This window comes from Lampris incognitus, chromosome 17 (assembly GCF_029633865.1).
Source record: "Lampris incognitus isolate fLamInc1 chromosome 17, fLamInc1.hap2, whole genome shotgun sequence".
NCBI classification, from domain to species: domain Eukaryota; kingdom Metazoa; phylum Chordata; class Actinopteri; order Lampriformes; family Lampridae; genus Lampris; species Lampris incognitus.
The window spans coordinates 24,865,023-24,937,111 of record NC_079227.1 but is presented as its reverse complement, the minus strand read 5'-3'; the positions used below and the strand labels follow the sequence as shown (position 1 = coordinate 24,937,111).

General features: G+C 43.6%; 1 protein-coding gene across 1 annotated transcript; it reads left to right on the top strand.

Annotated features, from left to right (window-relative positions):
- The first annotated feature begins 20,942 nt into the window (after positions 1-20,942).
- LOC130127490 (calcium/calmodulin-dependent protein kinase type II subunit gamma-like) lies at positions 20,943-71,887 on the top strand. The gene is made up of 23 exons (XM_056297153.1): positions 20,943-21,106; positions 23,187-23,281; positions 31,884-31,943; positions 42,166-42,220; positions 42,362-42,427; positions 43,689-43,761; positions 46,213-46,315; positions 47,745-47,828; positions 48,246-48,340; positions 49,743-49,865; positions 49,954-50,037; positions 50,265-50,307; positions 52,237-52,299; positions 55,209-55,249; positions 62,026-62,109; positions 63,986-64,030; positions 64,175-64,220; positions 64,522-64,599; positions 65,775-65,918; positions 67,832-67,907; positions 68,091-68,185; positions 68,599-68,835; positions 69,130-71,887. Exons 1-22 carry the CDS (start codon positions 21,039-21,041, stop codon positions 68,829-68,831), a joined length of 1,854 nt encoding a protein of 617 aa, XP_056153128.1. The 5' UTR covers positions 20,943-21,038; the 3' UTR covers positions 68,832-68,835; positions 69,130-71,887.
- The last annotated feature ends 202 nt before the right edge of the window (positions 71,888-72,089 follow it).

Below are 72,089 nucleotides of genomic sequence, written 5' to 3'. Positions count from 1 at the left end.
AGAACAACTTGAAACGGGCTCCGAAAAAGTGTCATCTGCTGCAGAAGCGGGTGCGGTTTTTGGGCCACGGGGTTGATGGCGGAGGTGTGTCTGTCGATCCCTCCAAAGTAGAGGTCATCTCCAACATGACAGTGCAGGATCTCATGGAAGGTGATGGGTGCACGCCTTCTGTTCGTAGGATCAAATCTTTCCTTGGTATGGTATTTTACTACCAACATTTCCTCCCGAACTGCTCCTCCGTGGCTAAGCCCCTGTTCGCCCTTACAGCTGGACAAAAGAGGAGGGGGAGGTCGGCTAAGGATAAGAAGCCCCATGGCAGCTTCCGTAAGCTTACCTCCGCAGACTGGACGGTGGAATGTGGGGAAGCATTTGATCTGTTGAAGACGATGTTACTGGAGTGTGTGGTGCTTGCCCATCCAGACTTTGAGGTGCCTTTCATTTTGTCGGTCGATGCGTCTTTGGATGGACTCGGCGCGGTGCTGTCTCAAGTGCCCCGAGGAGAGTCCAAGGCCAGACCTGTTGGTTTTGCAAGCAAGTCCCTCAGTGCCTCACAGCGGAAGTATCCAGCTCATAGACTGGAGTTCATGGCGCTGAAGTGGAGTGTTTGTGAAAAGTTCAGCCACTGGCTGAAGGGTCAAAGCTTCACCGTTTGGACAGATAATAATCCGCTGACTTATCTCCTAACGAAGCCGAAGCTTGACGCGTGTGAGATCCGCTGGGTGTCTAAGTTGGCGTCTTACACTTTCGATCTCAAACACCTGCCAGGGAAGAAAAACGTGGTGGCGGATGCCTTGAGTCGCGACCCTTTTTCCAAGCCCGTCAGTCAGAGGCTACTTAGGGAGCCCTACCCGGCCCTTGTTCAGGAAGCCGACGGGGTTGAGGGGGACTCTGTGCAGGATGTTTTCAGACTCAGTTGCCAGTCCCAAACAGTGAGTAGTGCGCGATCTGGGTTTGCTTGTGATGCAGCTGAGGTCAGGGCTTTTTGTCAAGCCAAATGTGACTGGCCTGATGCATCAGTATTCACAGCACTCAGTTTGGTCCAGCACGTTCAGCATCTGTCGGGTGGTCAGGATACACTGCCAATGTTATCCACCGAGGAGCTCAGGTTGAGTCAGGAGCAGGACCCCTGCATCTCCAAGGTGTTGCCCTTTGTCGCTGTTCGGAAGCGGCCATCGAGACGTGAGAGGCATGGTGCTGACCAGAAGGTCCTCAGGTTGTTGAAACAGTGGGAGTAGTTGGAAGTCAATGATGGTGTTTTGTACAGGGTGACAAAGGACCCAGTGTCTAAGCAGAGGAGGTCTCAGTATGTTTTACCTCTGAGTCTGAAAGACAAGGCACTGTCTGGCATCCACGATCACGCTGGTCATCAGGGCCAGGACCGTACTCTCTCTCTTGCAAGGCAGCGTTTTTATTGGCCTGACATGGAGAGGGATATTAGAGCATATGTCAGATGCTGTCGGAGATGTGTGTTTGGGAAGACCCCAGAGCCAGCTGCTTGCGCGCCCCTGGAGAGCATTAAAACTTCCGCACCGATGCAGCTTGTGTGTATGGATTTCTGGTCCGCTGAGGACAGTAAGCAGCGGTCAGTCGATGTCTTAGTGGTTACTGACCACTTCACTAAGCTTGCTCACGCATTCCCCTGCACCAATCAGACAGCGAAGCAGGTTGCCAAGAAACTCTGGGATCATGTATTCTGTGTTTACGGGTTTCCGGAGAGAATACATTCTGACCAGGGCACAAACTTTGAGAGCAACCTGATTGCAGAGCTTCTCAAGTTGGCGGGTGTAGCGAAGTCCCACACGACGGCCTACCATCCTATGGGTAATGGCGGGACAGAGCGTTTTAATCGCACGATGGGGAATATGCTCCGTTCCCTTCCACTTCAGCAGAAGCAACAGTGGCCTCAGCAGATCCATTCTCTCACGCTCGCGTACAATGCCACTGTTCACGAGACCACGGGTTATGCGCCTTTCTTCCTGATGTATGGGCGTGTCCCAAGACTGCCGGTGGATGTTATGTTCAGGCAGGTTTTGCATGATCCTCACGTTGTTGACTATGACTCTTATGCTCACTCTCTGCTTTCCTGTCTAAGGAGTGAAATGGAGATCGCTCAGAAGCACTCCACGGCTGAGCAGCAGCATCAGGCGCGACAGTACAACAGACACGCCAAGGGCACTGTCCTGTCTGTCGGGGATCGTGTTTTGGTTGCGAACCAGAGTGAGCGAGGGAAGAGAAAGTTGGCTGACAAATGGGAGAACGGAGTGTACACGGTTGTCGGTGTCAACCCCAATATCCACGTCTACAAGATTCAGGATGCAGAGGGGCACACCAGGGTGGTGCACAGGAACCGTTTGTTGGAGGTCAACTTCTTGCCCCTTCCTGAGTTAGATCAGGGTGAGGAGTCCAGTACAACCAGTCAGTTGCTTGACTGCGCAAGAGTCTGATGAGGAGGACAGTGCAGATGGCCTGACGGTTTCAGGGGATGCAGTGGGACTAGCAGTCTCATCACTTGGAGACTCGCCTAGACCTGAGTGGGCAGAAGCGGAAGAGTTCATTCCGTCTAGTCTGGTAGTCAGTCCTGTGGGGGCCACTGCTCAGACTCCACCCAACACACACGCACCACACAACACACATGCACCACACATAGAGGCATCACACTCACTCGATGTCGGTGTTATATCTCACACTGATTCGCACACAGAAGCACCACACTCACTCGATACAGATGTTGCAGCTCGCACTGTCTCACGCACACAAGTAGAGAGCGATGGTCGGGTTAGGACATGCACAGGGAGGGTGGTGAGGTCAGTGAACAGGTTAATAGAATCTATGGCTCAGATGCCATTTCTACGGAGTGTGAGGGTTTGAACTTTGATGGAGGTTGGAGTCATTCAAACTAGTTTAATGTGAGTTATTATGTGTCTATCAGACAGGGTTGTTTTGGGCCAAGTGCATGGTGTGGCGTATCAGGCGTCACATTGATCTAGGGGAATACTGAGACTTGATCAACCTCATTATTTTCTGAACCTCGTAACCGAGGTAGCTCCTAAGTTGACTGGAGGACTAGGTCCTTCTTTTCACTTGTGCCAGTAGTCAGTGATGGGCTTTTCCTTTCCTCTTTCACTTTTTATCCTGCTGTCAGGATGTTGGTGAATTTCAGGAGGGGTGAATGTAACCAGGTTAAAATTAATGTTTTTATTTTATTTTGTTTGAGTATGAAATATCACCAAATCCTGTCTGTGTGCTGTTATTTGTGTTTACTACATTTTATTTTATGTCATTATTTACTTTTATGTATGTTTTACAACGACCGTCATATACATGTACTGTCGCTTTAAGAGAGAGGTCTTGTGGGTACATGGAAGAGGGAACGCGGGAGAGGCCATTTTTTTGTTTTGCGGGGGGAGTGTCAAGCAGCGATCGAGCCGAGCCACGCGTGTTTCTTACAGTAGGACAGTTTTGCTGGTTGAGGAGATCGTAACCTTGAGTATCCCTGTAAGAAGATACTGCAAGCTGTGGGATAAAATACTTGTTTATCCTTTCTTACATCGGAGTCCCGTGGACGATTTCTCCTTCTAACGCACACGAGTGAAGTCCGGGCAGTGGTTGAACTTCGACCCCCACGTCCGTAAGAAACACCGCTCCCGCTGGAGGACTGGACGTTTGTCGAAGGGTTTGAAACCAAAATAAATGGCAAGGTGGGCCAAATAGAGTCCTGTGTGTCCCCTCTCCTTCCTTGATCGTGATGATGATGATGATGATGAGAGACTGAGGGCCCCCCACAACACCTGGGGCCCCACCCAACTAGAACACAACGCAGAGCTAATGATGAGAGTGACGGGCATGCAGCAGGCTGACCAGCATAGGACTGCCCCCGTTACACGTCCAATCTTCGAAAATATAAATACGACGGTCCGATCAACGCAATGCCCAACAATCCACCGGTGAAGACTTCAGGTAACCCCGATCACCCACATCCGCGGTACATCCGACCATGGACATTGCATCGATCAAAGCTGCTATCCTCTCCTCATTTATCAAGAAAATATATATCCTCTATAATAAGAGAAGAGCTGAAGAGGGCTTTAGCAGATGATTTCGAAGGTTTGAAAAATGAAATAAAGGCAGTGAAAACTGAAATTACAAACACTAAACCGCAATCCGCGCAGAAATAGATCAGGTTAAAGCTATTTGTAAAGCCGTTGAGGAGGGACCGTCAACATGGTCGCAGGGCTCTCAAGTCGCACGCATTGGGAGTGAGACACACGCATTTCAACTCGCTCACACGCCACACCTTGTATTTCTCACGCAGAGAACCACGGTAACGCCCACCAAGTTGCGCCGCTATTTTTTATAACAGTGGAACAGGTAGGAATCAAGTGGATTCCCCATAGCGTTGAGAAGGGCCTGCCACGCACCAGCCAATCAAATTAAAGAATATAGCTGCAGAACAGCCAATCAAATAATAGCATTGCTGTATCCGGGTAAGATTTAGATATTCCCGCTACAACAACTTGACAGAAGAGGACAGCTATCTACTAACTTAGTCACAAATCAGAAGTAGGACGACAACGACGTGGGAGAAGACCATATCCTATGTGTACAGTAAGTTATCTCATCATTTGATTTCCGTTGCTGGGGAATATTGTCTCTTTTTACTGTCTATGAATATTGTGTCCAGGCAGTTGGTTTAACCAGAGTGTGTGAACTAGCCTAGCTAGCTTAGGGTGACCAAACGACCTCTTTTCCCCAGACATGTCCTGGGGAGGGGGGGTTATAAATTCATGAAAATGTCCGGTTTTCTGTGGTAGGTTTGCGTGTTGCTGAACTGTTATATATTATATATTTTTTTACCGATCTCAAGCAAGCCAGCTGCTTTATCACCGATGTTAATGGCAAGACACTGCTACGTGTTGCCTAGCAACAGGTGTATTAAGCGTCATTCTCCTGTTCTCGTTCAGGTCACCAGTTCTACCTGCACTAAAAAATTATGAATTAAATAAATATTTGTATTAATTTATGTGTCATTTATCAGATCAGACCCCCGTCCCCACCCCAACCAAACCCCCACCACCGCCGCCGCCAAAATCTCACTCTGAACTCAGTTCAAAACTTGAGAGCCCTGTCAGGTCGGATGAAGTAGTATCGGTACAAATCACCGTAACAAACCTCAAGAAGCGGGTCGAAGACTTAAAAGAAAAATGTGAGGACACGGAGGGGAGGATGAGGAGAAGTAACATTCGGATCATGGGGGTCGCTGAGAAACCAGGATCAAGTTCTCCCGCGGCAGTTTCCAAAATTCTTAAGGAAGTGTTCCAGGTGGACAAAGATATACAGATCGAGCACTCACACGGAAATCTGACAGAAAACCGGGAGACCATTGCAAAATTACACAATGACGGGGACGCCATGGACATCCTGAGGAAGGCCCGTGACCGTGGTGGCCAACTCAACTACAACGGCAATCCAATCGCCATATTTCCGGACTACACAGCCAACGTCGCTAAAACCGGAGCGGCTTGCACGGACGTCAGGAAGATGCTCCAAGGAAGACCGCTAGATTCCGAATTTCCTACAACAACGAGGAGAAAGAGTTCGTGGATGCCGCCAAAGCTATGGACTATGCAAAGAAAAAGATCATTCCATCAACTGATACGGGCAAGTGACCGAACAGTAGGGAGTACATTTTGTAATCCACAACAACAGTCAAATTTTACTTTATTCAGACACAAAGGTAGGTCCATATAACAGACAACAACAAAGTATTACAATACAGGGCAAGAACACAAAAAAATATAGCTAAAAACAGCAGTTCACAAGTCCACAATGATTAAAAGCTATACCGACGTTTGTTCCAATGTTTCCAGATACAAAAGGAGTACCTTGTGTCACTTTGTGTAGGCTCAGTTAAGACCATTATAATTACATTCTTAGAATAAATTAATCGACACATACATTTGAACATAAAATTCCTTAACGCAGCATGAAAAGTGGGAACATTACTAGTCACAAACTTGTGACTTGCACTTGGAAGCTTGAGCAAGATTCTAAATGCGTCATTAAATGCTACCTGCAGCTTTTTCATTTTTGCTTGGCTATAATTGCACCACAAGTGGGTTGTATAGAGTGGAGTACAGTAGGCCCAAAAAGAGCAGTTTTAACACCATCTGTACACATATGAAATTTGTGTGCCAGCATATTGGCTTGTGCATACAGTTTGCAACACTGGCGCTGCACATCATTGTCATCACATAGATCATTCCTGATGATGTGACCCAGATATCTTGTTCACCACATTTAGTGCTTGGTCTGCCAAGAAGAATGAGGGAAAATTTTGCTTATGATCCTCATTGGTTTTAGCAATCATGACAACATTCTTTTTAGAGTTAGATTTAATGTCATGCTACACACTATAACTTGAGCAGACTGAGCAGTTGCTGTAAGCCAGCACTATAAGGGGACAGTATGACTAAGTCATCAGCGTACATCAGATGGTTAATAAGACTATCCCCCACCATACAGCTAGTCTGACACTCTTAATTTTTTGGAAAGATCATCCATAGACACACTGAAGAGAACAAGCGACAGTATTTCACCTTGTCGGACCCCATTGGTCACTGGGAAGGGTGCAGATATACTCATATCCCACCTAACTTGCATGGTTTGATATGAATACCAAACGTGCAAGATCCTTATCAAATAAGAGGGGACCCCTCACTCTTGTAGTTTAACAAATATTTTACCATGATTAACTCGGTCAAAAGCTTTTGGTGCACCCAGAAAACACATAAATACGGTAGTGTTACATCGTCTATATTTACTAACAACTTCCTTCAGTGCATATATGCACAAATCTGTGCCGTGTTTATTTTGAAAGCCAAATTGATGTCAGTATAGTTGATATATATATATTCTTGAAGCTATCCAAGAGAATTCGCTCTAATACTTGGGAAAGTACGCTAGCCAGAGCAATTGGCCTATAATTTTCTATGCTGGATATTTTACCAGTTTTGTCTTTGATTACTAGCCCTAGTAAGACAGACAACATAGAGTCAGGTAGGATGCCATGCATTAACATTCCAGAAAAGCACATAGCAAGTAACACTGAGATTCTGTGGCTAGCATACTTCAGATGTTCTGCTGTTCTTTGGTCAAGCCCACATGCTTTGTTCACTGACAATTTCTCAGTGGCATAGCACACTTCATCAGGTCTAATAACCACTTTGTAGGAGTGCAGGAATGAGGAGACGGAGAGATCGAGTCGAGTCAATTCCGTTTACTCGCCACACATAACAACACCGATACAGCGCAATCCCTCGTGGCAACCTGCTAACCGCTAGGCTGCAGCAAACATGGCTACCCGGAAACCCCAAGCAGTGCCTACGTCAGCACTCTAAAATGTCTTGCCTTAAAGGAGCAGCAGCCCCTGGTGAATCTACCCTCAAATGTGTATCACCACAACATCATCATTGTTAGCAACATCACCAGCATTAAATCCATCACTCTTTACACAATTAAAAATGTCGCTATAGTGTTTTTCCACAATTCGGCAGTATTTTCCGGCCCAGTAATCCTGTCAATGCTGGATGGCAAGGGCATCTTAATATTATTATTAATAACCTTAACTTCTTTCCAGAAGTCATAGACATTATTCTGCTGAAGCTCTTTGGCCATGGAGTTTGCCCTCATGGCCTGCAAATTTCTTTTAATAAAACGTACAGCATATTTAAGTCTAGCATTAGCCTGTTTCTTGTGTTCACACTCTGGGCCATGCCTATCTTTTCCCGATAAGACCCAGTTTCTAAAAGCTTCTTTGGCCTCTACATGCAGTTCAGCTACATATTCATTCCATCCTGGCCTAACATTATGTTGTTTAGCCCTTTTTTGGTAGAATGATTTACTGCCATTATTTAGACGTTTCACGGTTTTATCATACATTATACATAGATCATGCTTGTGGTTTTGGTTCTTACAGTTAATGCTGCCACACAGAATAGCATCAAATTGTATATCCATATTACTTAGGCTCTTATCAGTCAGTGAATTATAATGCTTTAAGTCATCTTCTGTAAGCCTAGACCAATCTACTTTCCCACTTTGTTCATGGTTATCATAACTGGTCAACTCAGGTAGACTCTCCACATTTATTATCATACACACAGGTATGTGATCTGTTGTGGCCAGACTATACAAGATCTCCACTTTCTCTAAACATTAATTAGCATCGGCTGTACATATACAGTGATCCAGCCAGGATGTTGTATGCCATGCTTCACTGGTATACATATGTGTAGCTATCTACTGGCAGCAGCACTTTACTAGAAAGAACCAACATGTACATGAATTGTACATGTATATGCACTTTATTTAATAAATGCACTAATAAAAGTGAGCCTATATTATTCATCCTCATTTTGGTAACATTCATAGGGAGTGTAAACATTTAAAATTATGAAGACATTCTTATTAAGTACAACTTTGATTGCAACGCGCGAGTCCACCTCTAATCTAATCACACTGATCAGTGGATCATAATTCTTGTGCCAGAGAATGGCCACTCCCCCAGGTATTATGCCACGCACTATCCCCATCCTTAGGTATGTTGTCAACTCCCCTGCCTCATGGAAATCATTATTAACAGAATTAAGTTTGTCTAGATCTTGTTTAGCTAATAAAGTCTCTTGTATACACAACATATCAGCATTCTCCAGGAGCTTGTCTATAACAATACGGTGCACTTTGTCCCCTGTGCTCTGACCAGGGCGCAAGCCACGCGAGTTATAAGACAACTCTCATGAATCACAAACTATATCTACATTGCATCAGATGCCCCAGCCTCAGGTACATGCGGCAATAAGCGTTTTTACATCCACTGGCCCTGCAGTAGTCCTGAGTTTGCGCGCCTCATAGAAACGCCGCACAAAAGTCCCTTCTGGCCAAAGCTGTGGTTCATACATTTCTCCCACATCATTACACTCAGCAGATATTTTAAAGGAGCTGAACAGACTTTGAGCAGTGTCTAGCTTTGGTCATATTACATTGCGACAAAGTTTGTCTTTCAGGTATTTAGTCAGTGTCTCAGAATCTAAGTCAGGCGAGAACTTTGTAGCGAAAACACTCACCATCTTAGCCTTTATGACTTGTATCATCCCCCCCAGTGCAGGTTCCAACAATGCCGCTTGTCTTCTTCTGTCTGGGAGGATTCAGGCGGGTTTTGGACTGTATAATAGCATTTCCAGTGCCATGTTTTTGACGGGAGCCCCCCTTTACAACACAGCTCCACACAAGTGACACCGCCGCGTCGCTGTTCCGCTCCACACTCGAGCCTCCCTCAGCTGTGCTTGCATCCAGGTCCAGCGCTACATGCGCCGGTGTCATACTCTCCACACCGCAGCCCTGGGCCTCATCGCTGACCTGGGGAGTGGGCACACCCCCTCCACTTAAATCAGACCACTCCAGGCCCAAGGCTCCAGGCACCCGTGCCACATTCTCCACACCCTGGCTCAGGGCCTCCTCACAGGGCGTACCCCCTCTGCCCAGACCAGGTTGCTCAATCACGCATAAACGTTTATTAATATCTGCTGTTACGGTACGGAGATCCTCGCAGACATTTGTCTGCACCAACATCACTTGTTTCATGGTAGAAATGTCCGACCTTAGACTTTCAATTTTGTTAAGCAGGCAAGAAACGTCAAGGCTGTTGAAAGTCACAAGTGGACGCTCGTCTAACCGGTAAGACACAAAGCAAGGGATGTTTTCACCAACCTCGTTAAGTAATTTTAAACAACTCTTAACGTTGTTAACATCTTTTTGTGGCCCTTTGTGTGATACAAAGTGCTGGGTAGAGCTTGGGCAGAGTTCAAAATGAACTTTTTTGGAGTTCTCAATCCACTCCGATCCAAAGTGGTTCACAGACAGTAAAATAATGTCGTCCTGGCTCAAAGATGTCTGTGAATGTTCTCATTCATCCAGGTCATAGTTATCCAAAGGGATTGAATCAAGTGCAACTGGACTTGGGTTATATATCCATGAAGACGTTTTGCCTCTCATCCAAGAGGCTTCATCAGTTCGTGCCTTTCTGACTAGACCAAGCTAGTCTGACTGGCTGGTGATGAAACTCAGATATTTAGCCTCTTTGGAGTCATTATCAGAGCTATTGATATCAATGGCTCTTTTGTGCTCCGATGTTTAGCAACGACAGTCGTTATCAGAGCTATTGATGTCAATGGCTCTTTTGTATTCTGATGTTTAGCAATGACAGTCGTTGGAGGTGTTAGTTTCGACTTTGTTAGTGCTCCATTCAGTGGTCATGAGTTGTTGGAGCCGTTAGTGACCGACTGTTGTTTTTGGAGGCTAAGCTTTTGAGTCTCCTGGGTAGAGATGAAAGGACGGCATTGTAAGTGGGAGATAGGTGGTGTCACAGACCTCCTCTGTTGAGGGATGTTTTTTTCCAGTTTCACATAGATGGCTTCCTTCACCCCTCTTTCAAACCATCTAAGGAATGTGTCTTCTCCTTTAGGTGTAGATAGACTGCTGAGTCTTGTCCTGAGGAATTTGGCCTTCTGTGTTGGGCCATCCGTTTGTTTAGTGGTTGTTTGGTTTCTCCTATGTATAGGTCAGTGCAATCCTCATTGCATTGTACAGCATACACCAGATTGCTTTTCTGGGTGTGTGGTACACGGTCTTTGGGATGAACCAGTTTTTGTCGGAGTGTGTTGCTGGGTTTGAAGTATACCGGGATGCGGTGTTTATTAAAAATTCTCCTGAGTTTCTCGGAGACCCCAGAAACATACAGGATGACTATGTTATTCCTTCTGTTCCTCTTCTCCTCATTGCTCACTCGGTTGGTCTTTCTGGAATGTGTATTTACCTTGGTTGTGACTATTTCCCAGCTTCACAATAAGATATATATAATTTCTATAATTACTTTGATAACAGAGACATTGAGGTTAAGGTGTCGTTATCTTTGCTAGGTTTTATTTGTAAGTTCTGCAGGAACCTGAGTGCTAACTGATGACACTAGTTGGTATGCTTGGTTTTATATCCAAGCAATAGCAAACATTTTAAAGATTGTTCGCAGAGCTGCCTGTTCAGACCTGCAGCCTGAGGCCCTGTCTCAAAAGAGTGACCGGATGCTTATACTGGCTTAGTTCATGGTTTATCTTATTTTATGTTCAGTTCCTTTTGCACAGATCCCACTGTTCCCCAGGGATCCTACTGTAAGAGTAAGAGCAACAGGGAAATTTACTTTTCTTCTATCCCAATACAATGCTTTTTGTTACTGTTAAAACATTGTGGTGGTCATACTGCTGTACTTACTATTACTAATGATTTCACACACATTTTCTTAATTTTATGTGTATATCCATTTATGTATGTATTTTACTTTTATATATTTTCTTTTGTTACGATACCCCACTTTACCCATGTTATCTACCCTTATCTACCACAAATACTCTCTTACACCCACCCACCTACTCTCATACAATCACACACATCGATACTACGTCCCACTTCCAACTCTCTCCTCCACACTTGCCTTTCCTTCCCATCATATTACTCAAGAGCAAAACCAATACTCTACCTTAAGTCATAGGATCACTTAAAGTCATAAGTTACAATGTGAAAGGTCTTCATAGTCCTATAAAGAGGAAGAAAATCCTTAATCAGTCAAAAAGGGCCAACACTCAGATAGCACTTTTGCAAGAGAACAACTGTCAGAAATAGAACATGATAAACTAAAAAAATCTTGGGCAGACAAAAGTATTTTGCTCATCACACCAATCAGGTAGAAAGAGAGGAGTATCTATTTTGATACATAGACAGGTCAATTTTACACAAAGTAAAGTCCACCAAGATGCTGAAGGGAGATTTATTCTAGTAAATGGATCTATTGATGGAATACAAGTCTCTTTTATGAACATTTATGCTCCAAATGAGGACGAACCTGGCTTCATTAGTACAATCTTTACCACAATCCTACAGCACAGCTCTGGTATCTTACTGCTAGGAGGGGATTTCAACTGTGTCATGTCTTAGCTTATGATTAGACAACCTACCTCAAAATCCCCCACTTCTAGAATGAGTAAAATTTTTAGACACTTACCAACAGACTCGGGTCTGGTGGACGTTGGGGGATGTAAATTCCCTAAAGGTAGATATTTCACTTTTTACTCACATAGACATTCATCCTATTCTAGATTGATTATTTTTCACCCCCAAAGCAGAACTACACAGGATAGAAGACATGGAGATTGTACCAATTACTCTTATCTGATCATGCACCTCTAGCACTCTCATGCAACATAGGTCACAGACCCACAACAGCAATTAAATGCATCACTTTTAAACGATAAGGAATTTATCTCATTTGTAACAACTGAACTAAGCAACTACTTAGATACAAATAGCTCACCCGAAATATCACTTCTCATTCTATGGGACTGTGCTAACTAAGGCTTATATTAGAGGTCGCATTATCTCATTTACAAGTGCGGAAAAAAAGAAAAGGGAAGCAAAACAGCATGAATTAGAAGACAAAACAAGACAGCTCAAGCAACAGCATAAAAGAACACCATCCTCCAATCTACTTAATGCACTCAAACAAGCACGAAGAGATCTAAATAGCCTAATCACCGAAAAGATTGTGGGCAACTTAAGGTTAACCAATCAAAAATATTATGAAAATGGTAACAGGGCAAATAGATTGTTAGCATTAAGACTTAAAAAACAGCAATCATCCAATATAGCACATAAATTAAAGTCTAATAGTTTAACACTTGCAAAACCAGAGGAAATTTCAATCTTTTGCAGAATTTTATAAATCCCTATAGAAAAAAAAACACAGACACTTGCACAGATGATAAAGAGTTGGCACAGTTTTTGAAAGACATCAAAATAATAGAGTTACCTGAGACTATGGCAGAAGAGTTGGATGAACCAATTAAGGAATGGAAAATACAACAGGCAATCTCTACACTGAAAAACAATAAAAGCCCTGGACCAGATGGGTATATTAATGAATTTTATAAATATTTTAAAACAACAGTATCACCTTTACTGTTAAAAGCTTACCACCATGTGCTGATATCTGGATCCGTGGCCCCCTCCTGGAGGGAGGCGACAATAGTTGTAGTACATAGGGAAGGCAAGGACCCCACCAAATGCCAATCATATAGGCCTATATCACTACTGAATGGAGACCTACGTATACTAACAGCTATTCTATTGAGACACGTCAATAAAATTATCACAGAAATTATTCATCCTGATCAGACTGGGTTTATCACAGGAAGATATTATGGGGACAATATCAGAAGACTATTAAATTTAATAACTCATCCAAAGGTCAAGGAGGAGGAAGCAATGATATTATCCGTCAACGTCCAGAAGGCATTCGATCAAGTATCATGGCAATACTTGCTTCAAACACTGAAATGATTCCAATTTGGCCCTGATTTCATGAAGTGGATAGAAACACTGTATTCTAACCCACAAGCTACTGTTAAAGTGAATGAGGTTCTATCAAACCGATTTGCCCTAGAATGTGGCTGCAGACAGGGTTGCTCTCTATCACCCGTACTGTTCTGAACCACTGGCACAACTTATTAGAGACGACAGTAACATAAAGGGACTGACAATAAATTAAGAACACAAATTATCCTTATACGCAGATGATGTGCTTTTATATAATCGCCGAATCTACTACAACAATCCCACACTTAAAGGATCTTATTTCCACATATGGGTACTTCTCGGGTTATAGAGTAAACCAGAAGAACCCCGCTACAATGTAGCGGTTTGGTTATCCACCCGTCTAAATCTCCCTCCTCTTCATCCTGCCAGCTAACCGCCTTCCCCCTGCCCCTAAACCCCCCCCCCACTCCAACTCCCTTCCCCCAAATGCTCGGAATCATCTGAAATGCCGAGAAAAGTGGTTTTTAGCCATTTTTAGAAAAATTCATATTTTGCATATTTATGCATAATTATGCATAATTTTAATTTTCTGGGATTTTTCCCTTACTCTCTGAGACAATACCTACCACCTCCAAAAAGAATTAGGATCATAAATGCTTTAGTTTTCGGTCCCGCTATCTACACTAACTAACACACACACACACTAACACCACACACACACTCATTCCGAAAATATATGAGTAGATGTGGACAAAACAATGGCAATGGATATAAGTGGTAGGATTCCTCAAATGGTCAAACTCCAGAGTGAGTCTAAATGGCCTAAAGATGGCATTAAATATCTTGGTATTCAAATCCCCCCATCTCTCGGAAAGCTATATGATGCAAATTACAAACACATAATTCAAAATATCAGTAAGGATTTGGACCGGTGGTCAACACTTCCCCTGTCTCTGTTAGGCTGTATTGAGAGTATACGCATGAATGTTTTACCTAAGCTTCTCTATCCATTTCAGATGGTACCTATTGATAATCCTAAATCTATATTTGATAAATTAGACAGGCTCATTTCAAAATTGATATGGCAAGGAAAGCGACCAAGAATTAGACTAAAAACATTACAGCTATCTAAAGTGCATGGAGGGCTCAAACTCTCGAATTTATAAGATATTATTTTTGGGCTGCACAGTTAAAACCTTTAACAACATGGATTCAGGATCTTACATGTACTTGCTGGCTTAACATAGAAAAAAGCTTGTGCGTGAAGCCCCTACAGACCTTGCCTTTTCTAGATGTCCCCTTGAAAGAAACGCAAATGGGTGAATGGACTAGTTACACTAAACATCTGGAGGAAAATAAAGCTGTCATTTGGATTGCCTAAAGTCATTTCTGCACTAACTAGTATTAGGTTTATAAAGGATTTTGTACCCTCCTGTATAGATGCAGGCTTTAAAAAATGGTCAGAACATGTACTCACTAATCTACACCAACTTAATAAGGATGGCATCCTTAAATCATTTGAACAGCCGAGAGAGGAATTTATGCTTCCTAACACTTTTTTTTTCTTCCAGATATTTACAATTAAGGGACTTTTTAACAAAACATTAAGAGTGGGGTAGAGTTTTGATGCCCACTCCAATTGAAGAGTGGGGATAAGAAAGTCATCTGTCATGTTTACCAAGTATTTTTAGGCTTGAATAAGAATAATGCACTGCAAATAAAAGGAAGATGGGAAACCAAAATTAATACAAATATACCACAGGACATGTGGGAAGAAATATGCACTGAAGCAAATCTAGTAACCAATTCAAATACATGGAGGGAATTCAAATGGAAGCTAATTATGAGATTCTTTCAGACACCAGAAATAGTGGCTAAAATAGGCCCAACACACTCAAATAAATGTTAGAGAAACTGTGGAACACAAATTGGCAACCATATCCACATATTTTGGACATGCCCTTAATTAAGAACATTTTGGGAAAAGGTGTTTGAGGCACTTAAAAAAGTATTTCACCAAAACTTCACAAATGATCCAAAGATGGGATTAATGCTGGAAGGGATTGATGGAAAAGCTAAAACATACCTTTTACAAATATTACTAACAGCAGCAATTAAATGCATCGCAATTAAGTGGTTAAAACCTGACCCCCCAACATACAATTTATGGACTGAGAAAGTATGGCAAATATATCAGATGGAACAAATAACATACTCTTTGAGACTTCAGAAAGATATATTTATTAAACAGTGGAGCCCAGCCATGGCTATATTGAGGCAGTGAAGTGTTCTAGATCCTTGTACATTCTGTATCATACATGCATCTCTATCTTCTCAATTCACCTTATCTATTTATGCATATACACACACCCATGCCACTACACACATTCATACACAACTCCCCTCCCTGACCCCGACCGCTGCTTTCCCTTTTTTTAATTATTCATGTCTTTAATTTATATCGAAATTACAACTAACACTTCAAACTGAAGTAAAGGTTGTTTTTTTTTTACTCATTTTTGTTAAATTATCTGTAAACCATATAGGTACAGCTGGAAAAATGGGGGGGGGGGCAAACAGCAAGCAAAATTGTGAATTTGGTTGTATAAGTTGTTGAAACTGAAATAAAAACTAAGTTAAAAAAACAAAAACAAACCAGATTAGCGCTCACATGCTGCAGTTGGACTTGTTTAACAGATGGTGGGAGCAAAGTTCTGGTGTTTCACTGCCATAGGTTTCACATGCCATATTCAAAATTTAATGACGAAACACAATATACAGTATATTTTCAAAAGATTGTCATCCGATAGCTCTAAAATCTGGTGCTGTAGTCCGTAAAGATTTTAAAAGGACAAAGACTGTTTTTTTTAACCTTATATTTTCATAGGTAGGTGTTAATACCCCCCTTTTTTTTCAAATGATAAATATCTTGTTTAAGGTATGTTTTTCTTCATATGGTGTATAATAAAAGGAATATTCAAACTTTTATTTGTCAGATGGGTGGATTTAGGATGTGTGTTTGGATTTGGAGTGACTAACAGTTGAATTTGTATCATTATTGGATGTTTTTATGAGTGAGCCTGCATCGAACGCATGTGTTTTAAGTTACAATGCTGAAGATTTGCATGAAAAAAATGCATTTTTCCTTTTTTGCTAATCACTGGTATAGCAAAAACCCCAAACCCCACAACCACGCCATTAGTATTTACTTATTTTAATGTTTACTGTTGGGTAGAGCTCTCCTGGAAAAAACAATACTGCATATTGTGTTTTATGTCTTCACCATAACAGCCAAACGTGGAAAAATAAGGCAGGTCATCTTTGCTAAGTTGTGACTAACAAGCAGATATACCAGACCAAGCTCATAGAAGACCTTTACCAATAGATTCTGCAATATCAGTGGCTAAAACCAGGTTCAATCAAGTTGTATTTGTTTGGTGGTAAGGAGGTTGTTGACACAACAACACTGTTTCAATTCCAGTGCATATCTGGATTTGGATGACTCAAACACCACTAAAACCTGTGTCACCATCATCATAGGCATTATTCAGTTAAACAAAAACGTCAAAATCTTCAGGGCTGTAACTTTGAACAAGTTAAAGATATTTCAAATGAGAACATATACACCGAATGAATGAACTCTTAATGATCACTGTGACAAATCCATACATAGTAAAATATTTTGGTATCAGTGAACAGACTTCTTGAGTTTTTGACTCACGTCTTGATGCATGCTCAATCCAGGTAAGAAAATCCAAGAAGGTTAAATCAGTTCATCTGGGTACAAGGTGTCATCACTCAACTAAATGACATCTTGGGTCAACACTGACTGCAGGTATCCCCACCCTTATAAACAATACAGCTGCATAACGATCGAAACCAGTGACCAGTTTCATATGCAAATATGGGTGTGACCATTAACTAGAGTTTCAATGGCCATGTGTACTATTCACAGAGGATTAGGGAATGTTGCAATCACAGCATTGTAAAATGGCGACAGATGTTTAAGGACAACAGCTGCCTAAGCGTAAACCAGTGGTGATTCCGTATGTGGCAGGAGTGGCGGAAAAGCTGAGATGCGTATTTTCCATGCAATGCGTCGCAGTTGCTTTCAAACCCCAAAACACGCTGCGCAAAGAATGGCACAACACAGGAGAGCTACCACGTCAGGATTCCAAGGTCTACACCCGTCTACAAGCCAGTGGCCACTCTTACAAGGGTGAGGATGTGCACATCCTTGATAAGGAGGAATGCTGGTTTGAACAGGGAGTCAAAGAGGCCATCTATGTTAAGAGGGAATGAACCATCCCTGAACCGGGGGGGGGGGGGGGCTAGGAGTACATCTGTCGCCATCTTACAATGCTGTGCAACATTCCTTAATCCTCTGTGAATAGTAGCCTACACATGATCAATGGTCACCCCCATATTTGCATATGAAACTGGTCGTTGGTTTCGGTCGTTATGCAACTGTATTGTACAGTATTGTTTATAAGGGGTGGGGATACCTGCAGTCAGTTTAGACAGAAGATGTCACTTAGTTGAGTGATGAAACGTATCTGTCAATAAACGCTGTATCCAGATGAACTGATTCAAACTTCTTTGATCACAAAAATTACATGTATTGATTTTTCTTTCAGGCAGAGAGGTTTATGGGGGGAACGTTTACTGTTCACAATGGCTTTTGAAAACTTCAACAACCCCCAACTTTAGCCTCATATACAGTTACACACACTCATGCCTGGGAACCTGTTGGCTGCTTCACATGAGTAGGTGGACATAAATGCATTTGTTATTTGTCAAACATCATAAGTGCAATTGATGAATGATGAGGATGCTTTCTTTTTTGCTAGCTTCCCCAAGTCAAATTACTTTTCCAAAGTAATATTTTGCCATCACAAGAAACAAACAGTATTTTTATGACTCAGCATTTGGCCCTGTCCACCCTGTTAGTCGTAATGATGTAACAGACGGCATGTTCACCTAACTAATGGTCATATTACTCATGGCAGGGGATAATAACATTTAAATGTATTCCAACAACTAAAGGTCTGAACAATTTGTCTTTTCTGGATGCAAACAGAACTTCAGTCAACCATGTGAGTCAGCTCCAATCAGAGATGTGAGGCATCAGTGCATCATGTTTTACACTTTGTGACGGTTCACAGTTCAAATGTGATGGCCATCCATTTGAGCTTTAGCCCAGGGCAGAATTTTACAGAAGTCAGGAACTGTATCTTTATATCATCTTCACTGGTACCATCATTCAAATGTTGGTATGTTTAAAACGTTTTACTAGCCCTATCTAAATAATGTAAGCCATCAGATAAGGGGACTTTTTTTTCCAATTTTTATTACTGCCAGGTGCCTACCACTATGTGGGGGGTGGTTTATTTGGGTGAAACAACACAAGAATCCAATCAATCATCTCATTTTCTGGGCCTATGTTACAAGGCTGAAATCAGCATTTTATATCAACAAGGGTGAAGTCCCATTTTTTGTAGTGTAAGAAAATTAACGTCGTCTTGCCAAGTCAGGAGTGTTGGTGTCTATAGTTCATGGATAAATTTGTCTTTATGTGGTTTATTGCAAGGACAGACGAGGGAAACGGATAGAAAGGATGTAGGGTGGCAGACTGGAAAAACAAGCCATGTTCAAGTCATGGTCAACTAACGGTCATACGCCTCATGACCAAGAATTGCAGTGACGCAGTAGAACCTGAGGCAAGACATCTCAATATGATGCTGCCAAACACACATACAGACCCACAGACAGACAGACAGACAGACAGACACACACACACACACACACTGTGTGTCTGCATTGTGTAATGGCCACAACTGATCTGATGCATAATTAATGAAAGGTGGCTTGAGATGAGAATGACTTTACGTCTGACAGTAATATTACAGCATTGAAAATAATAACGCATATGAGCATGTTGCCTCTTGCCGTTTCTCGCTCTCTTTCTCTCTCTCATACACACACACACTTTCTTTCTTTGTGTGCTGATCTCTGATGAAACCATTCCGCTTTTCACTCTCTGCCTCCCATCCTATCGTTCCTCTTTCCTCCTCTGCTCCTCTGTCTCTCATCAAGTGGGTAAGGCATAGTGTGTGGTAGGGGTGAGATAACTAAAGCTGAGGAGTTCACCATTATATAACCACTGTGGAGGCTGAGGAGGAGGAGGAAGAGGAGGAGAGGCACCAGGGTTAGCACGTAGGAAAGGGAGGGCAGCAAAGGTTTATTTGCCTACGTTGGAGCGTTCGTTCCTATGTTAATTTAAACTGCATAACTCATACTTTGTGCGCACACGCGTGTACATCTGCACACACGCACAAAAATATACTGCCCTCCTTTTTTTCCCATCTCTTCGTCACTGCACTGGCAGTCAGCAAACTCAGATATGGGTTCATAATTTCTTTTAACTTTCCAGCGTTTCAACTTTTTTGATCCCACGCTGGGAACCACGCAGTAAGATGTTCAAGTGAGAACACCTTACTGTCTCTTTCTCTCTGATTGTGTCTATGCACCGCTTGTTCAACCTCTGAGGCGGATGGCTGAGTGGGTAGACGTCCCCATAAACACACACACACACACACACACACACACACACACACACACACACACACACACACACACACACACACACACACACACACACACACACACACACACAGCCTCAAACTCTTTGGCCCAATGACTCCCCCACCCCCACATCTGTCCACCAGTGGCCTCCCACTAATGCCATATTAAACATTAAGCAAAGCATTTTGGATCTCTGTGACATCATCTTTGAGCGCCAAGTTCCAGCGGTTCCGCTATATAAACGCGTGGAAGCTCTGTACTGGGAATCTGACACACAAGTCACATTACCACCCCCCACCCACACACACACGCACACACAGTCACACAGGCCAAATCAGTGGGTCAGAATGGCTTCTTGTCTGACAGCAGACCTCCATTAATCAATATTCACCCCTGAGCATTGTGTGTGTGTGTGTGTGTGTGTGTGTGTGTGTGTGTGTGTGTGTGTGTGTGTGTGTGTGTGTGTGTGTGTGTGTGTGTGTGTGTGTGTGTGTGTGTGTATTTGGGTCTGCCTGCCTACTGCAGTGGGGTGGGAGTGGGGCAGAGAGCATAGTATTAACCAGTGTGCTTTAATGATACTATAACGTCTTTACTTCTCTGCATTACTCTGGTGGCATTAGGGGAAAAAGGGTAAATTGATGGTCGACATAAAGCTATCTTTAAATAAGAAAAACGATATCCCACTCCAATACCTATTGGGAAGCTATACTTTGACTTCTGTGTACCCTACAGGCCCAAAGAAGGTTCTTTTGTCCATAAAATGAGAATTTAGCACCACCCCATCCAATTTCTCAGTGGATTCATTGAATTGTACGCTTTGATCTCACGCTACGTGTGTTTGTTCTCGCGAGAGTTGCCCCCCCACCTCACACTCCTTCGCCTCTCCAACCCCTCCCTTCCCGTCTCCTCTCTCCTCTGCCTGTCAGAGAGGTATACTCCAGTCAGTGTCGGAGGCTACCCTCCCCCGGACCCCGTACGAGAGCCAGCAGCTGTCGTACTCCTGAGGCTCGGAGCTCCCCCTTTCCAACGGTTTCACCATGGCCACTACCATCGTGACTTCAACCAGGTTTACCGACGAGTACCAACTCTACGAGGAGCTCGGAAAGTAAGCAGCTGTCTGTCGCGATGCACAGTGTTGTCTTGTCGTTTTTTTGTCCCACCACCACCACCCCACCCCCGCAACCTCGCCTCACATTAGGTTTAGTTAGCCCGCTAGCTGGTGTTAGCCGGCCGAATTACTAGCTAGTTGAAGGTGGTGTTGATTTAATTTTGTTGCGTCTCACGATGTTAACCCTGACCGGTTCGTTAATGAGACTCCTGTCTATGTACGCCGCGGTCAGACGGGTTACCGCTTATCGGCTATCTCTATAACCACTTGCGCGGTAACGTTAACGTTGGAAGAGGGGCGCACTAGCTAGCTATTAGCCGCGACGTTTATACATTGACGAAGTAGCGAAGTTAGCCCGCTAGCATTCTCTTTCAGCTGCGAGCGGCGGTGGAAAACATTGCGCGTAACTTGTTTTACGGCCGCAGCCTGCGATGTTTGCTAAACCGTCTCGACGACCCCGTCTCGTCAGTCTGCTGAACTGCTAAACGCGTCGCATGGTTCCTCATTCACTGGGAGCGCTGGAGCGAAAGCCCTCTTGACATTTGGTGGCACGCCGGCCCCGTGTGTGACAGCTCCCCCCCCGGTAGACTGCAGGGCTCTGGTCGGCGCTAGGCCGACCATTTCTCCTCCAGCAGCTGCGGATGGTTTTTGTGGCCGTGTTGAGTAGCGTTCAAAACCTGTATTTATTCACGTGTTCCCTTTATTTCGTGCGCATCATGAACTCCGTACACCCCAAGCGCAGCAGCTGGCCCTTATAGTTGGGCTTTTAATGTAGTAACGACAGTCTATGGCCAGTGCGAGTGCTTTATCATGGCGCTTTGGTGTTTAACGTGTAAGGGGTAGTGACGTGGTTTCTTCGAATTTTGATGACGCCAAGAAAACGGGGGCACTGCCTCATCATCATCATCATCTGTTGTTTTTGGTCGGTGCTTTTTACCCCCCTTCCCCGCCGTCTTTTTGACCGTAACAGCGACAGCAGGGCAACTTTGGCTCTATAAAACCACAGCAGCCTTAATTCCCTGCTGCTATTTGCCTCCTCTCCAGTCTCCCCCTAATAATTGACATTAATCGATGCCACTGATTGCTCAGCAAATGCACGTACATGAGTTTCACGGTCCAAACAATGTTCAGTACTGAAACAGTGCAGGGCTGTTCTGTCCTGCACATGCTTGATTGCTGCCAGGGATCACATCTGCATGCTACTCTTAATACAGTTCACTCTTTCAGTGACTTTAAAGTTCTCCCCATACTTCTGTCACCTGTCATTTTCTATTAAATAATTGAAACTAAGTGCTATGTAGCAGCATGCAGACTTGAACCAGGGATATTGCATATACCATCTGCATACATCCAGTCATTCTGTAGAGCCTGCAGTTTAGTTTATAATTAACAGGGGAGTAATTCTTAATTCCAAGATACACATTGCCGAAATGATCATAACATATTAGAAAATGAGAGGGCTCCACCAATCCTAACATCTAGGTCAACATCAAACTTTTTTAACATGAGGTTGTTTCAAACAGTGCACACTGCTAAGTATGCTGTCCCAGACTGATAACAACTGTTAACAATGAATACTTTAAAATGTATTAAATGTTTTCCACTGCTGTGAAAGATGCACACGATGCTTTCTGCATTCTGCTGCAAACTAATTTTCATCAGGATAATAAATGACATTGCATTGGGTGTTCAAGGATCAGCAGAAGCACTTGGCCATGTCTTTTATAATCTAAAAACTGACCTGACATCAGCACTCGCACTGTGTGCTTGATATTGCTGCGAGGGCATCTAAATGCATTCCACTCTAAGCCCATATGTACTGACTGTGCGGTAGTGATGATGCATATACTGTCATCATTCCAGTGCATGTTTATGTGAGACAGTGAGAGAGTGAAAAAGAAAGCACTCATAAGGGGTTATAAAAATACGCAAACACCAGTAACACATGTTGACACAAGTAGTAAATGTTGTGGTGCGTATATGTATGTGTTTACATGTGCATATGTGTTTGAGAGTATATGAACATAAGAAAAAGCAGTTGGGACTGATTTTGGTTGTTCTCCTTCTTTCTCCTCAGGGGAGCTTTTTCAGTGGTGCGTAGGTGTGTGAAGAAGTCATCAGGACAAGAGTATGCTGCAAAAATCATTAACACTAAGAAGCTTTCTGCCAGAGGTAACACATGAACACGCATGCATACAGACACGGGTGCATATACGTTAAATGTTTGTGTTGTATTGAGGAGCATTTGCACTTGAGCTGGAATCTGGTGGGTCCCCCGTCACAGGAAAGTTTTTCTTCTACCCTCATGTTGGACGAGGAATTCTTTATATCAATGACTTGCCAGTTTAATGACCCTCTTCATAAACGCTTCATTGAATAAGACTTTACTCTTCCCATGTAATAGCATTATTCTACTGCTGCCTTTCCAATACAATGAATTGAAACAAATTTGCGAGGAACAATTTCATAGCAACAGCACACAGGCGGGACTTAAATCAAATCTTTCATGCCATAAGCTTGGCAAGAAATGAAGGAACATTTTGAGAGTATGAGACAGAAAAGGAAGGAGCATGTAGGCTATCTGGAGAACTTCTTCAGCATTCCATTGCATTATCCCAACTGCTTATCCTGCTCTCGGGGTCGGGGGGGATGCTGGAGCCTCCCCCAGCAGTCATTGGGTGGCAGGCGGGGAGACACCCTGGACAGGCCGCCAGGCCATCACAGAAATACTTATTCAGCATACAAGGGATAATTTCTCCCTCTGACCTGACTTTCTTTGTTGGGTTGTGTGGTGTGTTGATGATGTACGCAAGCCCTGGATACTGTGAGCGATATTGCTCTGTTGACGCAGGCTCCTGTCATATCATCGGGTTGCACCACATGGTCACTGTGTCAGCACCTCATACTGGCGTTGTCCTCGGACACTCGATTGTTTTCTCTGCTCCTAGCTGAACAAGCTGTTATGCGCTACTTCCTGTACTCCATCCACACTTACCCTCCTTTGTTATCCCTCTATGCACACACCCTTTCTGTCTTGCCCTACTCACTCACTGTCTTCTTTCTGTCTTTCTGTGATGGGGGATTGGTTTGTATTGAGGGTAATCCACTTATGCCAAATGTATCTCATCAGGCACTAAGACCCCAAGGATTCCATAGGCACCTCCCTGTTTGCCCTGTTGTTCACGCCTGTTGGCATTTGTGTGTGTGTGAAAGAGAGAGGGAGAACATACTTTGGGGACCCCGTGTTGGGAAGTAACACTCATGCAGCAAGTCTATACTGTGAGGCGTCAGCGTGCGTGTTGTAATGCTGTTATTGTAATAGCCCCACTGTCAAGTGTCCACATAGGACAGGTCCTGGTATTAATATCCCAGCAAGGAAAAATAAGAACTCAGCAGAATGTCTTGGCTCTTCACGGGGGCAGAGACAACAATGTAGGTCTCTGTGTGTGTGTGTGTGTATGTGTGTGTGTGTGTGGGTGGGTGGGTGGGTGGGTGTGTGCGTGCGTGCGTGGGTGCGTGCGTGTTTGTTTGCACGTGTGCAGTTGAAGAAAAAGCAACCAGGAGAGGAGGAGATTGACAGTGTAGCCTTGCAGTGATCTCAGTAGCACTCAGAGGGAAAGAGAACACGCAGGGGGATTGGAGCTTGGCATCATGGAAGAGCTGTGGGAGGCTGTTCAGTGTATGCCACAAGCACACAAACAAATGCAACAAAGACATCCACACACGCAGTTATTAATGTGGCCAGTGCTAATAACCTATCCAAGATTTGGCTGGGTTATTTATTTTTTTCATTTGTTTATTTATTTATTAGCCCAACAGGGCCAGCATGACCTCACACACGGCCTGCTGGATAAGTCTTTCAAAGCTTGAGTAAACACCGCAGTAATCTGAGGAGAAGGGAGGGAGGAAAGAGAGGGAGAGACAGAATGGAGGTGTTTAGGTAGTTGCTAGCCCTGCCCTGAAGCATCTGTAGCTAGGTTCAGTTAAACACATGCACTCATTCATGCACTGCTGTACATATCCATGGTTTCTTTGAAGAGTCTGTAGTTGACAATAAGGGGTCCATATATTTTACAGTTTGTATGATTGTACATATAAACTTGGTTGAAACATTGTGTGTGTGCGTGCGTGTGCATGTGCGTGCGTGCGCATGCGTGCATGTGTCTGTGCTGGGGCCGTTCTACCTTCATTTGCTGATGTAAGATAGCTGTAGGCCCACCCAATGGTAAAGCAGATGGCCAATTAGAGAACAGCAGGAAGTGCCAGTAATTACCCGCTAGCCCTCCTCCCCATTCCCTACTACAACATGCGCGCGTGCACACACACACACACACTAACAAATAAGGAGATTGAATGAATTAGTGAGTGCTGCAGTGACACTGCACCATGGTAGACAGCTATACACACACACACGCAAATGCACACAGGGGAGCTGTGATCCTCTTCTAGCAAATGGACGCTCTATGTAATCCTCCCTCCCTCTCTCTGTTTCTCTCTCTCCTGCGTCACTAGTGTAATTAGAAGGAGGTTGATGTCTCTCTCCCTCTCTCTCTCTTTCCCTATGTCTTTCTCTTTTTTGCTGTCTACCAGATGAGGGAAATCTATACCCAGAAGGGTGACTGATTAGTGGAGGGTAGCGATGGAGGGAGCAGTTTCACCTCACCTGTATGACTTTAGCGTTGAATTTTGGTATAGGTTTGAGCAAACACAACAAAAAGGATATTAAAGAGCAGTTAGGACAAAGATACTTTGAGAGGATGTAGAAAGACAAAGGGAAGGTGTAGTAAGACAAAGGGAAGGTGTAGTAAGTGTGCTATTAAAGTTGTTCTTTTTTTATTAATTTGTTTAAAGAATTAGTTTAATTTCATTTAATTCCAATAGCATATATTTTGTCTTTTGAAAGACAGTGGATAAAGCGGAGAGGTTAACTGTAGAGGAAAGACAAGATATAAAGCTGTAGAAACATTCAATCTAATGGTAGCAGGGGCACATATGAGTCCAGAGACAGTATCTTGATCACAACTAGACAAGAGTATGTTCTTTCCTTAGGACCTGTAAAGTCCATACTGGGTTTGGGGTGATGTGAATAGCTGAGACTGGTTTAGAATGTTGAGCAGCTGTATTTGAAATTAACCTGAAAGATTGCCACCTCACAGGGAAAATGATTTCAAGTCTTGATTGACACTGACTTTTGATATGGTTTACTCACCTTGGAGCCAACCATGTTTCCCTGAGCAGAAGCACGATAATGACGGACACACATGCACGCAAGCCTACTGGCATTCATCCTGACTCACAGAGTTTCGTCACCAGGGTTAACCCCAAGTAACCTTTGACCTCAGCAGCATGGCTGTTACTAATGGTGTCAAGATAGGGCGTCCTAGACTGCCATCATTTTTATAACCCCACATATGACATGCAAACACACAGGAATGTGCGCATACAAATTCATACACAAGGATAAGCATATCCTCTCTACTTCTAGGGATGGGCGTTTAGGATCAATTCACTAAACGTGTACCCGTTGGAATTTTAGATGGTTAAACGGATAACTGCGGCATTATAAAAATAATAACGGTCACAAAATTAAAGTAAAAAATATTATGATACAATTATTTTTTTAAATTAATTACAATTTTACTTTTCTCTGCAACACACTAAACCGTTGCATCTCGTTGCGAATCATTGATCTGAACTGGGCTTTAAATCGCAACAGACCGAGTAGCAACATAACTGCCGTTTATCCTAATAGGCCAGTAGGAATATAAAAACGATACGACACAGTTGTTGAATTACATTTGCCTTTTTTATTTTAACTTGTACATTTAAAAAGAAGGCATACTTAAAGTGTAAAAATGTAAATCATATATTCAACTGGATATAAAGCGCACATCACAAAAAGTGATCCCTATATTTTGGAACAATATCTTGAATGACATTCGCTTTTTATTTAACTTGTAGCCTACATTTAAACAGAAGGCCATAAAGTGCACGTCACAAAAAGTAATCCCTATATTTTGGGATTATATATAACAATAACAATATCTAACTCAAGGTTAGGCTTAGACTATTGGAAAAGCAATTAACAAATAACGTACACTGTCCCGTGTTCTTGTGAAATGTAATTAATACATAAATAAACAAAAATGTCGTTATTCTAACATAGCCTATAGCGCCGATTGTGACTGGTATTTTACTCCTTATCTGTGTATTTCAGATGGGCTTTTAAGATATTAGCATGTCTACATTTTGTGGCAGTAGGCGATTTCGTAGTTTGTTAACCACCAAGCCTGCATTCGAAAACACTCGTTCAGAAGGAACAGAGGTCGCGGGTATGCAAAGATATTTATGTGCTAACTTCGACAGAGCAGGAAATCTCTCCTGGTTTGCCCTCCAATAATCACCGGAGTCTGCTTGAAGATCTTCAGCTGGGTCCTTGAGGTATTTCGTCATCTCATCTTCGGATCGTCCCATGCCGACTCCGACGCCATACTGTTCACCCAGGAGGAAGGAAAGCGCTGAGGCGGGCGGATCGTTCCTCTGGCGTTTTTCTGGTGAACTGTCTTCACTGTTGACAGCTGTCGCGGTTTGAATTAAATCACGGATTTTTTCGTAAACTTCGTTACGAAGAGCAGGCGCCACGAAGGAAAGATGCTTGTGCTGTGGATCGAGGGCTGTTGCGATAATTCAGTGGATTCCCTGGCATGGCACTGTTGATCTTGAATCGTCTTGTGTAGCTCCCGAAGCACGATTTCTTTAAATTTGCTAACTGGTGCTGCTTCACTTTCACTTGTCACCACGTGATTCGAAATTAGGCCGTGAACGACTGGGTACACAGACAAAATTGAAACGTTTTGCTCCAATGACATCGCCTCTGTTGCTATTTGGAATGGTTTTAAAATAGGAACCATGCCATGAACGTTCTGCCAGTCCCTGTCTCTCATCTCAAGCAGTCTTCCGTCGGCCTTCATAACATCCTGATCGCTTAGCACAGCACAAACAGGCCACCTACAATATATGCATATTTGTTAATAACAATAATAATAATAATAACAACAATAATAATAATAATAATGATGATGATTTTTTTATATAGCTAGCAACTTTAAAAAATGGGGAATCTCAAGCTCACCTTTGCTCAGCGAGACGCTCAAACATGAAGTAAATGCTGTTCCAGCGGGTGCAGCAGGATTGGATCAGGGCATGCTTTGGGGCGTCAAACTGTGTTTGTTTTACTTTTAAGGCAGCCGAAGCAACGGTGCTGCGATGGAAAAGACGCACCAAATTGCTAGCTGCTGCTATGGTCATCTTCAGTCCAGACTGGTCAAACCCAGCATCCACACACAGTTGCAACGTATGCGCGAAACACGATACGTCCTCCCACTCGCACAGTCGGCCAGCAGCCATCATGTTTGATGCATTGTCATGCACACATGCTACAATTTTTGACTCTATTCCGAACTCTTTTGTTATGTCACACAAACGGGCCGCTTTATTTTCAGCAGTGCGCCGTTCTGGCATTTCAGTTGCTTTGATGACCCCACCTTGCATTTTCCAGGTGCTGTCCAAGTAGTGCACCGTAACTGTGGTGTACGATTGTACGGCGAGACTTGTCCAAGAATCCGTAGTTATTGCTACGCGTGCTTGTTGCGCTAACTGAGACTTCCTTTCCTCCAAGGCGCTATCATACAAGCGCTGAATCCGCGCCGTTATCGCTTTACGACTTGGGATCGAGTATGGTGGCTCTATGTAGTTGATGAGAGCCCTGAAACCTGGCGCATCCACTTCACTTAATGGTCGTGTGTCTTGGATGATCATCTGTGCGATCAGCTTGCTGGTTTTCTCCGTTCTCTGTTGGGAGCACCCCACAAAATCACCTGTTCTAGTTTGGGTTGTGCTGGCTGCTGCTCCGGACGGCACATCAACGTTGCCATGCTTCAGTCGCAGATGGTTGTTCATCGATCCTATGCTACCACCTTTATAACTTAGAATCGCATCGCAAAGTGTGCATTTAACAGAGTTTTCTCCATTCTTTGTAAAATGTTTCCAGACAGGGGCTTTTGCGCCACTCATATTAGCCTACCAACTTTATTTTCTTCCCGCGTTAGTGATTTTGAAAACTTCCGTTCACGTCATTCTAGTTGCCTGTGTGCTGATCCCCCCTGCCCCCTTTTTTTAAATGATGCGGACTAAATGTTATCTTTTGTCTTAAAAATAATGCATTTGCATTTAAAAGTGATTTTTCAAAATAAGGAATGGTTATACATAGGTAATGTATATTTTACAATATATCATTGACGACAAATTTTAATTCCGTTTAACCGTTGTACTGCATCCTAAACGGATAATGATTTTTTTTCCCGTGTACACGTTTAACCGTGTAACCGTGTCCATCCCTATCTACTTCCCTCAAATGTTTTGGTAAGGCACCCTAAGGTCATAAATAATAGGTAAAAATACTCATTTATTAGTGATGCTGCTAATTTCTTGATGTCTTTATTGTTTTGTACCTCATTTTCTTTGCCTTGGTTGTTCTTTGTTGTCTATTCAGTAGTAGTATTTATTGTGTGGATTTTATCACCTGCTGCTGACATGCAAGTAGCTTGGTCATATGTATCTACTTGGTAATTGTAAGGCATTTTCTCATTTTATTTCCTTTTAGATTCATAATGTCTTTATGCATGCTCAATAATCCAGGCAAGGAAATCACAGAAAGTTGAATCAGTTCATCTGGATTCTCATTTTCTTAATAAACGTTGTGTCCAGATGAACTGATTCAGCTTTCTGTGATTACATTCATAATGTTTATGGATTTTCGTTTTCTGCATTTAGTGTTATCTCACTGCAAAACCAGCTTCCAAATTTGTGACAAAATATTTGATGCATCAGTACCCTCAAATAAGGCTAAATAACGATGACTTAATTACTTCTTTGGTTGCGAGGGTCTGTGTGTGTGCATCTACGTGCGTGTGTGCATTGGTTTTTACCTGTATTCTATTTGTCCCCTACCAGCCAGAAGTGCAAACACTGCAATGTTCTATAGTTGGGCTGCTTACTAACTCCACTGTACACATACACACGCACACACACACGCACACACACACACACACCAATGAACACTAAACACAACTCAATTACACACACATTTTTATGACCCCCACTAAAATACCACTAAAGGCTCGGACATACTTTCTGTATTCTGCGTCTGCAGACAGCTGCGGACTTGTACTGGTCGCGCGGACACGCACGCAGTTCCATTCATACTACAGTCTAGGGTCTGTGTCGGTCTGGCATTCCGCACGTGCGCATTTCCCGATCCACACTCCATTGCAGTTGGTGGCGGTAATGCACCATAATGTTGTTTGCCTCGCAGATATGGCCACTTTTGATGGCAGGCATTTTCATCTCTCCCAAGTGTTTGTGTGAATTCTCATTGTGTGAATTCTCACCATTTGGCTGTCTTCTGTCTTTGTATTCTATTTTTTTTGTTGGGGGAGGGGTTTCTTCCCAATTGTATCCAGCCAATTACCCCACTCTTCCAAGCTGTCCTGGTTGCTGCTCCACCCCATCTGCTGATCCGGGGAGGGCTGCAGACTATCACATGCCTCCTCTGATACATGTGGAGTCACCAGCCAATTCTTTTCACCTTACAGTGTGGAGTTTCGCCAGGGGGACGTAGCGCATGGGAGGATCACGCTATTCCCCCCAGTTCCCCCTCCCCTCTGAAAAGGCACCCTGACCAGGCAGAGAAACCACTAGTGCAGTGGCCAGGACACATACCCACATCCGGCTTCCCACCCACAGACACGACCAATTGTGTCTGTAGGGACGCCCAACCAAGCCGGAGGTAACACGGGGATTCGAACCGGCAATTCCCATATTGGTAGCCAATGGAATAAACCGATAGGCTAGCAGGATGCCCCTCTTTGTGTTCTTTCATATATAAGTGTGGGTAACGGTGGCTCTTCTCGCTCAACCTCTCTTCAAAACAAGCATCCATTTTGTTATCTGGAGTATTCGCAGTCAGCACGCTTGCTATGCATACAGTCCACACAGTCACAAAGTTTTGGCTGCGCGCAGATGTCCACATAGGGGTCCAAGTGTACCCTCACAGACATAGGCAGATGATGACATTTATATCATGCAGATGCTGAATGAATGAATTGGCCTTTAGGGTCATTGGTGCTCCGCTTAGATGCACCTTGTGGCTATAACCTTTCAGAGGGCAGGGCAGTATCTCACCCTGTGTAGTCAAGTCAAGTCAGTTTTATTTGTATAGCCCAATATCACAAATTACAAATGCATGTATCAATAATGAACTAGCACCAACTGAATCTGCAGCATCCTAAATAAAAAACAGGCTTTCACCTTATAAAATATGGAAAATAAACGATGAAAGGGGGAGTTTAATTGCACCACTGGACACTGTTGCTCAGTCATGCTGCAGGTTATGTCATGAGAATGTACATGTTGTGAGAATGCTGAACATAGTATGATGACTGTCTCTTCTGTTGCACTGAATGTAAGAGCTTGTTGTCCTTGAGCCATTTGCGTCCACATATGGGTATCCCCACCATGTTAGCTATCATATCTTTGTACAAAGTGATTCTGGGGGAAATAAAGAATTAACGAATGTACGACTGGTTTTCAGCAGGAACTACAACAACAAGTCAACGAAATACCCAGAAATTCCAGTCTTAATCAGCTAATGACTGCAAGGCCTCACATCTCTGTCATTGTAATTTGCACTAACAGTGACTTCCTCTCTCTTCAGACCATCAGAAGCTGGAGCGAGAGGCTCGAATCTGCCGCCTCCTTAAGCACCCCAACATTGGTGAGTTTCTGTACATGTGTCTGTCTAATGCTGATCCCGGCCCCCCGTAAGACAAAGTACCTTTTATAGTAATACAGAGCTGGTGGTATTTTTATCAGATACTTGGTTGCTCTCGGGCTTACATTAGGGTATCTGCATCATAGAATTTCTTGGATAGTTTTTACCACTGCCACGTGTCAGAGAGCAAAGTAGAGCTGATTTTAACAGAAGGAAGGATGTTAGAGCCTTTCTCTCTTGAATTGGAATGAATGTATAATTTAATGATTTTTAGTCCGATGTGCACAAACTATTGGTTTTAGTCCGCTTTGTTCAGTTAGTATTTGATCGAGGTGGTATAGTACCTTGGTACTGTATCAACAGCACTTGGTATTAGTACTGACTGTGAATATTCCTTATTTTCTATTCCCTGTTTGGTTATAACTAATAGAAGATGGCCGGTCATGAAATCATTGGATAGGTGGGAAATATGGTTTGGAGTTGGACAATGACACCTTTCAACTACTCTGATCCTCCATATTTCTTTTCGTCCATGTCCTACTTTTCCATTTGCCTTCTTCATTGACATCTTGTCCTTTTCTTCTAGATCTCTCCTTTCTATCCTTCTCTCTGTCTGTTTTTCTCTCTCCATCTTCCTCCCTCCTTCTCCCTGTCATGTTTTGGCACAGAACTCTTTCAATCTTTGGACAAAAGAGGGCATAAGAAAGAGACAGATGGGGGAAGAGGTAGAGGAGGAGGAGGAGGAGTAGGAGACAGATGGAGGGAGAGCGAGCAGAGATAGGAGGAAGAGAAGAAATGAGTGTTGGCTCTTGTTTCTTGCTGCAGGGCCATCCCACTTCATCTTATTATACAACTGATATTCATTTTACATAACTCTCGTATAGCTCCCCTGACACCAACCTACCTAAGCTGAATCTGAGCCTCACCCTGAGCCCAGCACCCTGGCCCTGCAGCCCGGGATCCTGCTTTGTCAAACTTGCTTCTTTGTGATTATGTGGTCGACATTTTTCCAGCTCTGCATTTGTCTATTTGTGCTTAAGTATATTTTCATTTCCATCTCTAGTGTGTGTGCATGCGTGCGTGCATGTGTGCGTGTGTGGTTCTCTTTCATAGCATTAATTTCGTGTTTTACTATGGGGAACACCCCTTGCTTGCCCTCAACAGAAGCTTTTATTACATTATGCTAACCAATTGGCTGGCCTTGATGACGTGTATGCCATAGGAGACCACCAGCCCACGTACCATCACTCACTATTCAAAAACATATTCTCACTTCACAGAAGCTAACGCCTGAAACGAAACAGCCACTCCAGAGTCCATCTAAACTGTTCACAGATACCAGTATCCAACTCGGTCACTGAACGCTTGGCTCTGGGTTGTTGTTCAGTTTGTAGGGCAGCTCGATCTTTACTGTGACCAAGCAGCAACGCGAGCACAGCAGCCAGCTAAAAGCAATTGTAGTTGTCCTCGTCCAGCTAGTGGTTAGAGTAATAATACTCCTCGCTATCCAAATCAAGAGTAGCAATACTCCTCACCTGCTAGGTAGCCATACCTAACACAGTTAGCCCCGCAAAGTAGTGATACTTAAAAGGGTTAGCGCTATCACCAGCTACACGAAACATCATCACTATTTCCTCATGGAAGCATCGGAAAAGTAGCAATATTTTTCCCCAAACTTACTAGCTGAGCGGTAGCAATGCTACGCTTTGTATTGCACTCAGCTTCCAGCTTCACAGCTAGTGGGCACGTATAGAGCTTATTAGCCAGCACACCTGCAGTTAACTGACCATGGCTGCATCGCAAATACCGGTGGCCCCTACTACGGAGGACAAGCTGCAGGCGCAAGCCTGTCCAAGTGGTAATAAAATATCACAAAGGGACTCTCACCCAGTGTGTGCATACTGTCTGAGACTACAACACGCTCAGGCAGCTTTAGCCTCATCGGGAGAGTGTATCCACTGTGCCAGGTTCTCCCTCAAGCTGCTCTGTTGTTGGCTTGCGCGTCAGGCTAACCTGCCGGGAGTGGATCCCCTTTTGGGAACAAGGGCAACACCGCAGGTACAGCCTGACCTCACCGCTAGCCTGGCGCAATCCACTGCTGCAGAAGTGAGTTGGGGCGACCAATCGGACGCCTTTCTTCCCCTTCCACAAGAGCCAATGGAGGACTGCCTTGTGGCGGATATACTGAAGGTGCGTGAGAAGGGTGAGGATGCGGACAGTGAGTCAAAGGGGGGTTTGGAGCTGATCATCTCCGATGACGACGAGGAAGACCACTCCTCCCTAACACTATTTCGTCGGGCCCTAAAGCCCTCAGCGAACAAGGATCAGGACGGGGAAGTCTCATCCGTGGCTGAATGGGGTATGGACATGCAGGATGCCTGTAAACATGCAGCTGCGAAGCTCAATATCCCATGGCCCATTGTACAGGCAGAGACAACCAGATCTCACTACGGTAAAAAGCTGCCTAATGTGAAAAAGACGGGAAAACAACTCCTTCCCATCTTCCCGGAACTCCTTGATGAGCTAGCCATTACGTGGTGGGTCAGGCCATACAGAGACAAGCACTTCATCCCAGTAGCCTCATGCTTGATTGTGAGGTGATAGAGGTGAAGGGGGTGGGCCATATGCCTCAGGTAGAACTGGTCATGGCCTCTCATCTGCACCCTGCCACCCCTATATGTCAGTGTCGGGGTCCTCCCTGCCCTCAAACTGACCGCATTTAGTTCAGTCTGATGACTAAGAGCTACAAAGCAGCTGCCCTCTCTGTCCGGGCTATGAATGCATCTTCACTCCTGATTCCCTACCAGGCGGAGCTGGAGGAAGAGATAACAGCGAAACCACATGAAATTGTGGGAAGAGCTCTGCATTATTACCAGCCACTGCCTAAACCTCCATAAAGTGGTGGTCCAGGCCATATGCAGAGCAATGGGCTTGATGGTCCTTCAAGAAAGAGCTAGGTGGCTAAAGCTCACCAACTTAGCCGCTAGAGAGAAAAGAAGATCTCCTGGATACGCCTGTTGTCCCACAGGGTCTCTTTGGCTAGGCACTAGCCGCCATGCAAAAAAGGTGCGAGAAAAAGAAAAAGAAACATGAAGCCCTAAAACTCTGCTTGCCCAGGAAGGCTTAGCCTAGTGCCACCGGCCCCCCAGGCAGGCGTTTGCACAAGCAGTGGCGCGTCCCACGCTTGACAGGATCACCTTACAGGATCCCCAAGCTCACCAGAGCACAGGCTGCTCCCGGGGCTCCACATGCCAAAGCCCCTTGGGCAAAGAAGCCAGCAACTCAAGCCCGCCCCCCTGGAGGTTCAACAAGCTACTCCACTCACTCGGGGTGAGAAGAAAGAAGCAAGTTTTTCAACACACCATTGAAAAGGGAGGAGCAGGAGGGCACTGTTCCTATCCCCTCACCGGTTCTACCTCCTCCTCAATCTCCATTAGGGAGCAGGTTGAGTGGGACCAGTTCATTGCAGCGTGCACAGCAGGGGCTGGCTCCAGTAGAGGCAGAGTCCCCAGAAAGAAGAAGAGACAGGATTCTGTTAGTGGCTGCTGTCAGTGGGCCCCACACGTCTCACTTCTTTTTGTCACACTATAATAAAGTTGGTCCAACTGCCCTGTAGGCCTGTCAGATAGCATTTGAAATTCGAATGTACATTCGAATTATGGTAATAATATTCGAATTTGAATATGAAAATATGAAATTCGATTTTTTTGTAATATATTTTTTTAATATATTTTTCCCCCTTATTAATATTATTATTATTAATGCACACACGTTTAAATGGAAATAAATGATGGTTTCGTGAAACGTATTTTATGAAAATAAGCATAGCCTACATCCGTAGTAAAACCGGAAATTAAAAAGCTCTTGTCAGTTCCCACGCCGAGCGGGCGGGCTCATAGAACACAGGAAATGGCGGAATCCGAGAAGAACGTTGGCTGTGACCCAAGCGCTAGCACTAGCACTAGCACATCTCCTGCGAGAGTCATTCATACTCCACAACATCTGAGAAGTTACGTATGGAAATTCTTTGGGTTTTGGGCTGTTAATGGGAAAATCGAAGAGAGAATATATCCACACCTCGGGAAGATGGCTCAGAGATACCTCGCCGTGCCAGGGACATCCGTGCGCTCTGAGCGTGTCTTTTCTGATGCGGGAAACATGGTCACCAAAAAAAGGAGCGCTCTCGAGTCTGAACACGTGGACGCTTTGGTTTTTCTCGCAAACCACTATTAGCACAACTTCTTATACTACTACAGTGAGTAGGACTCTTGATTTTATTTTTTTAAGCCCCGTGGGTCATGGATAATTTACTATGCCTATGTTACTTACGGTAAATTCGTTAACACCATCTGGCCTTTTCCTAGTCAGATTTATTTTACCTGTATGTTACTTAGAGTAGGCCCTAGTTAACATCATCTGGCCTTTTCCTAGTCAGATTTATTTTATGTTTAGGGGTGCTCAACAACAGTTTTTGGACTAATATGTGCGGACAATGTGCTGGAGTTGTATGTTGTCATAAATATGCTGTTAATAAAAACACGGGCTACAATAGACTTACTCTCTCTGTATTGGTTTTTGGGGGGTGATATGCAAATTCAAGGTATTCGAATGCCATTCGAACCTCAGTGTGTAATATTCGTTATTCGTTCGAGGCCTATTTTTGGCATTCGTTCACAGCTCTACTGCCCTGGGCGTAGGTAATGTTAAAAATAAAAATAAAATTGTTGAAAAATAAATTAATCTCTCCCATAACCCCCTGATGGGGAGGAGAGATTGTGGGCCAGGCCACAGATGAGACAGCATCAGGTGTTGCCTCAAGAGGGCACTATTCACTCCTACCTAAAACGACCATGGGCCGTCAAAATTACTGCCAGTTTTTAAACTATTCAGTCAAGATAAATACCCAGTTGGGATATTAATGCATTGCATATGTTATTATGTCTGTTAGGTAATGACTGACACCAAAATTAACACTTTAACAACTATAATACTATTTTTAAACAATTTAAACTTCAGAGAGACATGGTTGAACTTGAATAGCAAAATTGAAAAGATGAAAATATTACCTGAAAAACAATGAAAAACATATTGCTTATCTAATAAATATAACAAGGTCTATAAAACGTGAAATGTAAAAAAAGAACTGAAAACAGATATTGAAACAGTCCCAAACAATGACCGGAACTTAAAAACTACTAGAACAACCGTGGGCCGTCAAAATGACCACCACGGTTTTTAAACTCTATATTCTGTCAAGATAAATGCCCGTTGAGATGTTAATGTATTGCATATGTTAGTATGTCTGTTAAGAAACGACTGACGCCAAAATTAGCATTTTAACAACTTTAATACTGTTTTTCAAACTATTTAAAATTGCCACGCTTGTAAATACTGCAACGCCTCAGTGGTAGTCATGGTGCGTCTGAAACGGCATCTGTAACCAGACATGTTGGCAATAATCACATATCAAGTTTAGACTATTGCTCTGCACTGGAGAATGCTAGTGTGTTTCTAGGACAGAGCAATGAACTTTGCGAAGGAAATGGTGTGACCAAAACACATCATAAACAGTGACATGACGCGCACGATCACGTGCAAATTACGAATGGCCATTTTGACCGCTCATGGTCATTTTAGGTAGATCCTGTATCTTTTTTTTCTTTCTTTTTTTGTGTGCAGTTGATCTAAAACTAATTTTAATGCAAATGTATGCAACTTTGGGAACATTCATGGAGCAGCAGGTCTGTATCTTTTTTCCCCCCACAAAGTTATTAAACTTTGAAAATCCAAAACTGTTACAATGTTCGGCTTGGTTGTTCTAGTGTTAGTTAAACTATGGGTGAATTGGCCAGCCAGTCTTCTTTCAGTAAAGCTTGATTTATTCTTCTGCGTAGAATCTATGCAAAGCCAACGTCATAGCCTACCCTGTTGTGAGCATTCCTAGTTGTGTGCTGGTGTGTCTGCATCGCTCTGCAATTACACCGTCAAAAGTCTAGTTGGCAGTGGGGTTTCTATGCTACTGTGTCGAGTTTCTCATACACAGTATAAGTTTCTTCATGTACTTAAAAAAAATGATGACTGAATCTGAGCGGGTCATGTTGGAGTCTGAAGTAATAAATGTTGAACAACACTTACTTTTACTGAAATTCATGCAATGCAGAAAAGAGAGAACACGTCGGAGGAGATGGAGGGTACGACCATTGAACCGATTCAGGCAGAATTTTCTGTGGGTGAATTTTCTGTGCTTGTCCGGCCACTGAGAGACATGGACGAGGAAATGCATTTCAAGTATTTTTGGATGTCGGCAGGTAGACTGGACGAATTGATTTGTCATCTGCAACCATTTATCTCACATCAGTGTGTGCGCAGTATGCTAGTAGACATTACGCAGAGACTGGCAATCACCATTCAAGTTTTAGCTTCGGGTGGAAGCTAGCTGTAGCAGCTAGCTACAAACTGGGGTCAAGCACAGTGTCCTCCACATTTTCAGAGGTCTGTAAAGCTTTATAGAAAGCACTGCAGCCAGAGTTCCTTCCCTGCCCTTCAGTCACCCAATGGGAAACTATTTCAGCAGATTTTTGGTGACCATGGAACTTTCTGAACTGTGTTGGAAGCATAGACAGAAAACACATGAACATCAAGGCATCACTGCACGCCAGTAATGACTACTACATTTACAAGGGCGCACACTTCATTGTCCTGATGATTACTTGCGATGCCAGATATTGGTTTAACATGGTGGATGTAGGGGGATACGGACGGGAATGTGACGGGGGTATCTTCAAGGAGAGCAGATTTTGTTCTATGCTGCTTGAAAACAAACTGAACCTGCCCTCACCAGTCAGTCCTCCTGGAACAGTATTAAAAATCATGTAATCATCAGTGGTGCTGCATTCCCCCTACACAACAATCTCATGCGTCCCTTTTCAGTTATGTCACAGACATTGAATTCAGCTAACTTTTTTTGTCCACCTGCTACTTTGATTGGTGGATTCCAAAATCTTACCAGCTACTCAAATTTTTTTACCAACCACTTTCTCATTTTAACTGGCAGTGTGTAACTGCATAGGAAAAATAATAAAACAAGATTTACAATATTCAAGCAATAGGCTATTTTATTTCATAAGGTAAATGAACTTTTTTTTGTCCGCCTGCAAATGGCGAGTGAATGTTCAAATTTTACCAGTTACTTAATAGATTACCATTGTTTTGTTTTGGGTTTTTTTGGCTAGTGAGTGAAGCAAATCTACCAGCCACTTGCATATTTTCCCAGCATATTCCCCTAAATGTTTGTCGTGATCAAAGCTGCATTGGCACGTAATGATTTCCCATTCATTAATACTCTTATGTTTTACGTTTTGCTAAATAGGGATGAACATGACCATGGAAAAGCAGCTCTACAACTACCATTACTCCAGAGCCAGGCGGGTATCATTTTGGTGGCACAGTGGAAAATCCTTGGTCGAGCATTAGAGTTTCTGCCTGACAAAGCAGTGAACATTGTTAAAGCATGTATCACACTACACAACCTCCTGGCCTACACTGATGAAGTCAACACACCTGTGAGCAGACACATCCCTGCTAATTTTGCAGACTCAGACACTACCCGGTCACCTCAGCCAGTTAAGTGGCGAAGAGTGGTGGCAAGGGACACAAATCTTTTGGAACCTCTAAATCCTCATTACCTGTCAAGGTGTTGTTCACCAGAGCTACCATTGGTGTATTGCCATTGCTGCCATTAGTGATGGCCTTCTTTCAATCACCGCATGGAATTGTGCCATGGTAGAACAACATAGTGTGTCGTGGCCAACTTGATCAGCAAATTGTAAGGACCTTAAAATCAATGGACCTTTAAATGACAGATCAGTGTGTGAAAAATATTCAGTAATCACATTATGAATTGCATTATGATGAAGAATGTACAAGTTGTCTCTATGAAACTACACTGTGCTGTCGATGCTCAACCTTTTTATCTAAGCTCATCCATATTGTTGACTCTGTTGAGAACTGGACTTATGGATTTAATATTCTTCTATGATTAAGAAATGTTCTCAGAAACGTGTTGTAAAATCGGGTTAGTGTTTTTTTTATATATTTTTTATTTGCAGTAGCGGTGCGAACTGTTATATAAAAAACAAAAGATGCAAAGTTGTCAAGAATAAAATTAAAATTGGTAAAATAAAAAGGGTTCAGTTTTTCTGCTGCTGCCTCTCAAACAGTAGTTTGTATACGTCAAGCATCGCCTGTGCTCCACCGTCACCCTCTGCAACATATCTGCAGCAGTTTACCCAAACCTGGAGAGCTCATCGATGTTGCCCTGCAACATTTTCTGTTGCCATTTTAACCTGCTTGAAACCAGTCTTCCTGTTCTTTCCTCTTCGGTGCCATTCTTGGGCTGGGGGACAGAGGAGATGGCTGAGCAGTCTGTTGATGGTTGACTTCACTACTTGATGAGATGCTACTTGAGGTGTATGAATCAGAACGTGGGCGTGAAGATGGAATGCCTGTGGTTGTCGGTGTTCCTCAGCAACAGATCTTGATGGTGTCTTTTCCAACAGATGAAGTGGTGGACATACTTGATATCAAATCCCTTCCATCCTGTGATTAAGAAAGGAGTTGCAATTAGCTTGAGCAGTCTAATCTGATGGCGGTGGGGCTCTCTTAGAATGTTATTGATACTATCCAAAACGCCAGAGTCCCGTCCACTAGGTCACTCTATGACTGCAAGTGGCGAGTGTTTGAATAGTGGTGCAAATAAGATAAAGCCATTCGTTCCCTTTGTGTTCTGTCATTCTTGCAGAATTTATGGAAAATTGTAAAGCATTTTCCACTGTCAGAGTGTATTTAGCTGCCATTTTGGCTTGCCATGTGGGTTTTGATGGACGCACAGAGGGACAGAACCCACTGGCATGTCGATACTTCAAGGGTGCACATAGAAAACTGCCTGCAGTGAGATCACTGTGCGATCTGCCTACTGTCTGGAAGCTATCTCACAGACACCTTTTGAACCACTAGAACAGATGAATATGAAAATGGTGTCTTTAAAGATGGCAATGCTGATTTCCTTTATATCTATAAAGCGAGTGGGTGAAATTCATGCTCTATCTGTCAATGATGTTTGCATGCACTTTGCACCTGAGACACACCTGAGGTGTGTCTTTATCCTATCCAAGCCTTTATTCCTAAAGTGGTGGGTTCTTGCATACCAATAGAACTGAAGTCTTTCAACTCTCCGCCATTTGCTTCTACAGAATGGGAACGACTACATAATCTGTTCTGGCCGGGCTCTGCTGGCATATGTGGCTAGAACAGCAAACATTTCAAACAATCTGATAAACTTTTTGCATCCTGGTCAAAACCTCACAGGGGAAATCCGGTTTCAAAACAGCTGCCTTTAAAATGGATAGCAAGGCTATTGGTCTTGTTTATTCTAGTAGAGGCCTGCAACCGGTTGCAGGGACATTCTATGAGAGGTTTGGCATCATCATGGGCACTTTTCAGGGGTGTCTCAATTCAGGACATTTGTGCGGCAGCTAGCTTGGTCTTCACCTCGTGCTTTTGCTAGGTTTTATAGCCTAGATGTTACAGCACCCTTGTTGGCTCACTTGGTTTTGAGTGTGGGGGGTGACTGAAGACGGTGGCTTTGCACGAGAACAGGATGGAGATTAGGGTTGCTTCCTATACTGGACTTGTAAAACAATCTGGTAGTCAGTACATCCCATAGTGAGACACGAAACAAATGCTATGAAAGAGAACTTTAGGTTATTTACATAACCATGGTTCTCTAAGTAGCATGGGTGTGTGTCTCACCAAACCACCCTCCTTGCTCGTGTAAAGCAAGGAAGAGGTGGGTAATTTTTTTTTTTTTTTTTTTTTAGTGAGTGATGGTATGTCAGCCCTTTATATACGGGGAGGGCTTGTGGCCTCCTATGGCATATGCATCATCAAGGCCAGCCAGTTGGCTGGTGTAATGTAATAAAGGCTTCTGTTGAGAGCATGCAAAGGGTGTTTCCCATAGTGAGACACTCATCATGCAACTTAGAGAATTGGAGTTATGTAAATCACCTAAAGTTGTGTTTGGGGGGAGCTAACAAACTTTGAACAGTAAAACAATTATTTTTCTTGTACCTTTGCTCTTTCTCTCACTCCTCTTGTCTTTCTCTCGCTCTCTATCTTTCTCCCTATTTGTGTCTCTCTGTCTCTGACTTGTCTCTCTCTCTCACAGTGAGACTCCATGACAGCATTTCAGAGGAAGGCTTTCATTACCTTGTTTTTGACCTGTGAGTATATTGTTTACACACACGCGCGCACCATGACATTTGAGATTGTATCTGTGAGTGTGGTTTGTTTGTGCATGCTAACAACTTCGCTTCTCTCTCACTGCCATTTTCTCACTATGTCTCTTTGTATCTCTTTCCCAGGGTGACGGGGGGAGAGCTGTTTGAAGATATTGTAGCTAGGGAGTATTACAGCGAGGCCGACGCCAGGTATGCTCCTCAAATGGTTTGAACACATTCACACTTGTTCCAACACACGACATACACACACATTTCACTATAAGCATGGCATATGTGTTCTATAATACATACACATTCATTATCGTAGAGGATCCACCGAAATAACTAGTGTTTGTAAGTGCACTCACACACACACACCCACACACCCTGACAGTGATTATCGGTTTGCTTGTACTCTTGTCAGTAGCTGCATTCCCCTTGTCAACAAGTGCATCAGTATGCAGCCCCTCTCTCTCGTCTCCTCCCTCTAGCCATCCCGTCTCCCTTCCTCACTCCACTACTATTGTTCTCTCTGTTCCCCATGCTACCTTTAAGCCTTCCCATTTTACTTCTTCCTCTTTTTCCTCGCCTCCTCTGCTCCCCTCCCAGATTGTCCTCTCTCCTTTCTCTTGTGGTTGGGTGTTGTGCAGCTTATGAAGTCTGTCGTATAATTGGATTAGGGGTCTTTGTCTGTTTTTGCACACAGGGGGCTTTGGAGACATATGCACGCACTCTCTTTCTCTTGCTCCAAAACACTTGAAGGGAGGGTTGGGTGACCCACCCGCTCCCTCAGGTTATGTTTGACCTTTGACCCATGGGCCTGTCCAAAGTTAGGTTATGAACTCAAACCTGAGATGATGGAAGCCAACATGGTATCTTTCTAAGCCCTAGGCTTTGTTTAGCTCTAGTCCAAACCCAGCAGCAACGAGGATGATGATTCGTTACTGGCAGAGAGGGACTTTTAACAGCCCATTAGCCTTTAATGAATCCTGTTCAAACCAGGCTTGTGAAAAGATAGACTCACAGGCCAAGATTTTGGTGATAACAGCAGTGGAGGACATAGATGGCTGCTTAAGAGATCTTTAAAATCGTTTTTCATAGTTTTATTGTATAGCTGTTTCTAAGCCTTCCACACTGATTCATTACAAAAGGATTCTGTGACCCACAGTTGCTGTACTACAAGCAAAGTGCAGTATTATCTGTTAAGTAGTTTATTTTGTTGGGCTTGTTTACTCAGTGCAGCTTACCGTAAATTTAATGTTGTCAATGGCTTGTAATGTAGCAAGGACAATCTTTTAATGGGATTTTGGTAAATGTATGTTTGAAGAGTTTGGTATGAAATGGTATTGATCCTTTTTATTTTCTTTTTGTGTATGTTTTAGGGGGTGGGGATTATATATCATTTCGAATGGAGGTCAGTGACACAAATCTCTGTCTGTCTGTCCCTTTTCCTATCTTTCTGCCCTCATAGTCAGTGCATTAGTCAGATCTTGGAGAGTGTCAATCATATCCACCAGCATGATATCGTGCACAGAGACCTCAAGGTGAGTGGCTGCCCGTTGCCTTGACAACCATGCACACACCTCTGCTCGTGGCCATGGCAACACATGGATGTCTCTTGGTTGCTTCATCTCTCTCTCTCACACTCATTCTCTCTCCCCATCTCCTGTTTCTTTTTCTACACCCCTCTTCCTTGTCTCTTCCCTTCCTTCCTTTCCGTATCTCCTCTCGATTCTTACCACTCTCTTACAAGTAGCTGTTCTTCCTAACTAGCTTGATTTCTTTCTCTCTTATACCGGTCAGGTGATTATCATCTGCCCTTGACCATAGCGCTAAGCTTGTTATGTATGGTATGTGTGTGCACATGCACGTGTGCATGTGTTTCCACATGATGAGAATAAGACACAGATTGCAAGTCATTGGTTGGCAGAGGTTGATTCTCACCTATGGCAAGGAAAAACAAAGGACTTGGACAGCACACATGTGCATTGGGTACGCGCGCACACACTTCTGTCTATTGCGAATGAGCTGATTATGAGAGATAGAGTGAAGGCATAGAGGAACCTCAGGGGTTGCCATGACAACCTGTGTGACATCACATCACACAGTGGAGGAGGGGCTTTGAGCTGCCCTCCTATTGCTGATTGACAAAATTGAAAATAATATGATAAACAGACCACTTTCTGTGGTTTACTGACTAATTTTGGATAAAATTTACAGTAATTAAGACTGTGGTTATCTGATATGCATGTATGTATATATATACGTATATATTAGTTAAAATTAACGTAATTTTTGCAATTTGAAATATTTAACGCGTTAAAAAATTAACGCAATTAACACAGCTGCATTTTGCTTAGTTCCTGTGGCAGCTGTGCGAGGCTGTTTCACAGGCATATCGGGGTTGTGCGCTCTCCTGCTTGTCGGCGCATTTGAAGGGGTGTCTTTTTACCCCTACTTGGCTCCTCGCTGGTGTGTTAAGTGCATAACCTTCGTCCCCACTTTCTCGCAGTGGTAGGCTTTATTTATTCCCAGCCCTCATCCCCTCATAGAGAATACAAGATATTCTACTATACTGTACCATTGAGGTGCATATGGGGTTCTGTGATGCACCATTATGAACACGTAATGAACATCGTGAATTCCCAACACTTTAAATTCAACTGGCACTTGAACATGGAACACATTTTTTGTTGTTGATTATCATTGATATTAGTGCATACAAGAAATTATTGCCCTCTAAGCTCATATCTAATTTAAATGGCCTTGATGGTTTTGAAATTCAACTGGATCTTTAATATATAGGACAGGGTTTTGTTATTATTTCTGTTGGTGCATATTAGAAATATGCCTTTCAAGTCAGTTTTGATTGCCTTGATGGTTTTATAGGAAATCTGTAGTTCACAGGAGAGAATCTGTGTTCAAAGTTAAAACGATGCAATTAAACAATAGTATTTGAATTTAAATATACTTCCTTTGTGTTGATTCTGCATTAATTCTGTGATTTTACATTTAAATATCCCTTATTACAAGCTTCAATCTTGAGGGAAAAAGCAATTAATCGTGATTTCTTTAATCGATTGACAGCCCTAATACTTTCTCTCTCTCTCTCTCTCTCTCTCTCTCTCTCTCTCTCTCTCTCTCTCTCTCTCTCTCTCTCTCTCTCTCTCTCTCTCTCTCTCTCTCTGTGTGTGTGTATATATCTGTGTGTGTGTGTGTATATATACATATACACACAAACAAACACACACTTGGCACTAATTGTAAGCAAAATCAGAGAGAAACACAAGAGATGATGCTTGCATGCATGTATGGAGGGTGAGGGGGTGTCTGCGTACATGCATGCATGCATGCTCCAGGTCAGAGAATAACACTATTACCTCCGGGGCTGTCTGTCTGATTTGTTGGCCTTTTACCGTGAGTGGGCTTTTACTGCAGCCCTTTATGTTATACTGCCCAAACAACGGCCATTTAGAACACTGCCACACGCACACTCTCTCCCTCTCTCACTCACTCTCTCTCTCTCTGTCTCTGTCTCTCTCTCTCTCTCTCTCTCTCTCTCTCTCTCTCTCTCTCTCTCTCTCTCTCTCTCTCTCTCTCTCTCACCAAGTATACTTTCCATTTAGCATTCAGTCTGCAGTGCTGCCTAAATGACTCCCAAGTGGTCTCCATGACTACAAACCCATGCCCATATAAGGCATTGTGGAGAGAATCTCAACCACCCATCTTCTCCTATTTCCTCCCTCTCTCCATCACCCCCTTTTACACCTATTCCAGCCCCTTCCCCTTTCATTCACTTTCTGAGCTGTGTCAAATACATCAAATGGAAATGTTCCAAAGCACAGGGATGCTGGATATAAAGGAAAAGAGCTTTTCTATGCCACTGTCTGAAACTCGCTGAAGAATGCCTGTCACTCTCTTTTTCTTACTCTCTTTTGATCGCTTCTCCTTGTGCACTACTGTTTGTGTCTGTCTGTGTTGTCTGACTTTCTCAGCCTGAAAACCTGTTATTGGCCAGCAAGATGAAGGGAGCTGCAGTCAAACTGGCAGATTTTGGCCTTGCCATTGAGGTGCAGGGAGACCAGCAGGCCTGGTTTGGTAAAGAACACATACACACACACACACACATACACACTGCATGAGTTTGACAATTATCTAATCTGGAATTACATCTGGTATTTAGCACTGCATACTTGGCACCCACACTCATTCACACACACAGGCTCCTTCTCTGAAACACGTGCACACATAATACACACATGCCCCGATCAGCCAAAACATTAAAACTACTGACAGTTGAAGCAAATAACATGAATTATCTTGTCACAATGGCACTGTCAAGGGGTGAGATATATTGGGCAGCAAGTGAACAGTCAGTTCCTAAAGTTGATGTGTTGGGAGCTTGGAAAATTGGCAAAGATAAGTATCTGAGCTAATTTGACAAGGGTCAAATTGTGATGGCTAGACGACTGGGTCAGAGCATCTCCAAAACGGCAGGTCTTGTGGGGTGTTCTAGATATGCAGTGGTCAGTACCTACCATAAGTGGTCCAAGGAAGGACAACTGGTGAACTGGCAACAGGGTCATGGGTGCCCACAGCTCATGGATGCAGATGAGCAGCGAAGGCTAGCCTGTCTGGTCTGATCCCACAGAAGAGCTACTGTAGCTCAAATTGCTCAAAGAGTTAATCCTGGCTATGATAGACAGCTGTCAGAACACAGTGCATTGCAGCTTGCTGCATATGGGGCTGCGTAGCTGCAGACCGGTCAGAGTGCCCATGATGACCACTGTCCACTACCGAAAGTGCCTAGAATGGGCATGTGAGTGTCAGAACTGGACCATGGAGCAATGGAAGAAGGTGTCCTGGTCTGATGACTCATGTTTTCTTTTATATCCTGTGGACGGCTGTGTGTGTGTGTGTTGTTTACGTGGGGAAGAGGTGTCACCAGGGTGCACTATGGGGAGAAGGCAAGCTGGCGGAGGCAGTGTGATGCTCTGGGCAATGTTCTGGTGGAGAAACTTTGGGTCCTTGTATTCATGTGGATGTTACTTTGACACGTACCACCTACCTAAACATTGTTGTAGATCAAGTACACCCCTTCATGGCAACAGTATTCCGTGATGGCATTGGCCTCAGGTGGTTTTAATGTTTTGGCTGATCGGTGTATATGCAGAACAAGAAGTCACCGTCACATAGGTCAGTGTAAATATACACACATTCATACATGTACATGGAAGCAAAAGAATCTTGTGAGTATTCCTTAAGAAGCTCGTATACACATTACAGTTCAGGGTTATGTCATTGTGCCTTGGCTAGGGGCCCAGCTGCCAGGGTTTGTCCCACTCTGTATGATTAATAGGCATTTGGCTGTGACTACAGTGTCATAATCTGGTCTTAAACTTATGTCCAACAGTTCACCACTCATAACCACTCATGTAAATTTGACAACGACCCCAATTTTGAACATTCATCTGACATAAAAAAAACAGCTTTGGTTAACAGTGACTTGTATTTTTCTTTTGGGCAGGTTTTGCTGGTACCCCTGGCTATCTCTCCCCCGAAGTCCTGAGAAAGGATCCCTATGGCAAGCCTGTGGACATCTGGGCTTGTGGTGAGTCTCAGAAAAAGTCTACTGTTAAACTCATTGTTTTTCCCCAATAGGAAAGTATCAGCAAAAACCAGAAATATCCTAGGACGGTACATTTTCCAGCCACTTTAACAGTTAATCTCGTATCATTTGGAAGTATTTTCTCCTTCAAAAAAACTCAAAATTGTAAAATCGGGGCAGTAGTTATTTTTGGAATCCAGCAGTCTCCTTGGATGTTAAATGAAAAAGATTTGCCTGCACACGTTAAGTCCTTCTTTATCTGACTGAAAGAACATCATTTTATTTATTTAGACGACTGTATGGTCATGAGTGGCAACAAAACATATTTCCCATCTCTGAATGTCAAGAGATTGCATCTCAAAATAGTCAAAATGAGCTCTAGGATCTTGACTATCCCTCCATTTTGTTTCTGTCCTTTAGGTGTTATTCTCTATATCCTGTTAGTTGGATATCCTCCCTTCTGGGATGAAGATCAACACAAACTCTATCAACAGATTAAAGCTGGGGCCTATGATGTAAGTGTGTGTTTATGTGTGCATTGTGTGTAGGTTGCTATGTGTGCACACCCACCCAGAGTTGTCTGTTCACTTTTCGAAGTGTGAGGGGTGCAGTAAAGGCTTGCTAGGAGACTGGTGAATGTTTAATAGTGTCCAATTGAGAGCTGGTCCAAAGCTATTGATCCTATCAGGGCCTCCTTGACGCATTGCAGAGATGGGTGTGTGTGTGTGTGTGTGTGTGTGTGTGTGTGTGTGTGTGTGTGTGTGTGTGTGTGTGTGTGTGTGTGTGTGTGTGTGCGTGCGTGCGCGTGAGTGTGGGGGGGGGGCTGAGTGAATGAAAAAAGAGAGAAGGGGTATCCTCTTGTCTTGGTCTCAGTGGTAATCAACTTACATTGCAGTTTCCATTGGGATGGAGGGGGGGGGGGTCTCCGACTGCTGTCTGAGAAGAATGTATTCTCAATACTGCTTTGATTATGATGTTTGCAGCAAAAAGATGCACACATATTCAGCTATCACAACATGTCGTATGTGATGTCACTTCAATGTATGAAGTGGATCTATGGCTATTAGTTTTTGTGTCAAAATATCACCAGACGTTTTTCCTTTTATGTGCATCTTCGAATAGAATGAAATAATGGCAACACAGACTGATGTGAAATGAGAGCTTGCTGGGTGTCCGGGTAGTGTAGCGGTCTATTCCATTGCCTACCAACACGGGGATCACCGGATCGAATCCCCGTGTTACCTCTGGCTTGGTCGGGCATCCAGACACAATTGGCCATGTCTGCGGGTGGGATGCTGGATGTGGGTATGTGTCCTGGTCGCTGCACTAGCGCCTCCTCTGGTCAGTCGGAGCACCTGTTCATGGGGGGAGGGGGAACTGGGGGGGAATAGCGTGATCCTCCCACGCGCTATGGCCCCCTGGCGAAACTCCTCACTGTCAGGTGAAAAGAAGCGGCTGGCGACTCCACATGTATCGGAGGAGGCATGTAGTAGTCTGCAGTCCTCCCTGGATCAGCAGAGGGGGTGGAGCAGTGACCGGGACAGCTCAGAAGAGTAGGGTAATTGGGGAGAAAGGGGGGAGGGGGCGGACTTGCTGAAACCTAAACAGTTCTTGACTTTTTTATGTAACAATATTTTGCATTAAACCAGCTGATTCATTAAAATTCATCTGATTGTTAGATGGAAACCTTGTGTTTGTTTAGGTGTTCGGGGCTTCTGAAAACCTTTTTTTCCTGTGGTCATCATTTGACGGCTTACTCTGACCCAGGGCCCAGGCTCCAGAAATCATGGTTGTAATTGTATCACGTGATGACCAGCTTGAAACAAGCAGGTTTAGGAAATGTGTATTTATTTCTAATTGACTCACTTTAATTTTCTTTCCCTATCCCCCGTCCCTACTTCTGCCACTATCCCTCAGTTCCCTTCCCCAGAGTGGGACACAGTGACTCCTGAAGCCAAGAACCTAATCAACCAGATGTTGACCATAAACCCAGCAAAGAGAATTACTGCTGAACAGGCTCTCAAACACCCCTGGGTCTGTGTAAGTATTGACACAGACACACACATACACATATCCACTATGCGAAGTGTGTATAAATATACTTTACTCTCACTTTTCCCTTTTGCAGCAACGTTCTACAGTGGCATCCATGATGCACAGACAGGAGACTGTTGAGTGTCTCCGCAAGTTCAATGCTCGCCGAAAACTCAAGGTGATGATTTGATAGACCCTTATCATTCTATCATATCCCTCAATTGCTCATACGTACGTACCTACTACTCACTTCTTCAAGAAAATGTCCCCGTGGCTTTTGTCCTCACTCCCTTATTTTATCTGTGCACATTAGTTCACAGTCTTGCTTTTCACACATCTCACTTAAAAAAAAATAAAAAATAGCCTCATTATGCCTCCCTCACTTCTCTCTTCTTCTCTCTCCAGGGAGCCATTCTCACCACCATGCTGGTGTCCAGAAACTTCTCAGGTGGGTGTGCCCTCCGCCCCTGAAGCAGGCACTGAAAGAGAGGAGGAGTGGACACGCACACACACAAACACATACACTCACCCACTCATTCTCTAAATAACAATGTGTTTGTGTGTACTTAACAGAGTTTGCTTGTTTACAACATTGAAAAGGAGATTGAAAAAAGGAGTTTTCTTCTTCAGTCGATAAGAGAATTTTTCTGTAGAGATGTATTAATATTATGAGCACCTTGCATCCTGACTGATGTGGGTCCAAAATCTGATATTGAAATTATGTAACATACGTGGGTATCAGATGTCGTTACCCATGCTAATGTATTTTTCCCTGTGTGTGTATGTGTGTGTGTGTGTGTGTGTGTGTGTGTGTGAGAGAGAGAGAGAGCTTACATATGTGTGAGTGTCTGTTTCCCTTCTTTCTGCTGGCTCTGGAGTGTCTGAGCGCCTGCCTGTCCTTGAGTGGGAGGCTCAAAGTTTATTGAGATTTTGTATATAAGTGACAGGTGTGGTGTTCTAACAGGAGGTTACTAAGAATGTTCTAATGTCTCAACCTGCTGAGAGGTCTGCTGGTTTAAACCTGTGTCCTCAGCCTTTGGGATTTACTTAATATACAGCTAAAGATTTTACAAGGATAGTTCAGTTTCTGGTGTTTTTACTGTGTGTCCTATCTACATAGAATCAGACAAACTCGTGGATACCTTTTTTTTTTATATCTGCATGTAGTTTGAAGGTATATTGAACGGTGCGCTTAGCCTAGCTTAGCTATTTTTCAGTAATTCTTAAATCCGTCTTTTGCAGAAGACAACGGATGTGCCTTTTATGGAAAAATAGATCCAAACTCTAATCTAATTTTTAGAGTTTTACATGTACTTGTGAAAACATTGGTTTAGAAAAACTGTTAAAGAGAGACTGACATGCCCTTTCTGAACACATTTTTTAACATTGGGAGTTTGAATCATAACTGAAAATAGGTGTGGTTTTATGAATTCAAAGCTATTAGCTACTGTCTTCCTGGGTGGGTGGATCCATGTCAAACGTCACTGTGCTGCCATTCCCGCCCATACCGCTCATGTCCGCCGACATGATAACTGACCGATAAATGTCGATTAATATCACAATTCGGTGAGTATTTTGACTTCATAACTCAAAATCTGTTACAAACAACAATATCACACAGGTACGTGGATATAAAGTTTTTATTTTAGGGCTTTAAACATGAGCGATAGTGCGGTGATGTTTGACATGGATCCAGTTATCTACAGCTCTCATACATAGTATAGTGGGCAGTGTAACCCTATATGCAAATTGACTGGTGTCTACGTGTCCACTGGCACAATTTGTAATTGGACACCATCTACAGTCAATCACAGATCTCTCTCGAGTGGTTGCAGACGCGCTGTTTTGGCCACTGAATTTCTTCATGGCCACATTCCAACTCGGAACATAGCCTGTCAATAGGAATTTTCAGATTTTGATGTCAGTGTCACTTTTATGTTGGACTAACTAGTTAAAAGTATTAACGATTGGCTTCAGAGGGGGTATATTTTCCTTTTTTTGAGAGGAACAGCTAATGATCCCGGTATCCGGCAACTGAGCTAAGCTAGGCTAAGCACACAGTTCAACATACCTTCAAACCACATGCGTAGACATAAAAAACATATCCACGTGTTTGATTGACTCTCTAGTAAAAACCCTGGAAACTGAACTATCCCTTTTAACACTTGACCCAGGGAGGCACAGGGTTGCACATTTTTGCTTTAGTCCATTTCTATTACACCTCATTCACAAAGATTTAGTCGAGGTGTAATATGGCTGGGCTGGAGCTAGCACTCCCTATACTTGCCTAGGGCCAAACTTGAACAACATAGCACTCGTAAGATAGCCTTGCCTAATTTGCATAGCCCCTCCCAACTGTAGCATTTCTGTCCACTAGTGGGCCGGCAGCATACCAACTCTGCTGCTGCCGCCTCCTCCACTGCCTCGCTGGCTCAGGAAGGTACGTCCCAAAGACACGCCCATCCTTCCTCTCTACATACAAAGCTACTTCCTCGCTATAGGGTCATAGTACAGGGTTTCCCTACTTCATCCCTATCCAAGCTCTTGCATGCAGCCTCTGCAAGCCTTCCCTCATACTCTAGAACACATTTCCCTACCAACCCACACACAAATCTGCAAACTCTCTCTATGATGTGTATCATTCATCAACATAAGATGTTGCCCCACGTATGTCTGCTCTAACACATCAGCATCACTTCATGGTTATCAGTTCAGTTGAACTCCCACTTGACTTCACCAAATCTCAAAAGTACTTTTACATTTTCACATTCCATCCAACCCCACTCATCCTTCTTCCTGCATCCTCCATTCAGCCTCCCACCTTTTTGCTAATTGGTCGTCTCTACAGGCAAGCTCCATTACAATTCCCCAACTGCTTCCTACTCCCTCTCTCCTCTCCTCTAGCCATAGCCATGAGGGTGGGTATGGGAATTGGGTGTAGTTGGATGGGGGATGTGGCGTGTATCTTGGGGTTGGAGATTTATCCTGCAGGGGCCGGCAGGAGCTGGGTTGGCGTGCTGCCATCGTCGGACCTGGGTTTGGTCAGAGGGCAGGGGAGGGGTGGATTTGAAGGAGCTGGAGGCAGGGGGGGGGTTAGACAGACGGAGGATGGGTGGGCTGTCCCGGTGGCACACTGCCGGAGCCAACTGTGAAAGCCATCAATGTCACACAGCCCTCTTGATGAATCTCCCCAGATTAACAGTATCCCCTGTCTCGTCTGCCTCCCCCGGATCTGTTTTAGTACTTTGAAAAGGGACTCCTTGCCTCCTTGGAAGTAATGCTTAAGCTGATGTGACAGCAAGTATGCAGCCATGTTGCTGTCAACTACCCTGTGATACATTAGATCAGTTATTCCTCCAAGGAGGGAATGATGCTTTACTCTTTTTTAAGTATTAAAACTGAGCTCTCATCCTTCTGGGTGGGGAGGGATGGTGAAGGTCGGCGATTCCTAAGGTGGCTCCAGGGCTCAAATGGACAGTATTAGAACTAGACACTGTAGAGCAGACTAGATTCTCTGTCACCTTTTTAAAGTAGAGAATCCTTTCTGCCCTACAGCGCATAATACACCTCTATTTAAATAGACTCTCCCTGTAGCTAGAATAGAGATGTTGTGTGCATGGAGAAATGACACTGAAAGATGGCCTCATTGGAGAATGGGTGAGCCAATGGGGAGTTGGGTGATAACCCTGGATTGTGTGAGTGGTGTGCTGCGAATCAGGATGACAGTTATGGCATGATTGTCAGTTAGAGCCCTCCAATTGTGAGGCTTCCTCACTGAGACCGGACCAATCATCTTTTCGTAAGTGCTGTGAATACATATGACATCCGTGATCCAAAGGAGCCCCACCTCCAGTTGTCTGCCTCTGATTTGCCTATTCCTATGATGATGTCACTTGCCACTGCTGAACTCTGGCCCTTCTAACTGCTACCGTACACATTTTTTTTGTATTGCTAAGGCAAGGCTTGGCAGTTTGCTTATGATGCTCCGTCTCTCCCAGTGACGTCATAGCACAGTATGACAGAAGTGTGTGACTGAAGCGTGTGTGTATGTGTTTAAAGAGAGACATGTTTGCCTTGCTGCCTTTCGCATGTGGATGTCCTGTGTGGTGATTCCCTATATACATGTGAGGTGCACCTTCAGAGGCTTTCCTAATGTATTCCTCCCCAGTAATCATTGATCTGATATGTTACTGGAGCAAAGTGTATCCTACCTGTGGTAGACTGTCTGATTCCACTTATCCAGTCATGTCAGATTGGTTATAACTGTCTTTGAGGGAAGCTGGAGGGAGGGGTACATTCAGAGAGCACTGAAACATGGTCACACGCTGACGGTATTCACACTTGTTTGCTATTGTGGTAGAGATGGTAGCCGGACCCCCCCCCCCCCCACTACCGCCACACATACACACACACTTTCCTGGTTGCGGAATGAAAGCTATGCATCCTGCATCTCAGGGGCTGTAGGTATTTTTATATTTTTTTGGTTGCTGCATGGCCAGGCAAAGATAAAACATGCATTTCTACACCACAAACAAGGTTGTGGAGCATGAATTACAACAGGCAACTGTTTGGTTCCTAAAACACTCTTGGTCCCTTGCCTCTTTTCTCTTGAATTGTAATACTGAGCCGTCTTTCAACCTCCCCTTTTTCTCTCTTCTCCTCTTCCATTTGGTTTTGGAAGGTAAGAAACACAAGATGAGATTTTGGAACCCAAAAATCTGTCTTTATGTGTTGGTGTGGTTTTGTGTGTGTGTGTGTGTGTGTGTGTGTGTGTCTGGGTGCGTACACGTGTATCAGTACATAAGAAAGAGGAAAGGAGGTAACAGACTGTCGAGAGCTTTAGACTGCGGGGAGATGACAGGAGCATTTAAAGGAAATCAATGATTTACATTAACCTGGCTCAGCCTTGTCAGCCCTGGCGGCAGTTTGGGTCTAGCCATCATTCTCTTAGATCGGCTGGGGCTGTCAGAGAGGAAATGGATTGAGAAAGTTTACTTTGCTCTCAGGTTTCCGCTCATCCCCCAGATGGCGATGAATGGATTATGATGTGAATGGGTTTCGCAGAGTGTAACAACCTGTGAAGCAAAGGAGAAAATGCTCCCATATCCATTAGACGCATGTAGCTCACTAGCAGTTTGAAATACAACTACCAGGCTGACGTTGTGTTAAAGTTGCAGTTATGGAGTTCCATATATCCTTCACATCATAGATTTGGTCTGTTGCTGGTGGTGGTTGTTTGCTGATGAGAAAGATGTGAATGGAACTGGCTTGAGTGGAACTAATACATTGGTCAGCTGAGAGACTCATCCCCTCTCAATGTCTCCCTCTCTCTCTCTCTCTCTTTTACAGCATGCAAAAGTTTACTCAACAAGAAGTCTGATTCTGCCAAGGTAAAGTTGTCTCACCTTCTCTCCTTTGCAGCCCATCTCTTCCCTCCACAAACACACACAAACACACAGTCTCCCTGCCCTCTCTCTGTGCTTCTCTGTGCCTTGCCCTACTTCTCACTGCCCCTTTTAATACTGTAGCTTGGAAGTAGTGATGCGCGGGTCAGGGTTTTTTAATACCCGCACCCACCCGACTCGTTATCAGAGTCAATCCGCACTGCCTGACCCGCTAAAATATGCGTTAATTAACCACCTGAACCTGACTGGACCCGCAAACCTCCAAATTTAGCCCAGGCTACAGCAAAATGAGCAGTGTTGGACTATTTCAATTTTGGGCTGTTTGCCCAACATAATACACTGATTGCAAGGCGTAGCCTATTGAATATTAGCCTAATAGCTTCGGGGTCTAGGCTACTAAATAAATAGACGAATTCTTCCAAACGGCGTTCTTTATTGTTGAATAGCAGCAAGACATTTCTCTCTCTCTCTCTCTCTCTCTCTCTCACACACACACACAAGCGATGCATCCTTCATTTCTTAATGGTGAACTTTAATGAAATAGTAGCCTTTCTTTAATTTTTATCCCTTCCACCCTCTTTTCCTTAACACATATATGCACACATGCACAAACATATACAGTATAATCTGTTGCTTTCTTTCTTTCTCTTTCTCAATTCCCTTTTTGCTCCATCTCCGTTTGTTTATTTGAACACAGAGAGATGTTTTATATGAGAGGTCTATACTGTCTTTTTCAGCCTAGAGTTTGGCTGCACTGTCTAGAAAAAAATAGAGTCCACAGTTCCAGGATTTAACCTATTTCGACATCCTTTGAGCACACGACCAGCTGAGCTGAAAGCGCACTCACTGGATGCACTTGTTGCTGGGATGCACAGCACCGCTCTAGCCACCATGGAGAGGAGAGGGTATGTATAACAGTGATCCCTCCAAAAGACAAGGACGTCCTCGTGGCACTCGTTGACAGTGAAGTGACTCTGCAGGTAACGCTGTACTTCATCTGGCTCGATTACGTTCGGAGTGTCTTCCAACTCCATGAACATTCTTCGTCTTTTCAATGAATGCTCTGGGATAAAAATGAATGAGTGGCCGTCCTCACAAAGTCAAAGTCGAACCATTCCACACCAAGGTTATTATCGTTAAGGAAAACTATGTGTGACACCTTTTGTGTCATTATCAACAATATGTAAGTTCAGGATGTGTACCTTCCAGAGCCTGCTCCCTGGGGATGCTTGATGCACTCGTCTCCTCCATTAGTGCTACAAAAGGTAACCCAAAATTAATTAGCTTCTAGTATGTGCCTAATTATTATATCTCAATTATACCAACATCTCGTTTCATAAAATTAAAAGTGTAGTAATCTGACTACGGAAGGCTTAACACTAGAACGACCAAGGCTGTCATTTTGATAGTCTTGGATTTTCAAAGTTTGATAACTTTGTTGGGGGGGGGGGGTTACAGACCTGCCGTTCCCTGAATGGTCCTAAAATTGCATATATTTGCATTAAAATTAGTTTTAGATCAATTGCACAAAAAAAGTTATGATAAGCTCTACCTAAAACAACCGTGAGCCGTCAAAAAGACGGCTCGTAATTTGCGCGTGATCGTGCGCGACATCACTATTTATGACGTGTGTTAGTTGCATCATTTCCTTTGCGAAGTTCATTGCTCTGTCCTAGAGACACACTAGCGTTCTCCAGTGCAGAGAAATAGTCTAAACTTGATTTTTGATTATTGCCAACATGTCTGGTTACAGACGCACCATGACTACCACTGAGGCGTTGTGGTATTTACAGGCGTTGGACAGCGGTGACTTTAAATTGTTTGAAAAATAGTATTAAAATTGTTAAAATGGTAATTTTGGTGTCAGTGGTTTCTTAACAGACATACTAACATATGCAATACATTGATATCTCAGATGAGAAAAAGAGAACAAATCTCTCTGACCAAGGCACTCCGTGTAATTATGACTATGCCCTGAAGAAGGCCCGAGCCGCTATGCGTGGGCATTTTTAGGTCCTTTTTGGATATGTCTAAGTTTCAATAAAGACATTTTAATTACACGGAGTGCCTTGGTCAGAGAGATTTGTTCTCTTTTTCTCATCTGAAACTACTAACCTTCGACCAAAGAGCACCCAACAAATATATTACTTAACTACAGAGAGGACTGAGCACGCCACTGACTCCAAACATATACATTAATATCTCAATTGGGTATTTATCTTGACAGAATCTTCTTCTTTCGGCATCATCAGCTATGATGTTGGCCGCCAAAAAACATGCTCAACAACATGTTAAGCATATTTTGGGTTTTCGGTAATGAATAGACAGTGGTTTACCATTGCCTTCTGCCCGCAGTACAGGAGACCAGATACTAGAGTTTCCAGCATGCCTCCTGTTGTCCTGAAGCTACCGTTGGCCAGACGGTTTGGCTCATCCGTCAGCTACAGGTACTACACTGCTGCTGCCCAGTGTAGAGACAGAATATAGAGTTTAAAAACCGTGGGTGGTCATTTTGACGGCCCATGGTCGTTCTAGTAGTTTTTAAGTTCCAGTCGTTGTTTGGGACTGTTTCAATATTTATTTTCAGTTCTTTTTTACATTTCACGTTTTATAGGCCTTGTTACATTTGTCAGATTAGCAATATGTGTTTTCCGTTTTGTTTTTCAGGTAATATTTTCACTTTTTCAATTTTGCTATTCAAGTTCGACCATGTCTCTCCGAAGTTTAAATTGTTTAAAAATAGTATAGTTGTTAAAATGTTAATTTTGGTGTCAGTCATTTCCTAACAGACATACTAACATATGCAATGCATTGATATCTCAATTGGGTATTTATCTCGACAGAATATAGTTTAAAAACTGGCAGTCATTTTGGCGGCATATGGTCGTTTTAGGTAGGAGTGAAATCCCGGTCGTTCTAGTGTTAATTATGAAAATATTACAGGTTGAACTATTACAAGCTGAAATATTAAAATATTACAGGCTGAAATATTAGTTTGCTCAGACTGGGCCTGCAAGGTTGGGATGAGGGCTGCTTTCAGTCTTCAAGCTTCGACTTGGACTGCCAACCTTTCATCTGGCAGGAGCATTTTCAGTGTCTTAAAACGTGGATAGAGGAAAGTGGCCATTTTATGGGTGGGGGTGATCATAAACTTCTCATTTAAGAGCACTCCTGCACGGCTGCAGATGTGTTGCCTTTAGCCTGAATCTCTGCACCAAGGCTCATAATGTCCTTTCAGCCTATGGTGCCACAACAGGACTGTGTTGATTGTTGGGTAGCAGTCATCCTCCATATCTTCTGATGCATCTTTAAAGGGGGACAAGAACTCTCCAATTTTGTTGAGGACCTCTACTCGGATGCCCTCCATGCTCTGTTCTTGCCCCTTGTCCCGAAGCAGCACCAGGATCTCCCTATGCTGCTTGGCAACGGAGCTGAGCATCACTGCCTTGCTGTTCCATCTAGTCTCGCTTTCTTGTAGAACTGCATGTGGAAGGCTGAGCGTGCTACCAGACTTCTTCAAGTGCGCAACCAAGTTTCTTCACTTAACTATTTGGTCAGTCACCTCCCACATGAAATCTGGTGCATCCCTTTCCTCGAATTTATGCTTCAGGGCATTATTGATTACATGCTTCAGGACGTTATTGATCACATGCGCTTCGCACGGTATCCACAAATAGTTCTTAAGCTCAGCTTTAATATTTGTATCCTGATCACTTACAAACACAACTCTTGACAGGCCTCCAGCTGATATGCCAATTTCTAAAAGTTCCTAGCTGATTTGTTCGTGTATGTTCATGGCAGTTTTCTTTATTGTTGCGTCGAGCTATAAAGTGGAAATTACTTGACTCAACAGTTTCTAGTCTTCTTTGGCGAAGTGACATGTCAGCACTGTATATGATCTCATATTGAGGCTGTCTGTCCACATATCGGTTGTAATGTCAATTCAGTATTCTAGCACTTTGTTGATAGACTGACAGAGACTGGCTTTTTCTTTTTTAGCCATCTCTTTTGCTCTGTTGCAGATGGTCTGCCTGTGAGGGATGGTATGTATAGTTGGCTGCATCCACTCCCCCAAAACGTGCACTGACATTTATTAGCCCTTGTGCCACATGAGTAAACCCCTTACCGGACACGATATCAAATGGGTGCACGTCAGAGCCGCAGAGGCACCTTGTTCTTCATGAATACTGACACCAAGGGCTGATAAGATTGAACTTGTTGAGTGGGCTTGCTAGGCTGTGAGGCGGCAGCCCCACGACATGAATGCCTATTCAGGTTTGATGTACCTGTCTTATGGCCATCATATTTGTACAATGCCTCACAACTCAAGCAGATAACATAGTCTGTCATGATATCATAGGACAGGCATGCAACCTTGGCATTGCCTGTTTTTAACTTTTCTCTGGTTAAGTGCGCCATATCGTCAGTGGTAGCCTCTTATTTCTGACTAAAAGAGTTTTGACGGCATAGACAAAAGCTGCATATACCACTTAGGGAAAAATCTTGGACAGAAGCCTCAACACTCTAAAACACTTGCATTTACCACAACCACAATCACAAATCAGTAAGGAAGGAAGGAAGAATTTATTTGTCATTTCATATTATGTACTACGTACACAAAAGAAACAAAATTACGTTTCCCCCAGCCCACAGCAGTGCAACACAAAAAACACATCTAAAAACAACACCACCAAAAACAGAGAGAACAAAGCAAAAAGAAGAAAAAAACACAGCCAACAACACAGGCCACCCAGTGCAACATAGTCCAAAAACTCCACTGTCCGGAGAACGAATACCAGCCAGGATGACTGCTGGAACTGCCGGTCTGCATGGGCTAGCAGTAAGCCTAGCCTGCCCCGCCTCCGCGTCCTGTCAGACCACCCGCGGTGTTTCCCCCTCAGGCGGAGCTCCAGGTAGCACCATGGTCCCTGGGCCTGTCAGATGCAGCAGTCCAGGCTCCCCCAGCTGATCCAACGCTAGCTCTAGCCAGACACCCTCAACACACCTCCTCTGCATTCCACACAACGACACAAACGCTGACCTAGACAAAAACACTGCACAGTCAACGCTAGACAAGGCCGCCAGCAGACCGCCTCAGTGTTATGTCTCAGGCAGGGCCGTGGGCTAGCAGTTAGCTTAGCCTGCCCTGCAGCAGACCAAGTTCTCTCAGCCGATCCAGCACCAGCTCTCCCAGCCAAACTAAATCGACGATCAAAATAGAAATTTAACATGATGACACAAACTTAGACGTAGATCTGGACAAAGACACTGCATAATTGGCACTGGGTGAGGCCGCCGCAAACACGAGTCCATGCTGCCATCTTCCCACACCGGAAGTGAGTGTATCACTGGATGATAAAGCTTAAAATCGATGATAAAGCTGGTTAGGTACATGCATGTGTGTGTTTGAGAGAGAAAGGAAGGGGGAGGGGAAGAGAAGGTGGACTAGTAATGCACAGTTCTAGCCTATTGCATGCAATAGTTATTTATAACTTACTCGGAACGCTGCTTTACCACTTTTTGACCCAGCCCACCCGAACCTGTGATATTTTCTAGTAAGCCCGACCCAAACCCGCCTGACCCACAGGTTGTGGGTCGACCCGTATATCACTTCTAGGAAAAGTGTTTCCTTATATACTAATAAATGTTGTTCTCTCTTTCATTTTACTCCTCCGATTATGCTTCCCATATTTCCCGGACTATAAGTCTGTTTTTTTTTTGTTTTTTTTTATTACTCGTCTAGCTGGTCAAGTCCATTTTATTTGTATAGCCCAATATCAAAAATTACAAATTTGTCTCAAGGGGCTTTACAGCAACACAACATCCTGTCCTTCGACCCTCACATTGGATAAGGAACAACTCCCTATGGAAAAAAAAAACTTTTAACAGACAGAAAAAGTAGGAAGAAACCTCAGGGAGAGCAACAGAGGAGGGATCTCTCTCCCAAGATGGTCCTGCGACTTAAATTCCAAAACAACTTACTATGTAATTTTGTGGGGTGAATACAATGCAGTTAACTAAGCCCACTAGATGGCACGGTTTAATGTTGTGACTCAATTGAAAACACTGTACCACCATATAAACGCGACTTATACACCAAAGTGACTTGTATATGTTTTTTTTTCCTTGCAACAATACATTTTTGCTGAGTGTGACTTGTACTCTGGTGCGACTTGTAGTTAGAGAAATACACTAGTTTCTTTTCATTTCTTGTCAGAGATTACGGTTTCTCTGCTGTTGTCAGTTTTGCTCTCAAATGATGCCGTAGAGGAGTGATTGATAGGACAGGACAAGACCCTGTTCTAGTTCCTTCCTCTCTTCGCTCTTTTCTCTCTCCGAGCACTCTGTCATTCACTACTACTGTAAACTACACCTCTCCGCACACATACACACACAAAAGCACGCACATGTCCTCCTACCTCCTCCTTTACTTCTCGCCTGCCCCTGGGGGTCACTGTGTGCAGTTAAGTGGCGGAGGCATGGAGAGCTAGTGAAGCAGTAAAAAGGATGATCTAGAGGCCATTCTTCTGCACTCACGCTTCTCATTTACCCTTTTAGCTCGCAGCAGCCTAGGAGTCTCGACAGACATTATCTCCCACTTCATAAACGGCGAATGATTTTAATGCGTCTGTCCATCTGTGTGTGTGTGTGTGTGTGTGTGTGTGTGTGTGTGTGTGTGTGTGTGTGTGTGTGTGTGTCTGTGTATGTGTGTTTTCGCACGTGTGGTGTGCACACATTGACTGTTGGGCCTTCAACCTCAGCCCTCAACCAACAACAGCAAGAACAGTATAGTGAGTGCCATCAATGCCCTGAAAGATGGCAACATGGCAACCAACTCCCAGATGGTACAGTAGGCCGCCGCAAGTGAACCGCTCCTCCTCCCAAACTCCCGCGATCTCATAGCAGCACAATTGTGCCTCGTCCGCCAGTGTCAAAGTTGCCACTTTTCACCCCTCAACCACCATTCAGAAAGAATTGTGCCCTCGCAATCCATCATCCAGTAATGCCTTGTGACCGTTGTTTTTCCCAAGGTGCACATGTGCTCCCGAATTTGTATTTCTATTCTTATCTTATCATCTAAGCTGATGAGGGACACTTATGATGACGTCCACTTTGTAAAAAAATAAAGTGCTTGAAAATGCTCATCCCTACTTTGGATCTCCGGTTGCACATGTGCCCCTTGATTAGTTCTCTGAGGAGCATGACTTTGTCTTTAGGAGCATATGCTGGTGAAACGGTAGCACGGTAGAAGCCTGGTTCTCCCAGCATCCCTTGAACCCCTTGTTGGCTTTCCAAACACTAGCTAGCTCCATTTTATCTTGGGTTCATGTGCACTTTCCTGCAGCATATCATCCTTTTCAACCATGCTTTTTAATCTTACTCATCTCCCTAGAAGTCTAACACACCCAACAAAGTCTGCTGTACTCTGTAACCATCTAATTGTTTTTAACCAGTTCAGCCTTCTGTCCTACCCTAATCAATTTATCTTCCCCTTGTTTTGACATCCTGCCACATTGCCAAATGTATGTCGCATCATCCATGACTAGCATGTAGGGTTGGGGTTCGAAAGCATTTTATCGAATCCAAATCCAGTGTCAAATCTACTTATTGAATCTGAATCCTTTTGAATCTCTTATTGAATCTTTTAGGTAAATTATTGAATCTTTTAGGTAAATTTTTAGTGCAGGTATTGGGGAGGATTCTAGGGGCAATATCTCAGATTATCTGTAAAACTTTAATTACTTTCTATTGGTAATAAATAATACTCCCTCGACTCTGAACAACCACAACAAAATTATACTGCTATCATATGCATGGAAGCTGGAAACCTGAGTTGGAGCTTCCGTTGCCTGACATACTGAAATTTACTTAATGTTCACAGAGGAAAAATGCAAATAACTAAAAATAAATAAATCAACCCCATGGACATGTATCGCTGACTTTGCTGTGTAGACTACTTATTGTAGCACCATTCAGCTTAGCTGGTAATGAATTGGCTACACTTGCCACAGTTTGGAAGTCACTTGATCTCATGTCAAAGATGCCATGTTCGTCAATCTTATCTGATGCAGCGACTATAAATGTTTGACCAGGGGGTTAGGAGTTCCTCCTTTGCTTTTGGAGACCACAAATATTGCATTTGACTGACATTTTGTTTATCCTTATGAAATGCACCTTGGAGTGTTTTTGCCGATTAACCTTGATGGCTATTAAACAAAGTAGCTCAAACAAAGTGTGCTGGGTGGCCATACCTGCATGACATCACAACTTGTTGCATTACATCTACAAAATCAAAGATTAAGTGACCTTTACAGTGGATATACAACAGGGCTTCAGATTTGCAAGGAAAAGGATTCAATAAGAGATTTGTTTCCCTCAGAGCTTATTGGATACAGACAACCTTACTAACATATTCTAGTTACATAGCCTTTAGTAGCATGTATTGTATCATGTCTTCTACTGTAGGGGAGTGATTGTATAATACATTGCCTGATCAGGTAGTGTTTCTCAGCTGGTCGGTCGAGACCCCAATAGTATGTCTCAAGATGTTCTGACAGGGATGGAGTCAGAGAACAACCCAGTTTGAGATTTGGGTTAGTCTGATATCGTCGAGAATGGTGACATCAAACTTGATATAAAGTTTGGGTCTCCAGTAGACCAGTAGAGAAGCACAATATGATTTCTGCCATATTCCAGAACTAACTGCATTCTTCCCCACAGGAATCTCAGAGCACAGTGGTCCACAACCCTCCTGATGGCATTAAGGTGAGACTTGTGTTTTCCTCTGTCAGCCTCAGACTTGGAAACACCTGTGGCAACCAGACAAGTGACTGTCGTGTCTGTTAGACTCAATACCAGCTTGGTTAATTGCTCTGTCTGCATTTCTATCCCACTCACTTGGCACTCTAGGGGTCAACAGAGAGCAATGCCACCAACGACGAGGACGAAATGAAAGGTAGGAAAGGTACACTGTATTTTCTGTTCCCCTTTTCCCCTGCTGTCTGTCTCTTTTTTCTCTCTTGCTCCCCCCCTTATAGAGAAAAGTATGTAATTGATGGTAGTGATATAGGTATGATTAGGTGTGGTGAGATACTACATGTGTCTCTCACACTCTTGATTGTGTTCATGCGGTGTGTGTTCGTGTATGTGTGTGTGTCCATGTATCTGGTTGTGTTTGTATACGTGTGTGAGTGTGTGTGTGTGTGTGTGTGTGTGTGTGTGTGTGTGTGTGTGTGTGTGTGTGTGTGTTCTAGCAGACAGCTCGGCGCTGAGTCAGAGCAGTGCCACTGAGGAGATGCCCCCCCTCCTGTCCTCACCTCAAAGCTCACCTGCCAGTAAGTGTATCCATGGCAACCAAAGGCTATATGGTCGCCCCTGGCAAGGACCCCCCAGCCACCCACTCCCAGCTTTGGGCCTTCTGTGATCACATGAAATACCTCCCAATTTCCTCTCAATCTGGCCCATCCAGCTTTGTGTGCACTGACCTGCCCTTGTGTTACCCTCATGATCAGTACATCCGCCCCCTATGTTTCACCATTGTGGTAGTCCCCAGTTGGAGGAAGCCGTGCTTCCCTTGCGGCTGCAGGTATTCAGACATCCTCCCCCCAGCCTCTTTGCTGCTGCAGTTGCTCAGCAGAGGCCCTGCCTGGATGACTTTACCCACAACACATTTTTCTTGTCCTTGCCATCCTCTCCTCTGCTGTCCGTTACCCCACTCCTCTCTTTACTTTCTTCCTCCCCTTCTCTCCACCCCCCTTGCTCCTCTTCTTTTTTCTCTCATAATAACCTTAATAACCTCTCATCCACTCTTTTTTTTTCCCTTGGGATATGTCCTCGCCTCTCCTTTCCTGTCCCCTTTCACTCTCATCCTGCCCCTTTTTCCTGTCCTTCCCTCCTGCTCTCCTCACATACCTGCAATAAAGGAAGCAGATGTGTGCACCATCACTCCCTCTCTATCTCACACTCTCTCAAACATGATGCTTTCCCATAGGTCCTTTTGTAAGCCAACCACAGCTTCGCTCCTCTCTATTCCAGTGCGATGTCTGGTCAGAGGAGACTTCATAAAATCGCTCTTCAGCAGAGCAGAGACAAACGGCGGCCTGCTAAACAACATCTTGCAGCATCGCAATCAGTCTCGCTCACCGCACCCTTGGCCAACTCTGCCTGTGTCGTCCTCATGTCACCCACCTGCATGTCTTATCAAACACCCACACTAACTCTGTGTGCTGTTTCTGTCTGGCATCTATTTATGATAAATTACATTGTGCACTAACCCGTGTCAGCCATGTCTCTTTTTGTCCAACTCTGTAACCTATTTCTGGTTTTGTCTATGTGTTTGTATGTTAACTGCATGAGCTGTGTGCATATTTTGTGTGCATAATTTTCAATGTACATCTGAGTCCATGTCTGTGTGTGTGTGTGTGTGTTCGTGTGTGTGTGTGTGTTCGTGTTCATTTTTGTGTGCATTTGCATGCATGTGAATGTGTTGACCGTGCGTTGTGTGTTCCAGCTGTTCAGCCGCATGATGTAAAGCGCATGGCATGGAACAGCACAGGCAACAGCTCCTGCCCTGACTTGGAGCACACTAAGTGTGCCACTCCCACCGCTCCACTAGGGAGCAACCCTGTCCCTGCTAAAAGCAACACTCAACCAAGTAAGAGAACACATACGTAGGGTTTTCCCCCGGAGTTTACCCTGCCACTCAACTAGTGCTGCTATTGCAGAAGAAAGCTATAAAATAACAATCTTGAAGATTCTCACTTTGATCAATGTCTATGAAGTGAATGTCTTCTGCCAAACAAGGTGACACGATGATGCAGCCTATTGGCGACAGATGAAAGCCCTTGCATTTGCAGTAATTTGGAGAAATACAGATGTGTGTCTGGCAAATTTCCTGCCAAAAATCCCAGGTGGTGCAGGTGGTAGTGGCTTGTTCTAAATCACCCAGCAGTGGTTGATCCGCCACAAAGGATGGTGTTTGATGTTGTAGTGGACAAACTAATTAGCGGTTTTGAAGTTACTCCTGGGAAGTCAAAAATGAATGAAACTGGAATCTTCGAGATTGTCTCTTAAACATTTCTTGAAGAAAAAAAAACTGAAGTAATGAAAGGAACTTTTTTATCAACAGGTAGGCCTATGCAATTTTTAATTGACTTTGGCTACTCACTTTTCAGTGATTGATTGATCATTTGGCTGTTAGGATCTTTGTTGTACAAGACATTAAGATGGCTTTTAGCAATGTTTTTTTTCTTTTCTATGTATTATGAGTAATATCCAGAATGTTAAAGATATCTTGCAACAGAATAGTATTCACAAATAGGCCTATGTATGCTATTGGTCTTTGATAAACACCACAGAATGCATGATTGCAGTTTTGGTTAACAGTACTGCGGGAGAGTCCAATTAAATTGATGATTTTAATATTTAAATCTTTAATGCTGAAATCCTGATAGTCAGCAGAATTTATTGTTCCAAGCCCAGCGAATCTCATGGCACCCGGTATCTTTACCCTGCCAAAGTTTAACTTAAAGGGATATTTATGCAGCAGTGTTATGTGCACCCACACATGTTCTGTAGCAACTAGTCTTTGCTCAGGTCCTATTTTGTACAAAAGATGAGAGGGAGACAAACTGATACTCTTGTACACCAAGAACCCATGTGCAACCCGCATTTCCCTATGCAGGGCTGACCCTTTTTACACCAAGCCTGGTGACTACTATTTTCCCTGGTGTCAAGTCGTTTACACACGACATGGGAATGGCACTCTGAATAGGCATTGCGTCATGTTGTTGCCTACTCTGGTCTGTGTCACTGACAGAGGATATAAACTTTGTTTACAGCCGGTTCAACATAGAGCTGACCGCAGTGGATAGTTTCTCTTGCATGATTGCATTGAATTATTTCATTGTTAGCCTTGCATATCGTCACCTTCTTAAAATAATCGCCTAAGTCATATTTTCAAGTTTTTCCAAAAACAGAATAAACTGAAACTGTAACAAAATTTGTCCGTTTATTCTGTTTTTTGAAAGATTTGAAAATATGACTTAGGCCATTATTTTAAGAAGGTGACAATATCTCAAATGCCACAATTTTACCTAATCCAAGAAGCCATTAGGTAGAAGAGAGTGCAAGTGATGATGGAGAGGGTCAGACATCCCCAGTATTTAGTATTTACAGAGGAGGAGAGTATTTCTGTTGTCTTCCACAGTGACTGTTGTGAGTGTATAAAATTAGTGTGTGCTGTATAAAATCAGCGATGTCAGCCAGTTAATTCCTCAAACCATGTTGAATCTTTTTCACTGAGCAAGACACAGGGCAGCCCTTTTACACCAATGCTTGACATGTGTCCAACATAGGTAAAGAGCTTGGTGTAAAAAGGGTATGATGGTCACAGCAGCAGGGCATGAAGTGATTTAAAATTGGAGTAGAGATATAGACACAGGAGAAGGGCAGGAAGTGAGAAAATGGAAGTTAGTTATCTTCACCTTCTACCTTTCCATTGCTTTTCTATTTGTTCTAACATATTCCGTTTCTCCACTGTTCTGTCTCTCTCTTTCTCACCTCTAGCTCGTAAACAGGAGATCATCAAGATAACAGAGCAGCTGATTGAAGCAGTCAACAATGGAGATTTTGATGCCTACACGTGAGTACAGCGTGTAGCATACAATACCAGTAGTCTATGAACTGGGTGCTCTTTCACATGACCAACAAGGTTATGTCTTTACCACTGTTAAATACTGCTTCACTCTGTCTGTTCCTCCATGCCCCGCTGTTCTAATTGCTCGGTCTCTCACTAACTTGCTCGCTGTCTCTCGCTCTCCCTCAGGAGGATTTGTGATCCTGGGCTGACCTCTTTTGAACCCGAGGCTCTAGGGAACCTAGTAGAGGGCATGGACTTTCACAAGTTCTACTTTGAAAACTGTGAGTCTGCTCTGTTTCTGTGTTCTCTCTCAAACACTCACACATACTATACAAACCTGGATCAAATTGCATTTTTGTACATTAATTTTGCACAGAGCATTACTTGTGTGTTGTGCCCTCACCCAAATAGGAGAATATAATGTGTGCCAAATAGTTTAGACTGTCTGCAAAGCAAAGTGTTTTGATAGTCATTTTAGGATGATTTCTCTGACTTATAATTTAACAGACAGCATATGAAATGTCGAAAGGCAGTAAACTCCACTCAGGAATCGCATCAATGATACCCTTACACACATGCTCAAATTATAGAGTTTGAAGCTGTTGATTGTAGCCGTTGTGTCCAGTTATTGCCTTTTTATGCAGTGACATGATAAGCATCATCCCTTTATACCATCTCTTTATTTGTTTGTCAGTGCTGAGCAAGAACAGCAAGCCGGTTCATACCACCTTGCTCAACCCACATGTGCACTTGATTGGAGAGGACGCGGCATGCATCGCCTACATCCGGCTGACGCAATTTGTGGACTCAACAGGCCGCCCTCGTTCCAGCCAATCAGAGGAAACCAGGGTGTGGCATCGCCGCGATGGCAAGTGGCTCAATGTTCACTTCCACTGCTCAGGAGCACCCGCCGCACCACTGCAGTGATCAGGTACACACACTTTTAAACATGCACACACATAAAGGCTCACATAAATTGAAAATTTTCGTAGCTTTACTTGTGTAATAAAAAAAACTAGCAGCTGAATTTTGACTCTGGCTTCTCAGTTGTTCTCCTCTAATAACTGTGTTGGTGGTGACTAGCATTTCTTTTCTATTGCAAAAATCATATTTGCATGGTAAAATGAAAGTATTTTGTGAACATGAAGATCTGTTACTGTAGCCAATGCCAAAAAGGTAATTATTGTTATTTTGTCCCACCCCTCCCCACTCTTCTTTCCCTCAGTGGTCCTGAGACTCCAGATTACTGGAGTGTGTGTTCTGGGGGGCAGTTTTTTCGGCAAGCGTCTTTAAGGGGCATGTCCTCTATGTGGATTGGCTAATGCCAGGAGCCCGGCCGGGCGAGATTGCAGCCCTCTCCACAACACCAACCAATCCCGTCCCTCCTTTGACCTGCTGGGGGCCGGCTGAATACAGACACCGCCCCCTTGGGATGATGCATGTATCTGGCGCCCAATAGGAGGGTGCGTCTTTACCCTCTGACCCTCCCCTGGCAGCCATCTTTTTTCTGCCCGTGCGAGATGAGACGTCCAGGGGAGGAGAGGGTTTACTGTTGAACTTGTGACAGTTTATGAGTATGAGTTATGAATATACTGTAATTATGACTAGATGTACCAGACACCACCAAAACCCAACCGAGCATTTATACTTACATTCTAATAAGGGAGGCACAGAGAAGCATATGGAGGTAACTGATGAGATTTTGGACACATTTGGCATTCTTGGGAATACCAAGGCAGAAAGTGTCGCGCTAGACACTCGGAAGTTAATGCAAAGATTAAGGGGGAAAAAAAGTCTCCCCAGCTCAAGTCTAGAGGGGGATTAAGAATTATGTCTTGATTGCGCGAGAGAACTTGATGAGATAAGAGAAACTCGATATCAAAAACGTGAAGCACCAAAGTGTAGAACTTTAGGCTTTTTATGTGTTTTGTGTGTTTCTGTTTTCATCTGAATCCTTGTTTATCGAGAGAAGTGGGGGGGGGTGTGCGTTTGAGATTGACGTGTTTGTTGTGGGGTTATTTTTTGGGGGATTTTGTTTGTTTGTTGTTTTAGTGTCCTATTGTATTGCGTCCCTGTGTGTAACTGGAGATTTATGTCTGACTGATCCTGTATCTGAGGCTACTTTTTAAACGACTGAGTTTTTAATGCGGTTTTAATGTGCGAGTATAAAGCTGCCGTGTTTGTAACATGTTTAGTTCTGTGTGTGTGCAGCGGAGGGTGAGAGAGGGGGCCGGGAAAGGCGCCTGCGTTTTGCATGTTTGCCGGCCACCTCTCCTTCGCTTGCCCCTTGGCCTCGACTCTGTCGCTGTCTCTCTCTTTCTTTCTCTCTCTGTCTTTCCCTCTCTCTCTCTCTCTCTATCTCTCTCTCTCTCTCTCTCTCTCTCTCTCTCTCTCTCTCTGATCCCTCCTCCCTCTTTTAACCCGCCAGAACAACTCCCTCTTCCTCCCCCGTATCTGCTTTCTGCTCTCGAGGGGCTAACGGTTTGTTTATAATCACTGTGTAAATACAGTGTATGTATAGATATATATGTAGAAAAGTGTAATATATGTACATGCATCTATGAGACGCTCATCCTGTGCATCTGGCTGTGGGATCACCCCACGGTACCTCGATCATGATCTTACATCCCGTTTTGAGCTGAGAGCATGAAACTACATTGATCTTTAACATTTTGAGCACTTGGTTGATTAGAGTGTTTTTCTAATCGTTGCGATGCTTTCTTAAAATACCACTGCGCTGGTAGTTTTCTCCTACATCAATATGAAGCCACACAAATAGACACGCTACCAGCTCTTGTCCCATGGACACATGACTGTTTTTAAAGACGCGGAATAGATTACTATACAGGGTAAAACTATGTCGACCCCCCCATACACACACACCCTTTTCTCTCCTCTTTGATTTTGAAGGACCTTGATCATAACCCTCCTCCGGTCCCACAGTGCTGTGAGTTGTCTCTCCCATGTGGTCTACAACACATATCGTATGCAAACACACACACATACACACACACACGCCTGGTGGTGTTTTACCCTTTGTAACATATCTGCACCACTGCCCTGTGTGACCACAGCGTAACCCTGGCCGTGTCGCTTAATTGTCTCCATTCATGCGTGCAGTTGGATCTGAACCTGTTTTTGATAGCTCCCTGCTCTTGAAATGTTTGTTTGTACCTCTCTTCGTTGTTTCTCTGTTACCCGTAATGTTAGTTTTGAGTTTTGTCGTTGCTGTTAACTGTCGTTTTTTGCCGTTGGGTAATTTGCCGCGCTGCCAAGCTGGAGTTCTGCACTCTCCCTCGGAGACACACGCACTCACACAAAAGGGAAAAATAAGAGGGAATAACATGGAATTATGATTGAATGATCATCGATTAATCCAAACTAAATTATTTATTAATGTGTAATAATCTACCCTTGGTGGTTTTTAAACTCTGCCTGCTCGGTGTTGAGAGAGGGCGAGAGAGCGAAAGAGAAAGTTGTGTTGGTTGGCAAGTTTTTGTGACCTACACCGATAAGCCAGAGCAGGAGACCAAGTTATATGCATGTTTCAGTTAAGCATTTCTACCATGTACCTACCTGAATAAGGATGGAGATAGTGTTTATAATATATATTTGCATCTTTAAATCGAGAACCTCCTCTATCCAGAATGTTGAATAGGTGACACGAAAAATAAATGTTAAAAAATTAAAAAAAAAAATCAAAAAATGAATTTTAAAAAAGGATTCAGGAGCCGTAGCTTGGTATGAGGCCCTCGATGTTAGCATTTTCCCCGCATTGTAATGAAATACTATTGGGCTGCGCTTTCCCCTCCCCAGCCGTCACCTGGATGCTGGAGTTTTTTGCATGATCATGATGTACCTACAATGAAATACAACCATGAATTGATGACTATCAAGTGTTTGTCTGAGTGTTAGTTGGTCTTCATCATAGCTTTGTTATTCTTCGAACTTGGATCTTGAAAGTATTTAATAAAAATACTATTTCAGCACTTGTCTTTGACTTGTCTCTTTGAATTTGAACGCCCTCAGCCAGGAAAACTGCAGCCCGCTCATCGGTTTGGACAGTTTAAACTCGGCTAGTATCGACTTTGGTATCGACCAAAACATTTTTTGGAAAGAATTTCAGAATTTACAATTGATAAATAAAATCTGATATCCTAGGGTACTTTTTCCATACATTATTGT

Excerpts from the sequence above, each read along its gene's own strand:
- LOC130127490 (XM_056297153.1), top strand. The coding sequence starts at position 21,039 with ATGGCCACTACCATCGTGACTTCAACCAGGTTTACCGACGAGTACCAA. Across the intron at positions 42,221-42,361 it reads CATTACCTTGTTTTTGACCT|GGTGACGGGGGGAGAGCTGT; the intron begins GTGAGTATATTG and ends TCTCTTTCCCAG. Across the intron at positions 48,341-49,742 it reads TTAAAGCTGGGGCCTATGAT|TTCCCTTCCCCAGAGTGGGA; the intron begins GTAAGTGTGTGT and ends ACTATCCCTCAG.